General features: G+C 42.2%; 2 protein-coding genes across 2 annotated transcripts; both read right to left on the bottom strand.

Moving 5' to 3' along the window:
* Positions 1-6,025: 6,025 nt before the first annotated feature.
* On the bottom strand, positions 6,026-15,658 carry POU2AF3 (POU class 2 homeobox associating factor 3). The gene is made up of 7 exons (XM_049713839.1): positions 15,652-15,658; positions 14,568-15,020; positions 14,277-14,465; positions 13,693-13,787; positions 9,718-9,772; positions 8,083-8,312; positions 6,026-6,691 (listed from the first exon to the last, which is right to left on the bottom strand). Exons 1-7 carry the CDS (start codon positions 15,656-15,658, stop codon positions 6,320-6,322), a joined length of 1,401 nt encoding a protein of 466 aa, XP_049569796.1. The 3' UTR covers positions 6,026-6,319.
* A 9,189-nt stretch (positions 15,659-24,847) lies between these two features.
* POU2AF2 (POU class 2 homeobox associating factor 2) lies at positions 24,848-57,617 on the bottom strand. The gene is given in 6 exon segments (XM_012534312.2): positions 24,848-24,872; positions 24,874-25,247; positions 26,442-26,740; positions 29,251-29,293; positions 53,800-53,909; positions 57,521-57,617. Coding segments are annotated over 6 exon segments (948 nt in total).
* Between the last annotated feature and the right edge of the window lie 14,472 nt (positions 57,618-72,089).

Genomic DNA, 72,089 nt, shown 5'->3' with positions numbered 1-72,089 from the left:
GGCCAGACTCCAGTTAAAGTTTAGATGGATGTCCTGGCTGTGTTTTTCTGTCTCAGGTAAAGGGTGGCCCGTAGAGAGATTTACTCAGGCAGGGGTGGTGCTCAGGCTGGACCCATCTCACCCGCATGGAGCCATCTTCCGTGCCCTCCCCCGGCTGTGCCATGTTTGGTGGACAGAGCAGTTCCGTCAAACTGTGGAACATCTCTGCGTAGGAGCAGCTGCTACAGAAGGAGGAGACATTCCTGTGGCTTCCTCAGGCCAAAATGCACATACAATGGAGACACAGAGCCCCAGAGAGAGTAGGTGATCGCCTCCACCACCTGGCTCAATGCCTCAGTGGAGATGGGAAGACGGATCCCCAGAGAGAGCATGGCAGGAGGTCATCTGAACAAGGCTGACTATGTGTCCCAGCCACTGCCAGTCCCTTTGCAACATGAAGCAAGCAAAAGGAGCCACACAGAGAAAAGGTCGAAGGATATGAGAATGTCCACATGATGCCAGACCTGAGATCCCTCCAGGCCAGAACTCTCTGATAATAGTAATCAAGGTGGGGGAGGTTTTCTGTTGGCCAGGGCCTATGCTTTTTTTTTTTTTGCGGTACGCGGGCCTCTCACTGTTGTGGCCTCTCCCGTTGCGGAGCACAGGCTCCGGACGCGCAGGCTCAGCGGCCATGGCTCACGGGCCCAGCCGCTCCGTGGCATGTGGGATCTTCCCGGACCGGGGCACGAACCCGTGCCCCTTGCATCGGCAGGCAGACTCTCAACCACTGTGCCACCAGGGAAGCCCAGGGCCTATGCTTTTTATGAAACTTTAAGAAACGTCTTTCAATAACCTTATGAGGTTTGAAGGGCTACCAGAGGTTGGATTTTCTGTTTGTCCCTTAAGGGGACCTAAGCAATTAGTCACGTGTCCCTTCTACCTCTTGCTCCCCCTCTCTGTCAGCTCTTTCTCAGTAGCTCATTGTTGACCTGTAACAGCTTTAGGTGCAGTAAAGAACTTCCCTCCTGAAAGAGAGTCGTGTGCTTGGACAAGTCACATTGCCCCTCTGGACTCAGTTTCCTCACTTGTGGAATGAGGGTTGGTTGGACAAAACCACTGGTTCTCAACCCTGACTCTGCATTAGGATCTTCTGGGGAAGTTCTTAAAACATATGAATGCTTATTTCATAGACACACACACACATCTATGACACATAAATGCATGCATGTGAAAAGGGTGAAAACTGCATAAGATCTGTAGTCTAGTTAACAGCATTGTAGCAATGTTACCTTCCTGATTTTGCTATTGTACTGTAGTTATTTAAGATGTCAGGCACCAGGGAGGGCAGCTCTGTGAAGGGTACATAGGACTTTAAGTACTAATTTTGCAACTTCCTGTAATTTTAAAATATGGAGTTAAAAAAATCCTAATCCCCAAATTCTACCCCAGAGATTGTGATTCATTAGTCTGGGGCTTGGATGGCAATGTTTTTTTAAACCCTCCTTGGTGATTGTAATTCACAGCCAGGGTTGAGGACTCCTGAAGTAGATGATGTCTGGGTCCCTTTCCAGCCCTGAAATATTATCAGACAAATTAATCTCAACCCCTTCCTGAAACTGTTTAAATGTTCAACTTGTAGGGCTAATTTTTTAAAGTTTATTACCCACTGTGTAAAGGCATTCTTTTATTTGTCCTAAAGTTACCCCTTGTCTGTTAGCCTCTTTCATTTCCAAGCACTGTCATCCTCTAGCTGGATCTTGGAATTGCTGCTATTAATTGATGCCCTTTCCCTGTGATACTCTTGCCACCACTCACTGGCTGCAGGTCATTTCTTATTCACCCTGGGCCACAAGCCCCTGCATTAGATGCTGCCAACTCTGCACGGGTCTCAGCAGATAGGGGTGAATCGAGCAGGCTTCCCTTTAAAGTCTCTTCACTTTATTCTCTGGACTTCCACCCAAAGCCCTATGGGGAACCAGACTTTCCTGAGCCAGTGGGGGCTAACCAGTAAGAATTATAATGTGGGAAGGGGAGGATTCAGACATAATGCTGAATGGCACTGTGCTCACCGTCTGAAAGAAAACCACGTCAAACTTAAACCTCTCACGGGGAGCCCAATTAAGGATGTGCCCCTGTTCTTATGCTAGATCCTCTGCCCTCTGACAAACTGTCTTTTCAGAGAACACTCCCTTCTTTTCACAACCACAGTGAAATTGTTACCCTACCCACCTTTAGGAAAAGTGTCACCTACCCACAAATTGATCTCTTCTGGTCATCAGAGCAATCCTAGGACTTGAGTAGCCCCCAGCAGAGCTCTTCTCAAAATCTGGCTTATCCAACTATGAATTACATGGAGGGAGGGAAGTGGGCCTCGATAGGACAGCCCCGGGTGAGCTTTGACAGGTTTAGTCCTGACAGGTTAAAAGTGAATATCTCTTCTTTCCTGCTGATCACCCAGGTGGCAATGAATGAACGTCTCTCTCTCTCTCTCTCTGTCTGTCTCTCCCTGTCTGTCTGTCTGTCTGTCTGTCTCTCTCTCTCTCTCTCACACACACACACATTTTCCAAGACCCAACTGCATGTTATTTATCTATATTAAGCAAGAGAAACTGTTTTCTAAATGGATGCAGATTCCTGCCCTCAATGAGTTTGAAGCTTCATTACTGTGCAGAGCTGTGTCCACTCAGATTTGTTCATCTTCCAGCTCCTACATCTTGCCCAGAGGCCTGTTGGAGCAGAAGAAATGGGTCTACTTTCCCTGCCTTTGAAAGCACGGAGCCACCTAGTCCCGAATCCCCCCTCCGTTGCCACACTAAAATCTAGTCACTCGGGCTTTGTGATACCCCCCACCCGGGACCAAATCTTGTTTTTTAGGCAGGGCATCCCCATCCCCTTAGCTGTGAGAGGAAGGGAGGCAGTGTGAGGGTTAATTTTCCTGAGCAGCCCTGCCACCATTGTGCAGGCATCACAGAGGGTTTGAGGATTTAGCAATGATTGTAAGTCTGTGTTTATTTTAGTCTATTATAGTCAGAGTTTTCATTGGCTTTGATTCGAACTCATTGTAGCCTTCATCTTTCTGGAATGAATAATGATTTTAAAAAACAATTTCTATGAAAAAGTAGCACTGCACCACCTCCCTCCCCCTTCCTGCCCTGGCCCCATCATTCCAGTTATCCTTATCTGTGCCTTGCTTTCTGATGTCCACCTGCAGCCTTAGGCAAGCTGCCAAATGTCACCGCTCTGGCCCATTGCTTGAGGTAATAGTTTCCAAAGGTTTACTGCTTTCAACTTTGTCTCGTCTTATCTCTCTCAGCCTTCAAGGCTTGACCCCTAATGTAAATTTCCCAAGAATTTGAAAATCAGTCCACGCCCATCCTCCCCGTTTAAGATTTTTAAAATCACACCCTCTTTTAAACATTTGACTGGATTTTGAAGGCATGTAATCCGTCTTGCACACAGTAAGCACTTGATATTTTGTTCTATTGATCTCTCTAATGGTTCTGAATAACAAAATGATTCATTCATTTAAATTTCCATTTGTAATCTTATTAAATGCCTCTGAGGTGTGAGGAACTGGCTACAGATATACATGTACAGATATATATATGACTTTTAAGGCAAAAGATCAAGTTCCAAATAGATTATGTCTCCAGGTCTAATGCATGAAAAGTACACTGAGACTATTGGAAGTTCTGACTATGGCATCAGGTAACCTGAACTGGAGAACTGTGATCCCGATTTATAGGTTGTGTTACCTCAGGCAAGTCATTTCATCTCTCAAAGCAGCAGTTTTATCATTGAGAAAAATGAGAACCATAATAGTATCTATCGGGTGTGCTTGTTTGAAGATTAAACGAGATAATGCTCACGTCACTGGCCCATAGAAAGAGCTTAGTCCAGGTAAGCTATTATTATTGTGCTTCTAGGTTCTACAAGGGAACAATCCAGACATTGAATACATCAGTGTTTTTCAAGTGCTTTTCAGAATCAACTTAGGTACATTAAAAATGCAGAGGCCTGGGCCTCACCGCTGGCTTACTGATCATGCTTTCTCACACTGAGGTGTAGGCACCTGTATTTTACCCAGCTTCCCAGGCATCTGTTGATGAGAAGCCTTCTAGGTTGTCCCACTGCTGCTGCGGGGCTCCCGAGCTGTTGTGTGAGCTGCAGTGGGTAAGAGACTGGGTGGGCTGTGATAGACTTTGTCATGTGCCAGGTGATCTGTTGCCCCAAATTTCTGCAAAGGTCTTAAAGACCATTTTAAGGTTGGAGATATTCATCGCAATGCACAGTAGCGATATTAGCTCTTGTCTCACATTTTTAAATGAATCTTTTTCCATGCCAGATTTAGGGAAAACCTCAGGGGCATGTGAAGAAAAGAACAAGAAACAGGGAGGTAGGAAGCGCTCTCTGTTTGTTAGAGCTGCAAGATCACCGATTCAGAAGGCAGAGGATAGAAGTGGGGAATAAAAAAAAAGAATGGCATCCAGGAAAGAGAGATTTTGGTGCCAACCACTGGACATCTATGGGTTCTCTGCTCTCTGTCCCTTTGGGACAGCTGCTGGGGGTGGGGTGCAGGGCATGCAAGGGCTTTGGGCTGTGTGAACAGACGTTTGTTGACAACAGGCCAGTTTCAGTTTAGTTCGAAACTATTAAAAATTTAGTTTTATTGGTGTCTCAGAAAGGCAGTAATTGTTCTGTTCCCCTGGCATATCTATTCCATGAGGCAGGTTGTAACTCGTCTTGTTTGCCCAAGCCTTAGCAGAGTCCCCAGTGAGGGGACAATTTGACGGTGTCAATTTGAAAGCAAATCTGTCTCCTGATCAAAAGAAACCCACTGAGGTAGCAGTTTGTCACCTTCTTCCCCTCAGTCCCCAGAGTGGGGGACTCTAGCAGCTCTTGTGCTCGGCATCTTTGTATCCTGTGGACAGCTCGACCCGTCTGGGGAGCTCTGACTATTGGTGGTCAGCTGGGAACACAGCTTTGTGTGTACAGGGGTTTAATGGAGGATGATTCCATAGGTTCCTGCACAGTCTTTCACAAATGGTGACAAACTTTTCACCAGTGGAGAGTAGGAAGCACCACTTGGTGTTTTTCAGACCCAAGTTCAGGCACTTATTGGCTGGGTGACATTGGGCAGGTGACAACTTCTCTGAGCCTCAGACTCCTCATTTTGCTATCAATGTTGTTGCGAAGATTAAATGAGAGAATTAAATGTGTGAGAAAACCCTTAGACAATTCTGGCACACAGGAAGGGCTCAGAAAATGGTAGCTGTGGCCAGTACCAATGGTACCAGTACTGCTGCCATTGTGCTGAACCTCAAGACGAGGAAAATGTCCCCCAGACCTCACAGCAGGGATGAAGTCCTGTGCCTTAATGCCCTCTGCAAACAGGATTTAACAGTATAGTCTAGCACAGATGGCTTAAGTAACTCCTCTTCAGCTTGAAAGACATTTGGCCTTGTTCAAATAGATCAATCAGAGGAAGTTCAGTTGTAAACAACATGGTCAATCCTACAAATCAATCTGTAAACACGAGTGATGCCTATTTAAAGACCTAAAGCAAAAATTCAGAAATAGAAGGTAACAAAGAATTCTAACCTTTTTGGTACATCAACTGCATGGTAGCTCTCAAGAGAAAGATCAAGTATTTGCCCCGAAAGTTTACAAAAAAGGATTTTGGAAATGAAATATCTACAGGTTAACAGTGCTGTAGGTAAGATGTGTTTTTTGGTCATATTAACCTTCCACTGACTACTGATAGATATGAGAAACTAATGATTCATAAATGTCTTTCTCTGATGTTGCCCCAAGACGTACACTCTCATCTAGCGGTGAGGCTGACTGTCCCTCTTCAGCCATCATAGCTGTGTCTACCCTCTGTCTCCATAGGAGCCAAGGCACCTCATGATATTAAAATAATTTTCAATCCATGAACAAGTGAGATTAAATACTGAAGAGTAATTAGTGATTTCCAGAATTAGTTGATATTACTCAAATCAACTGGGGAATGAGTATTGGAAAATAAAAAAAAAAAAGCCAACTTTTAATAATACAAAATTATTTATTAGTTAAAAAATTATAATTTGTTCATTACACAGAAAGTAAAACGAATATTCCCTACAACAATTTTAACTGTAAGCGTACAAAGTAGGAGTGGCACTATGACTGGGTCTGAATTTCATATTAATGCCTAAATTAGTGTTAGAAAATCGAAAATGGTGACATGTAAACTGCGCCTGTGATATTTTGTTAGCAGGTTGCATATTTTGAGTTGTCATCTAGAGGTGGTAAAAAAATAGATGTATGCATGCCATGTTCCAAACTAATGTGATTTCTATTAACTATAGCAGATGTCCCAGTTTGTTTCCCTCCTACAGAAATCACTGCTTGCTGCTGCTGAGGGAGTGAAGTTCACATAGTCTGTGCTGGGGTAAGAAATACACTCTGAAGCTCTGAAGGTGTCCAAGTGTTCTGCCTCGCAGGACGCACAGCAGCAGACAGAGGCGGTGGCAGAGGAGAAGCAGTTGTACTGGGTGTGTGAGGGCAGGTGAGGGTAGGAGTAGTCTTCCGAGGGGTAGCCACAGTTTCTGGTGTCCAGAGAAGGGGGAGAGGTGTAATTCTCTGGAGTATATGAAGGTAGCTGAGCAGGAGAGTAACTGTAGTCTAAGGAACCAGAGAGAGTGGAGGAATCCGAAGGCCATCCTGGGGTCTAGAGAGATGAAAACCAAGGAACAAAAAGCTTGATAAATTAGACAGAATTAAAAGAACTGAATAGAGTAGATTTAGTAACTCAGAGGAAGAACATTAGGGGGAAAAAAAAAGAAAAGCATAACAAAACACCCAACCCAACCCAAGTCTGCAGAAGTAATTTTATTTGCTGGCTGGCGTGATTTCATGACACCGCATTCTATACTTACCTATTTCTTTCCCAACAATAAATTGCCTTGCTTCACTGGCTTTCTTTGTTATAAGCATACTTTAGAGCGTGCTTTGTTCTTAAACCACAAAATCCCATTGTGCTTCATCACCTGCGCATCAAATCCTGCTGTGTGCCACGATATAAGCTGCAGGTGGCACCCTGGATGTTCCCCACACCCTTGACTGTGGAGAACAAGGTGAACATACACAGGTAGAACCGAGATCCTCAATGAGCCAGTGTCTGGGAGACTCCAAGACTCGAAACTACTGTTACAGGCGCTAAAGTCTTGACCCCTGCAGAGAATGGTACTTTCTTCTTCCTCTTAAGCAGGTCCACAATTGTTACTGAGAAAGCCTAACTTGGAAGCTGGAAGAGAAGTGAATGACTGGGGCCCTGTGTGCATATCCTGTGGAGTTAATTTCTTATCCCCTTAAAATTTAGTCAGATACCTACACGGACTTTTGACAAACCAAAAGAAAAAAGTATTTACATTAAAAAACTACTTTCTAAGGTTTAAAAAAAACTATACGAGTATCTAAAAGACATCTTCAACAACTGGTATCTACCAATGGACACCTTATTTCCATTTTAAGTGGTAACACATTTTCAAACATTTGAGGTCCATGAAGAACAGACAATCCAAATGTTTTCAACTATTAGGACTTCATTTTCTTACCAACCATCTCAGACCCAAATGAGTTCTTGTGCCTGTACCAGACCAAAACAACCAGTTAGTAGAGCCAATTCAATGCCAGAATAAAACAAAAAAATCCCTTGTCAGATGACAGTTTGTACTGTGTTGAAACAGCCTTAATTCTAATTTCTAGAACTCAAAAATCCAAGGGCCATTGTTTAAATCAGTAATTTCCAATGAGTAGATTTCTGAACTTTACAGTTTAAAAACATTAAATGAGTATTGCCGGGAAACCTCTTTTTATGGCCACACACCAAAAGTACTTGGGCGTAGCCGACTTGGGAAATCATAATTACGTGTGTATCCAAAGGATTTTGCCCTTCAGTGTGTGGCTATTTCTACCTCCATTGAGTTTTAAATGGTTCTTTGCTTGTTTCCTGGATGATTTTCTTGTTGATAGTGTTTTTATGATTTCTCACGAGATGATACAAACTCTCTGCCCCATAGTAAACAATAATAGGTTTTGTAAAGAACAGAGATAAATTACCAGGCTCTGGTTAAAGCAGAAAGGGGCAGGCTGGAAGCTGTCTGGGAAATAGTGTGGAGTACTTTGCATGGAACTGGGCGAAGGGTCCGGGTGTGTCTCTGTCTGAAGGTAGGAATCAAATATCTGGTCGAGGAAGTCTGGATTTTCTTCACAAGAAACACAACTGGAAAATTCTCGGGGTTGGAAATAATTGGGTGTGGAAGGAATTGGTTCAGGCTCAAAATACTGTCCTAGAAGAAAAAGGAAAAGGAGAGATTTTTGTTTAAAAATTGCACTTACAGATCTGAATGGAGTTCTGTTCTTTATTCTGAATATTTACTACCTCTAGGGGGAAAGGGGGCTTAAGAAGTTCGAGAAAAGTAAGCCGGCAGACAATCTGGATTTTTTAGTTGCCTTAGAGAATTCAAGTCCACTGAAATGAATCTGGTTAATAATGTGGAAACTGGCTGTAAATGTGGCCTGGGCAAAAGAAAACAATGGTGATCCCATTTCTGTCCAACTGTCACAGTCAAGCTCAAACTTCCCCTGTCCACTCTCCTAGACTATAAAGCACCAACACCCCACCCCTATCTGCAGTCCAAGTGATCCTCATCTCTCAGAAGTAACTTGTAGTGTTGTTTGAGACTTTAAGAAAACTTCTGATGCCATGGGAAATAATTCTCTTGATCTAGGGTTAATTGCTTTCCAAAAGTTTTCACACTTACTCAGTAACTTAAATTTTGAGGAGTATTACAAATGGCAATGCATATTATAAATAGAGAAACCAGGAATGTCTACAGATTAGTATTGCTCATTTTATATTACAAAAAGCAAAATGTTTCCTTAGTGAACATGTTACACATGATCATGGAATTAATATGTTAAATACCAAACAAGAATAGTTCTGAAACCCCTCCCTTTTCCATTTCAGTATTAATAGGCCCCATTTCTGATTATTACCCTTAAATGCTCATAGAAGATAGGTTTAGAGTGTGTCCATCAGAGGAACGACAGAACACTGGAGTTTTTGAAGTCTCGAGGCTCCTTTAAGGTTAAGTGGCACATTCAGTGGGGAGCTCCCATAGCACTGGTTTCCTTATATATGACCTCCTTAAACTCTGAGCCGTTGAGTGGCATAGGTAGGAGTGTTTATGTAATAGAGTTATTCGTAATGGGCTGAGAAAACTTACACTTGTTTGAACTGCTTTCTGGGAAGAGAGAAAAGAAGGGGAGGGAAGCCCCTGTTGGCTAGAAACTAAGCGAAACAAGAGCAAAGGCATTATTCTAGGACCTCGGGATGTTCTGTATTCCATCTAATAGTACACTAAAAAAGATAACAGGTTTCTGAAAACAGTTCTGATCTTTTAATCAGGTTTAGTTACTTGGAGACAAGGACCTGGAACTAATGTGAGGAACAAGCTCTTGGAGCAGAGTAGGTAGCAGGGAATAGACAGTTCAGAAATGAGGACAAAATGTTGCACTTGTTTCCTTGCTGGGCTTGTATTTGGAGTCACCATGCCTTTTTTCACCTTCTGATTGGTTGGATTCCAATTAAATGGTGGTGCCTATCCTAACCCCTGAATCAAGTACTGAAAGCCTTTCGAGATGGACTTTTGGAAGAGTTTTTGAGGGAATTGTAAGGCTGGCTTTACTGACCTGCAGAAGATGGTGGGACTGGGTCTGAAAGGTGGACACTGTTGCCTCCGGACAGCTGCCAAAGCAAGAAGATGACCACAAAGCAAAGTGAAATAAAAGTTCTTTAAAGGGAAATCTAAGACATTTTGACGTGAGCTGTGTTGCCTTCTGCTTAAGGTAAGCCAGATTCTTTCTTCTGAAAAAAACTCACTGTTGTGAAATACAACTAATGTTATATCTTCTTTGGATTCAACTTTAATTTTTGCTTGGGGATTTTTTTCTAATATCTCCCACTTAAATTATACAGGTTGTTAATTTTGATAAAAATTAATTTAAATGATTTTTATATGACATAAATGAACAGTGCAAGAAAACACAGTAAATAGCCTTTCTATTAAACTATTTAATTTAAAATAAATAAGGATTAACATTTATTTAATCCCAACTGTCCGTAACTTAGTCAATCATTTTCCTTAAAAATTTCATATACTATCTGGCAGCTTAATCCTGGATAGCTAAAAATAGTCACATGTTCTTCCTAGCTATGAAATATTAAAATAGAGAATACTTTCTTAAAGTTGTAGTCAGTGAACTGGAGCCTATCTACATTCTAGTTAATGGCTGGGAAATATTTCACCTCTCGGTATGTTTTTTACTATTTTCTATAAAAGTTGCTTTTTTTCACTACGATAGTTAAATACCTGAAGTTTATGAGACTGTTCCTTTTAACTATTCAAAGTAAAGCAGCCTGTGTCTTCCAGTTAAATTGATAATTGTACTAACTGAGTAATTTAGGACTTCTTTTTTTTTTTTAGATTTCAGGTGGTGGCTTTAAAGTTTAAAGGGACCAGCCTTGCTCTGAGAATCTGTGCTGGGAAGCAGAGCTCAGCATGCCTCTCTCCTGGTTTACAGGGTATACTCACTCCTGTACCCTGAGCCGCTGGGAGCCTGCACAGTCAGCCGCTGCTGAAACAGGAGGTGGTGTTAATTTTGAAAACGATCCATGCTGTAATATCATGAACCAGGAAGTTGGAATCCCTCACCAGTTCTTTATGCAAATATTTGGCTGCAGCTTAAGCTCAAGCACTTGCAAGGAGTGGGTTTTAAAAACTCGGCTTCAATGTAGAGCTCTGGTTAACCCCATTCCCCCCCGAATGGTCTGTTTGTAGGCCTCCCCAGGTTATCTCCCTCAGGTATGTTTACAATACCCTACTTGATATTATCTTTCTAGTCATGGGTTCACTTTCTACTTTGCTGCAAGAATACAAAGTCTCCTCTCTCTTAGATTTCAAACAGCACAAAAATCCACAATCTACAATTTATAAAAATACATCAAGGCTGTTTAAAAAAATTAATGGTAAAAAAGGGTAAATTATGCCTTTTGATAAGTACTAACTCCAGTTTCTCTTTATCCTAAAGGTAAAAGAGTTGTGTGTGCATGCGTGTATGTGTGTAGGGCTGTTTGTAAATTGATCTGGCCGAAGTAAGTTTTTTAATCAAACTGACAAATCTGGCATACACGTGTTTCTCCTGGCATTGAGACCCTAATGTTTGTCTCAATCTATAACTTCCATTCAGGATTGCCTTCTTAAAATTTCAAATTGTGGATGCTACTCTGACTTTATAGCAAATTACGATACATTTCTTCCTGCTTTATATATTTGATAAAGTTAACTCTAACGCTTCCCAGAGGTATCCTTAAAGCACTGAACAAATTGGAGATGATCTCTGTTAAACCAGAAGCAGGCATACACCATGCCCTGTTACCTGCCATCCCTGCCTACTGAGTATACCTCACAGCTTTCCTAGAATCCTAGATCCTTCTGATGGTGCCCAGTGAGAGACTTTACATTTGGCTATCATAACTAAATCAACTCTGTGTTACTTCTCCATGTCTGTGAGGATCTGGGTGGATAAAATCTTCCAGAAAGCAAAGCAGGGCTGGCTTGGCTCTGCGTGTTCCTGAAAGGCACTGGCTCAGAAGTACTGCTTGATTATTTCTCAGGGAGGAATTCAGAAAATTCAGATAAGTCAGACTGCTCCAGGGAACAGATACTGGTCAGATACACAAGTGCAATGTTTCAGACTTGCCTTCCTTCCAGCAGCTAGCTAACAGGGGAACAGTGGCCAAACCAACCTGTAAGAGGCCAAGAGTAATAAAATTGCCATGTGCAAGTGGGCAATTGCAGTGCAGGTTGCAGCTGGTGCAGAATTCTACCAGGTACCAAAGCTCCTTAACAAAAGATTACATTTTGTTAGGAACGTCTTGATGATTTTTTTTTGGCACCAGCAGTATTTCGCAGTTCCCTTGCTCCTGGTTTTATTAATTTTATAATAATCTCTGAACTGAAGGGGTTGATGGTTGAGGCTATCAGACTCCTGCTCAGCACAGCTGGATCTGCAGAAAGATGAATTTTAAGAGCCATTGGGTGGGAAGTTTCTTTAAATATTAAGAACAAGAAGATGTTAGTCCCACTTTTTGCTCTACCATTAGTGACTGTAAGGCTCTGACCTTTAGACGTAATAGAGGCATACAGATCCCCGATCTACTTACCTCCCCTGGTTGTCATAAGAATTAAAAGAAATAGTGAGTGTGCAAAAGTGCTTTAAAAGAACCACTGGAAAACCCTGTACAAATGGAAGGAAGTTTTATGGTGTTAGCTGAAATTCTACACGTGGAGGTACTGACTTTACATCCAGAAAATGTAAAATTTGTGCTGTACGTGCCATATCACAGCAAGCTCACACCAGAACTCTAAAACTCTGAGCAAAGGGTGTGAATGAACATTACTGAAGAGCTGGCTTTCAATCCCTGGTTGTACTTTTATTTTAGCTGCTTTTTGGAAATAATAATAATGATAGTTAACATGTATTGAGCACTTTCTAAGTGGAAAGCACTCTTCTAAGTGCTTATGTGCAGTGACTCATTTAATCCTCACAAAATCCCATTATCTCCAGTTTAAAGATGAGGAAACTGAGACTGAGTAACTTGCTCGAGGCTTCACGCCATGGAGGAGCTGAGGTCTGAACCCAGTCCATTGGTTCTAAAACTTGTGTTGATCACCCCTACCGCATCTGCCTCTTCCCGAAAAGGCCCAGTTTCATGAAGGCAGGCATTGCACACAAACAGCACTGGACACAAAAACTGTTGTGCGACAGATGCCAATAAGCTGGAGACAGGACCAGTCTTACCACCGGCAATATGGGCTCTGTCCTTCATATCCGACATTCACACCCAAACCAACCCAAAGGCAACTGTGTGATCAAGGGCTCTCAGCAATGAATTGCCCTCTCTTGGAGGATAACCCCACCTAGTTTATTTGGTTCTGCTGCTGCCCTGAGCACTCTTGGTAGTACTTTCTGCTTTAGGATGTACATAAAATGGCAGGGTACCCTTATGACTGCCCAGATCGATCGCATGATAACTTGGAACTGCTCAAGGCTTCATTACATCTTAAGGAGGTTCTATATTTCAAGCTGTCTCCTCTGAGGCTACAGGGCCCCTTTCGGCTGGGAAATTTCAGTGCCTGGTGATTTACAGATCAATGACCTCAGAGGCTGGGTTCCAGAAGAATGAGGTGGCGGGGAATGCTCCACGGAGATTCTCTCCTTGAAGGGCTCCCTAAAAGGAAGTTTCTGGGAGAGATTTTCTTTGCGTATGTGAGGGCACATACACTGTCTTCCTACAAAATAACAACCTACTTACCTACTGGCTGCTTCTCTCCCTGTATTGGACCAACATGCTCTTATACTCAACTATGATCAGTGAGGGATGGGCTCCCCCAAATCTTGAGCTCCACAACATGCCCCAGCTGTTCTCTGTTGTTTTCTGTGGTGAACTGGGATGAAGGTGGGCACAGACGTTATAAGAACAGCTATGGAAGGCCAGGCCTGGGGATGGCGACTGGGGCCTAGGGTGGCCTCCTACACCTTCCCAGACACAGGGCTGAATGAAGCTGAACATGAGTTGGGAAGAAGTGAAGGGTTTATGCTTACGGTTCCCCCCGAGGCTGCCTGGTGTGCCCTTCTCTGCTGCAGCAGCTCCTTCACTGTGATCTTCACCCGGACACCTTGATACACCTTAGGTTTTTCTGGGGAAAGGCAACCGAGTCAGTGGTCAAGTGTGAGGTTTGGGTGTCAGGCTGGGGTGTTGGGGGGGGGGTTCTTTATAAACTATGGCACCTGAGGCCAGATCTCTAGGTCTGGAGAATGCAAAGAGAACGCTAAAAGACAGATGGGAAAGAAACTCAAATTTCTCAAACTCGAAAGGATGAAGAGATACCGTGGGCAGGTTTCAGGGCCCCAGTGGAAACAGAACCTATGGAAATCTGTGGGGCTCCCTGCCCCAGGCTGAGCCCTATCCCTAGGCCAATAGCACAGGTTTTTCTGCTCAGAAATGTGGAGACCAGTCTAGGGGAGCTCACCCCTTGGCTAAGTTAGGGGAACCTAGGGTTCTGGTCTGGGAGAGGATGGAGACCTCTCCCAGACCAGAACCTGAGGAGGGGCTGGGCATCGCCGCAGCTGACATAGCCCACCCCACTCCCACGCCAGTGGAAGTTCTGAGTCCCTTCCTTCTCCGCCAGGGCAGACGTGGCTTCTGGGGAGCCTCTGACCTCTACGTGCCCTTGGCCTGGAAGCCAGCCCTGGGGCAAGCAGCCGGCAGGTGGGTTTGGCCAGCTTTGTCCTTGGGTCGGTGAGGGACTCGCCAGACTGACCCCAGTAAAGGGACCAGGCCCGAGAACTCCCTCCCTCTCGTCTTTTTCTTCTGCCTTCTCTCCCTCACCCCCTTTCTCGCCTTTCCTGCTCTCCATCTTTTCCTCCTCCCTCCTTAGTCTCCGCTCCCGCTCGCTCCTCTTCCCGTCTCTCCCCACCCCCTCCCTTTCTGGGGCAGGCATTTCTCCGCGGCGCCCGAAGACTCCGAGTCGAGTCCGCGAAGCGCGAGCTGGGGAAGGCGTGCGGTGCGGCTGAGGACCGCGCACTCGGCCGGGAGGCCGCCCTCCGGAAGGGGCCGCCCCTGGGGCTGGCGGGGCCGGGCCTGGGTGCCCGGCTCGCGGGAGAGGCCGAGCGCGCCCTAGGGGTCGTTGGGGAGGGCGTCCTGCGCGCCGGGAGCCGGGGCAGCCGCGGCCCCGGGCGGGCCCCGCGGAGCCGCGGTGAGTAGGTCGGGCTGGGCGGGCGTTTGCGGGCGGGGGTGGCCGCGGGATCCCAGGAGCGACTCCGGCCCTGACGTCGACCCTGGAGTGAGCGCGGGAGAGCCGCGCGGGGAGGGGCGGGCCGTGCGATCAGCCGGGGCGCCCGGCGACAGGGCCGGGCCGCCAGCGCCTCGCCTGGTCACTGCGGAGACCGCAGCAGGACAGCTGGGAGCCCCCCGGGCCGGGTCCTGGGAGCTAGAGTTCTCCCCGGGAAAGGAGGTCGCGGTGTTCGTCGCCCAGACCCAAGGAATCCCGCGTCTGGCCCGCAGGGCCTGGGCGCCGCGCCCTGTCCGCGATCCAGCGTCTCCCTGCGACTTCCTCGCCGCGTCCGCGTCCCCGCGGACAGCGGGTGCTGCCCGGGGTCCGCACAGGGACCGCCACGGCTCAGCTCTGCGCGGGCCGGCTCAACCGGCTTGAGTCCCAGGCTCACCGTGAGCCTCTAGCTCCCGCCGCCGCTGTTGGGCGCACAAAGTCCGCGCCGGGAAGTCCGAGGGTCACAACTATGACCAAGTGAAAGGACCGGTGGTGGACCGGGGTACGCGGACGCCACAGCGGCCAACTGGACCTGTGGGCCTCTGCCCTCGGGACCAGGCGTGGAGTGGGAGCGGCCACAGCGTGGCCCGTGCCCTCTCCGGATCCCGGGCTCCTACTTGCATGCCCTGACTTTGTGCCTCTCTGTTCCATGCAGGAAAAGCCGTGGAAATACACCCGGATCAAAACGCCCCTTACCCTCGTGACCCTACCCCAGGACAAGAAGCCGAGTTACCCGACATCGTGGTCAGCAGAAGCTGGGTTGGTGGCTGGATGCTGCAGCTGCAGGGGCTCAGCGCCTAGGAGGGCTCCTGTGCAGGGGGAGAGGCAGAGATGCAACATTTTTAAAGTTTCACAAAGCATCCAGCTGCACCCAGGTTCCTGGAGCAGGAGACAAACAGAATTAATGTTTTATACCTTCGGGTATAGGTTTGAGTTTTTTCCCCCTCATGCCAAGTATTTAAAACCTCTAGAAACCCATGATTTGACAATCAATGATTGCGCGATACTTTCAATTTGAATATTCAAAGGCTTAACAAAATGGACTATCTTCTGCAGAAATCCTGCACACAGGCACCCCATAGAGAGTCCACAGAAACAGGGGGTGAGACCCCTTTGGGGCCTGGCCCTTGCTTTTATTGTATTTTGAGCATTTTGCCCACCTTCCCACAGACAGAGCAGGAGTCCTCAAAGATGCTCTGTATTTCTGCCTCAAAGGCAGCTCTGGGAGCCTTGAGTGACTTAGGGTGCCCTTCATGACCACCTGAGACAGGCTGGCCGGGCTGACTGATTTCCATCTCTTCAGTCTCTGTTTTAAGAGAAAATCTCAGGTTTTGGGGAGTGAACATGGCAGCCAGTAGGTCTGGCCTGGCAAGGAGTCACTCTGGGCCCAGATTGCAGGCTGGAGGCCTGCAGAGGCCTCAGCTCTGCGCCTCATCTCCTTCTGGCCCCGCCTGGCCACGTGCTGGCTTCCCTCCCCTTTCTTCCGCTCTTTGTCTGTGCCCCAGACACTGGGGTTTCAATACAGAATGCCTGCCTGTTAAGACCCTTTGCTCCTCCCCACAGAGCTGGGGATGCCTGTGGGGCTTCACCTTCTGGAGAGTTTCTGAGGCTGGTGTTTTTTTCACTATGAAGTTCCCTTTTTTCTCCTTTTTATCCCTCTAGAGCCATTCCTGCCTTTTTGCTGCAGGAGCGTGTGTTGAGAGAAATGATAAGCTTGGCTTCTGCTCATTCTAGCTGAAAGGATATGGATTTGTGTCAGGCTTTCACACTTTGGGTGAGAGGTGGGAGGGATATGAAGTCAACTGCTTCATTGGTCCAGGCCTAAGCCCCTCACAAATGACCAGGGATTGTGCTGGGTTAAGTTCTCCAACCACTTGCTGTACCTCTTCTGTGTGATTTGGAAGCTGAGAAGACAAGTGGTCCAGAGAGGGAGTGGGTGCCAGGCCAAATCCTCCCCTGGCCCCCAAGAGAGGGCAGGGTGGGGCTACCTTTCCATTTCCATGTTGCCAGGACAGGCAATGGTTATAGGCCTCTGTTCTTTGTTCTCTGAATTCTCTGAAATGCAAGAGGTGGAGTTGAGCCCCTCAGGCCACCAGAAAAATACCCGAATGCCCTGGAATGTGTTGGATGCAGGAAGGAGCACACAGAAATGGAAGAAAGGGGCTCTAAGAGTGACAAGACACCAGGGTCTGTGATGGATCAGAGTTGCTTGGCAACTGAAGTTGTGTCTCTGGGGGAGGGAATCAGGGCTGGGAACACTTGAGATGGCACCTGGCAGTAGGTGTGGTGTGTGTTTGTCCCCAGCCCAGCTGGAATCTGTCAGCTTCTGGAGCCTCTTTCTCCAAAGGCACTGAGCCTGTGTCCTGAGTTTCCCTGATGTACTCAGGACCAGACTCATGAGGAGGCGAAGGACACTGGGAGTTCAGAGAGCCCCTATTTCTTTCTCCCTGTCCTGCTATGTGTGGGCACGGCCCCCTTCTGAAGGAACAGTGAGCAAAGCAGCATAGAATTAGGGACAGTCTCTTGTCCTCATAACTTCTTCCATAACTTCTTTTCTCTTTTGTCCTCCTTTTTGTTTTATACTTATTTTTTGGTTTGCTTTAAAAAAATCTTCCTCTATGGCCTTTGTGTTTATTTTTTTCTGAGTTTCTTTCTTTTTGTCTCTCTTCTCGTCATTGCTTTCTATTTCTTACCTACATTGCTGTTTTTCTCCCTGGCTCTCTGTGTGTGTCTGTTTTCCCATGTTCTGGGGTGCTGTCTCATTTTTTCAGGCTTAGTCTCCTTCCTAACCTCTCCTTTCATGTGGAAGTGGACAGGGATGACAGGAGGCCATTGAGCGCCCTTGGCAACATCATCGAAATTGGTGAGGATGATTGGCTGACCTTTGGAGAAGGCAGGCAGGGCTGAGTGAGAGGTGAGCTCCTTGGAAGTCATGGGCTCTGTAGAGACAGCAAAGACCTCTTTGTCCCTTCCTCCAGAAGCCTCTGCCCAAAGAAGGACAGCAGTTCTGGGGGCTTCTGCGTTGGCCCCTGCTCCTGGGATGGATGTTCCAGTGCTGTTGCTAGCCAGCAACTTCAGAAAACTGGGTTTCCTTAGGCCTGAGCCCTGATTTGAGAAAGAAGCCCCCCAGTTTTTAGCTCAACAATAAGGAGTTTCGTTGCCACTGTTTCTATAATTGCAGAACCCCAGCACAGGTATTTAAGAGCCACACGCCACACCTGCGGGGGTGAGGGAGGGTTCTTCTTAAATTGGGTCCTGTGAACCCTTCTTGTGGGGCTGTGTGTGTCACAAGGCCTGGAACAACCGGCTCAGCACTGAGGCCCCATGGAGTTGGATGTTCCTCATAGACTTTTTAGAGTTTGTCCTTTATTGAGTGTTTATTGCATGTCAGGCACTGTATGGTATAGCCTCCCCATGTCACAGATGAGGAAACAGGCTCAGAGGGCTGAGCGGCATGACCAAGATTACTGAGCACACACATGGCAGGATTGGAGTCAAACTTTGATAAATCAGATGCTAAACCCTTACTCTTAATTAACATTGTTGTCTTCCTGCCCTTTTATAGCAGAGGCTTTCAAACTTTTCAGACTTCAAACCACACTAGGAAATTCATTTTACATGTTCACATACTATATCTATAACAATATTTATATATTTACAAAACAAACTTTTCATGGAACAATGTACACCTATGCATAAGAGATATCCTGAAAATTTCTATTCCATCTTTTCCATCTCATTCTATTCATGAAAACATCTATGTTGATTCGGAGTCTCTAATATAATTTAATGACCCACCAGTGCGTTGTGACTGACATTGGAAAATATTGCCTGTGAGACATGCAAACGCACTTGTCAGAGCTGTGCTCGTGGACAGCGTGTCCTGTCTGCTGTACTGTCGGGGTGTGTGGGGAGGCTGGGGCAGTGCAGATACTGACTGGAGAGTGGTCTGTAAACACTGGGGTCACCGGAACCCCAAGAAGAGGCTGACTGGAGGGGAGGGGAAGCTGCTAATTAGGCTTATGACAGTTTGTGCGTCTCAGACTGGAAACTCTTCTTTCTTGCTGGGGTCATGGTCACCTTCAAGTGACCTGTCTGCCCTGAGGTCCTGATCATCTCTTTCGGGTTTTTAATAAAATACTGAAGAAAATGTTGTGGGTTTTAACAGGCTCACTTGCTTCAAAATATAACATAGGATCCAGATGTTTGGATGTTGGAAGGGGTCTTTGAGGGACTGAGACAGACTTGGAGTGTTTTTCCAACATTCCTGACGGTCGTTGTCCGGCCCAGGCTCCCTCCGCCACTTGGCTGAGCTGCCAGCCCACAGAGGAAGTGGGAGCTCACCGTGTGTCAGGCCGCCTGTTCCACTATTGGACTGCTTTAAATATAATTGGCTGAGACAAAATCCAATGCGGTGTATTAACTGAGCACCATCTATGTACCAGGCCTGGTGCCAAGCACCAGAAATACAGACTGATAGTCATGCTTTCTGTCATCAACTGCTTGGTGAGTAACATGGAATACCTGTTCTCCCATGTCCACACCACTGCTCCTTCATTACAGGTCTGTTTGGCTCATTCATTTGTTCATTCATTCATTCATTCATTCCACAAGCATATACTGATGATCTGCTCTGACCAGGCCGAGGACTAAACCTGAAGAAGGTATCATGTCCCCTTCCACCCCCACTGCAAACCTTCTCTTTTTAAGGTTCACCATCTGTAATTTCTCTAGTTCTTCATATGTTATAGTATTTCAAATCTCTGAGCCACGGATCTCAGAAACCCTTTAGTTGGTCCTTGGCCTTCTTAAAGTCCTGTAGTACCAGAATAATGGGAATAGAATACATTTTTAAAAAAGTTTTAAACCGAATATTTTAACTGAAATTTTTTGGCAGGCTTTTGTATGCAAATGACACTGCAGAACATTATATTTAGGAGACATTATTAAATTAGACACACATGACACATGAATATGAAAAGACTTTCAGTAGAAGAAAAAGAGGGAGTTTATTCCCTCCAAATTTGACTGTGGCTCTAAATTCTCTTCATTAATGCAAAGTTCTTTTGTCATTCTGACTGTGGGACACTGTTACCAAACCTTGTGGGAAATATCAAGTTCCAAAAACATGGAGGAAACAAGTATTTACTGGGTCCAATGTGAATGTTTGGTCCATATGAAAATGACCAGGAAGACTATTAGATGAAGGTTATTTAATGATTTCTGGTAAGTCAGTCTCTTCCCATAAAATATATCCAAAGTTTTTACATTAAGAGACTTCCTTGGGGAATGAGCATTTGATAGTTTATCATTTAAATGGAAGATACCATCAGATTCTGCTTGAAAAGTTCATCTTTTACTTAAGACTTTTTTTTTAACATCTTTATTGGAGTATAATTGCTTTACAATGGTGTGTTAGTTTCTGCTTTATAACAAAATGAATCAGTTATACATACACATATGTCCCCGTATCTCTTCCCTCTTGCATCTCCCTCCCTCCCACCCTCCCAAGACATTTTTATTATGCAACATTTGAGACATACAAAAACATAAAGATTACTGTGATAAAAGCCTGTGAATATATTATCAGCATTAAGAAATAAGTGATATTTCATTTATGATTAAATTAATTTATTAAGCCTTAAACTTTTAGATTATCCACTCAAAATATTTGGTTAAGAGAGAAGGTTAGCAGGGATGGCTATCAATTTTCCCAATTTGAAAAGCTAATTCTTAGGTACTATTTGATTTGTCCACATTTTCTTCCTTTTGGAACTTGTAAATTTTTTTTTTTCACTCTCTTTTCCTTTTGGCTTGTAATATACTGACAATGACATTACATATTGCAAACCCACACGTTTATCAGAGATTATGATTAGAGGACACTTTTATAGCAAAGATCAAATATAACATGGTGTCATCATTTACAAATAATTATAGAAGATTTTCTTATTATTTATTTAACCTGATCTTTAGGGATTCTAATTCCTGATCTATTTATCATATGTGTTTTTATCATACCAGAGATAATACCAAACACTGAATAACTTTTATTTATAAGAATTCTTAGCAATATTTATAGTCTACATAGATACTAAATGAATATATAAACATTTTTCTATGCTACTTCAAAGGTTCAGTAATTTTCCTTCTTAAAGACATTTAAAAATATGAAATCAGTCATCTTAAATATATTACCACTACAACTCAATAGCCAGTACTGTCACGATTTGCAAAGAGTATGACTAAGTTAAATCCTAAGCATGGTGAGGACTTTCTTATACATCAGAATTGTCACCCATAGTGTTGAGGTCTAAGTTGTTACTCATCTTTGTGGTATAATTTTCCCTCAACTTAACAGAGATTTACTGAGCACCTACAACTTGCTGGACACTAAGCCAGGTGCTGAGGACACAGAATTGTCCTTCCCTTGATGAGTTTAGTTAGAGAATCCTCTTTAGCCAGAGTGTACGATTTTGCACTTAACCTCTCGAGAGTCAGTAGTCATCAAATATGGTGTCTAAGATGAACAGTGTAATATTGTTTTGAACAGTGAGGATACCTTAGACAGAACCTCATGATCGAACATAAAGAAAGAGTATAATTTTGATGTGTGGTTGGTAGAATGACTGTAACGTAATGTGACTTAAACCTTGGACATCAATTGTTGTTTCAGTTCTTTAAATATACCTGATGTTTTATTTCTTGTGAATGTATTATTTAGATTTACATATTAAAAATGGATCACAGAGGTACTAGTAATTCCTTTATATACGTTTATATTTACGTGTATATAGATATATATGTATGTATGCAAATATATATTTTACTATTGGGATTAGTAATTCTTTTCCCTTTGTGGAATTTTCTGTACAGTACTCTAGTACTGAAGTCTTCCCCTTGCCATCACATTGTATTATTAACTGAGCTGTAGCAAGTCATAACGCTGATTTAAAAGCAGTTATTAAGTAAATGAGGTAAAGCTGTGGTTTTCTTCTCTCTTTCTTTGGGGTTTGTATAACATTGTAAGAAAAGTACAAACAGTTTCAACTACATACTATAGTATCTGTTTTTAGCGATGTATGGGGGGATTGCCTATATTTTAGCTTTTACATGGGAAAATTTTGCTTTCCACTTTTTTTGGACATTATCCTCTAGGGAGATTTCTTAGCTTGAATTTGACATCACCATCTCTGCTTACTTTCAATCTTAAGGGACCTGAAAGAAATGGTGTTTTGAACCTGAACACTTAAATTTTCTCTGGCTTCCCCAGGAAAGCTGTGAGTCTGGGAAGAGCAGGTTTGAGAAGGAGAGGGAGAGGAGAAGATGTATAATCTTTATGTTGGCATTCTGCATTCTTACATAAAGGTGCAGTTAGTCCCTGGCATGTGGTAGGAGATAGAGAGTACTTGAATGGGAAATGGGACAGGGAAATATAATTCATTTTCCTAGCATAATTTTATATCTTGGTTTCACTTTTTACAAAGTATTGTAAATTCCCAGAACAATAAAACAGAACCAAATTAAAATACATGCAATATAGCAACACTGTCAAGCTAAATAGAATTCTTAAAAGTCATTTACCATTTGGAAATTATTAGCACCATTCCCCACTCCACTTGATCCTTTAGACTAGAGAACTGAAATGGATACTAGACAGAGTATGGGCCTGTGTGTGTCTCCTTTTTTATAAATTAAATTTGCCAAACACTATGAAAGGGCTTGGATGCTCTAAGAGGAATGTAGACACCACTGGTCACTGAGCTCTACTTATCTGAGAGCCAGTGAATCCTCAGGTTGTGAGAAGATGAACATAATAGGTGAATAGACAATAGCAAACTAAGAGAAATAAGCATGCCTAACGTTTAGTGTTATAATTAAACCAAAATTAAAGTTATAGGAACACATATTTATGACTTACACATAAACTTATGATTATTGTGTTATATGCTACTTAGTAACAAATGGTAAGCAGTAGATGACTGTAATTATTATAAAATTTATACAACCAATCTAGAAAGGTGACTTTGAGATCCTTCCTTGTGAAGACCCTGCATCTACAGGGAGGGCCAGATCTCTTCCTTCTGATGTGGGGCCTGCCGTCCAGGTATGAGTGAGGCTGGATGACAGATGGCTCTACCGAAGATGCTGGCAACCAGGACTAAGGTCTCCAGTCTCAGCAGACTTGAGAAGGGCAGCTCTCTCCCATGGTAGAAGCTGTCCCCTTCCACTGAAGAGCAAATATTGAGCAAAGTAAAGATCAGGTTGTGAAAAGGAGTGGTGGGAGGGAAGGAGTAGGCAGGGGACCCGGGAGAGTGCAGCCCAACATCTATGGACCACGAATGCTCCTTTGTTTGTTTCTCCAGGGATGCTGTCCCAGGAGGGGGATGAAGGTTGTGAGGTAAAAGAAGGCTCCTATTCAAGTATTTCTTTGAGAACTCCACAAATTATGTGTGTGTTTGCTCAACCAGAATATATACCCTTGAAGGCCTAGACAAGGAAGAATATCAATTATTCACTTCTAAATGTGAATTAATATCCGTACTTGACTTTCTAGACTCCTACCTAAAGCATGGAACCCTGTCACAGAGGATGTGACGGAGACTGTATTGAGGGGCTTTGGACCCCCAGGAGGTGGAGGGAAAAAGCACTGCATCAGGAGAGACCCGATGGGTCAGAAACATGTGGTGAAGAGAATAAAGAAAGGAAGGTGGTAGGAAGACAAAAAGAAGATTGTGGGTGTGACCTGTGAGCCTTGACTCACACTTTGCAAAGTTAAAGTGTGTGCAAGGTGTTTATGATGGGCTTGGCCTGCAGAGAGGCACACTGCTTGGTGGGGATTACTATGGGAATTTAATTGCCAAAGAAGTCCACACCAGTCAGACTTACATGAGATAGACTGATGCTTCAAATGTCAGTTTCTTCATTTATACATAGTAAGAGCTATATATTTCTGACCGGTGAGCCATCAACAAGGTCTTTCTTCAAAGGTCATGTTGTCAAAGGACCTGACAACATGTCCTTCTCCAAAGACCCTTTGCTTCTTGGTGTTCTGTAGTCTTGTTTCTTGCCGACAGCCCAGGACTGCTCTCTGTGTTTTCCTTACAATGCATGCATTCTTATTTGATCGTAGAATGTCCATTTTGCTAATGCATTCTGATAACTGTCAGTTTATTCCATCAGAGAGACAATGTCTAGCTTAATTAAGGCTATCATTGATCAAAGAAAGTCTTTGGTCTGTGTTGTTTTTTGGATTAGCCTGATTTTTGGACATCCTGGGCTTTAGTGCAGAGTCAAAACCATGTTATTTATGAAGCCATAGTGTCCTGACCTCATTTTAATGACAATAAAGCATTTATATGTGGTGTCACATTTGTTACCTGCAAGTTATTGTTATTTGCAAGTCACCGTAAGGGGATAAATGCATATAATGCTTCACACTTTATAAAGTCACATGATATAAAATGAGTTTTGTTTTATGCACCCTAATCTATATTATATCCTATGCATTCTCTTTTATTGAAGAACACACATAGTTCATAATTAAGAAAAACTGGAGGGAAATCGGTATGTTTTATGATCTGCATGAAGTTTTTAATGTAATTTAAGAAAAAAAACTATCAGTGCTAAAAATGATACTTCAAAGATAACAAAACATTCAGAACATAATGGGTTACTAAATTCCCCCAGAGACCCCTCTGTCAGGCTGTCTAAGTAGAATATGGTCCCTGACACACTGAATTCACGTTGTGGTGTGTTTCAGTGGGGTTATAGGGGGAGGATCACAAGTGAATGCCATCATCATCCATTAACAAAGGGTGGCACCATGGCTTATCCTGAAAATCCAGTTCTGAAGGAGCCGCCACACCACGACAGTCTGCGAATACAGACACTGACTTAAAGAAAAGCACAGAAGTCCTCTGGCATCCTCAGTTAGCTCGGCGGCACTCATGCCCCCCATGCCAGGCTTCCATCTTCTTTGGTCCACGGAGAAGGGTCCTGGAGGACAGAGGTGTCTGCCCCCTCGTCCGGGGAGAAGGGCCCCACCTTGGGTGGTGGGTCATTGGACATTGTCATGAAAGAGGTGAAGGGGTAGGGGGATGGGGTTGGGTACCCCTGCATGTGGTACAGATCCTCCAGTGTGTGCAGAGAGTAGGACTGAACCCCCGCTAGGGGGGCCGCCCAACCGGAGCTCCTGTGCTGGGCAGTGCTCCCCGACTCTAGCTGGGAGAGGCAGCCTGTGCTGGGCGCCAAGCTCTGCAGGGCATCGGCCGGCACGGGGTCTGGTTGGCCGAGGCCTTCGGGCACCATCTGCTCCCATGAGTCCCTCTGAGGAGGATGGAAAGGTCACTGGGGTTAGTCATTAGGTGATGGTCTGACATGGGCAGATTTCCTTCCCAACATAGGGTGCTGCTGGCCCATGTCTTCCAAAGCAGACTAGGTGTCCTCCCTCTGCTGTCCAAAGCCTCCCTATCAGGCAGCTCTCCCCTCTGGTGTTTGACATCGGCAGTGGGAGTTTTAGTTCCTTTCTTACTCTAGAATTAGATTGTGTGTGTGTGTGTGTGTGTGTGTGTGTGTGTGTGTAGAGAGAGAGAGTCCTTTCCCCAGAAAACATTAAATGTGAAGATAATAAAATCAACATTTTGACAGCGTTTCATCATTTACTCCTGGAAGGAGTAGACCCTAAGCTACACAGTGGGCTTCTGAGAGGGCTAGGAAGGCTACCTGCCCTCAGTGAGCAAGGGGGTAGAGCCTCATAGGCTTGGAGCTGGAAAGATTTGGCTTCAGTTCATGGCTGGGCCACTTACTACCTTCCTGATTCTGAGTATTTCACTTTGTGCATCTGTAAGATAGGGCTTTAATAACTATACCCTGAGTTGTTGCAAGTATTAAATGAACAAGTGCACATAAAAGTTCCTGGCTGTAGTAGATACTCAATAATGTTAATTCCTACTCTCCCACAGCCTGTTTTGTCTAAAATCCCATCTCCAGAGATTCATGACTTTGTGGTTGAGGGCTTTACAGTATAAGAAATTTACTAGTATTCATTCATCTTTATGAACTCATCTCTGGAAGGACTGCGAGAGAACAAGGTTCTAGAGGGTAGAAATGTCGTGGGAGAGGGGAGGCAGGGAGGGGGAGGGCGAGAGGAGTCCTGATGCGCCTGCCCTGGCTGACAGCCTCGCTGTCTGCGAGGTAACTTCAGTGCTCTTTCCTTATGCACGGGAGGAATAACAGGGAAACATCTGGCACAATCGGTAGAGTATTAACAAAATGGATATATATCCTGTTTTATCAGTCGTCCCCGCCCAAATCCCTAGATAGAGCTTCCTGCCGCGTGGCTGGCACGGATCTTTGAGGAGGGTTCCCTGGGCGTGGATCCTGGCATCTCCCGGGGCGGCGCAGAGCAGCCTCCCGGGGGTCTCCGGGGCCAGCAGACCTGGTTGCTAAGCACATAGGCTGGCCAGGGCCGCGGGAGCCCCGACGTTAGTGACCCCCTAAACTAAGCCTCTGCATACTCACCAGCACGAAGTGTGCAGGCTCGCTGGGGAAGGGCAGCGGCAGGAGCTGTGGCAGGGGTGAGGCGCTGATTAGGGAGCCGCTGTTGGGGGTCAGGGCCGTGGGGCGGTGGTCCCCGTAGAGCTCCGGGAAGTAGGAGTCCAGGTGGGCCGGGTGGCCCTGCCCTGCCGAGGACTCGCAGGCAATGTCCTTCGCCACAGTTCGGGTGCAAGCATTGTTTGCGAACTGTTTACTGTTGTGGAAGTCCGAGTCGGTTAGTAGGGATCTCCTGACACCATAGTAACCTGACATCACCGGTGAGCCTGTTGCCAAGGGGAAAACAAACGGGCAAAAGTTGTTTCCTTGGAGGAAGTCAAGGCATCTCTGTTGCAGCCAGGTCTCTCCACGTGTGAAATGGTATTTCCAACGCAGGCCTGACGCCAAGGCCAACATTTAAATAGATAAATGTCTTGAAAGGCATTAAATATAGCGGCATTACCTCTTTTAACTGGTCCAGCCCAAATAATTCATACATTTAAAGTTCGCTCTGCCTTTGGGGATAAGTTCACTTTAGATGGAGCAGTAACTGTTCAGTGTCTCTCACTTCTTGTGCACCTTCAATGTGCCAGGTGCTGTGCTAGGCGCTGTGCTTATTCTATCCCTTTGGGCTTAAGGAGATAGAATAAGAAGCCCTTGGCATTTACATTTCATCTAATGAAGTATCTTTTTCACAGCTTCTGAGCTCTGTCCCCATAGATACAGGACCGTTTGCAAGAGGCTGCTTCTGGGACATGTTATGTGAGACTCAGCATCTCTAGATAAGGTGAGACAATAACCCCGCCCCAAATCAGAGGCAGGCAGTACTCTTCTTCTAATTTTTTTGTACGCTGGCCGTGACTTGCACCTATTAGGCACCAGAAACGGCTGCTTGCTTTGCTTCTGTGAAGCAAAGTTAGAGGACCACAAAAAATGTTCTCTGGCTTTGATGAGTCTGGTGTTATTTGCTGCCCTCTTGTGGCCACGTTGAGTCTCTCACTCAGCTCACCTGGGCACTGCAAGCGAGAGAAGGGAATGCGTGGCACAGAAAGCTCCCCTTGGTGGAAACCTGGAGAGGCTGAAACTGAGAAGAATCTCATTTAAGGTAAGGCCAGTGAAATAGTCCCAGAGGAGAAGAGATGTGTTTGCTAAAGACTTTCTGATCTCGTAGCTCAGTTGTAGCAGGAAACCCTTCATCACTTAGAACATGGTCAGGAGCATAGACTCAAGGGCTGTAAAACTGATTTTTTTTTTTTTCCCAGCTGGTGGTGGGTGTGATCCAATTAGCTAAGACCTACTCCCTCAGGTCACAAAGAGGCTGAGCTGGGAGGATGATGCGGGTGCTTGTCTTCGTCACCTTTCCCAAACACAGTGGACCGCTTCTGAGCTTTGTCCCTGCCAACCCTGCCCACTCTTCCACAGGGAGAGAAGACAGACTCATCAAGACCCTCCTTCTTATTACACTGACTCAGTCATACATGACTCTCCAGACACAGCATTTTGGCCCCTGCCACCTGATGTGGCACTTCGTATTATGCTCGATACTCTCTCTCCTGAGTTACAGCCCTCTTTCCAATCCATCTGCAAGCTCCATGGGGGCAGAGCTTAGGTCCTACACATTTTCTGTAAACCCAGTCATATAATACTGTGTTCAACAATTACATGTGAATTTATTCATTCATTCAGAGGAAATCAAAATTCCCTGTAGAAACTTAAAGCACAATTCCACTCACTCCACCTTCATCTTAAATTCTATAGCCCCAAACTTCTAATCTGCTCATGAATTTGAAAGACGCAGTTCGAGGTTTCATCGTAAGCATAATTCTCCAGAAAAAACATCTGTGCAAGTGAAAATTAATACCAATAAATAAGGTTTCGTTTCATGCCAGGAATTTATATCCACAGTAGTGGTTAAGGCTGAGAACAGAATGAAGAATAAGTAAACAAGGCTTCCAGGATCTCATGTCTGTATTTCCAATTTCCAAATAAAAAAATACAGAGAAAAAAACCCTTTGCTTTTTAAGCATGTATTTTTCTCCCTAAAAAGAGGAAGAATAATTCTAGATGATAACAGAGGCTGCAGAAATTTTCTTCTGTAGAATGGAGCAGATACAACCAGATTCCAGGGACAATAAATATGATTGGGAAACACAGCATAGAGACATTCAGATATGTGGGATCGTCTCCTGCTCTTACCCCTTTCCCTTTTCCAGCTCTGAAGATTACCAAAATTAGTGAGAAACCATATGCCCTTCTGAGTTTGGGATCTGGAAGGAACATGTGTGTGTGTGTGTGTGTGTGTGTGTGTATGTGTCTACGTGTGTATACACACACATATGAGAGTGCCCCAAATTATTATTAAGAATTCTCCTATTCCATCCCAACAGGAGTACTTAATGAGACATATGTATTAAAATGAATGTAAGATGCTTAACTAAGTGCCTGGCATATAGAAAGCACCAATAAATAATTGTTATTCCACCTGCCCTCAGGTCTTTCTCTTTCTGTTCTGAAGCATGTGCATAATCTATCAGACCACAGTGCCAGAATCTTAAACATTTTAAAACTGTATCAAGGGCTTAATTGATATTGCTTTTGCCCAATAAACTTATGCTGGACGGAATGCGTTCCAAATTCAGGAATGAGGTCTGCTTTCCCTGATATTACATTTTAAAAATAAATGTTTTAAAGCTTCAAAATTTTGCAAGTGCTGTAAGGCAGCTATGAAAGAATGGAAGCCTAAATGCCTGATTTTGCTCAAAAGAGAAGGAATTGCCCCTTGAACTGCAATACTCACCTGGCATCGGGCCAAACGGAGGCTGAGTAGAGCTGACACTGCCCTGGAAGACAGAGGGGGCACAAGTGTTTTCTTCTTTAGTTGCAAGTTTGAACTTAAAAAAAGTTTAGGAATACGTTCTACAAGCTTTATTTTCTGCTACTAAGAAACATTTTAGGAGAGGTTAGCTTAGGGGAGGGTCAAATGAGAGTTAAGAACACAATACCAGAAAACAAACAAGGGACAGAGAGAAACCAACGTTTTAGATTCTGATAAACTTGCCAAAAAGCACAGTTTAGATGAAATAATTTATCTTTTTTTTTTTTACTGTTTGTGTTAATATCCTTCATCAAATAGATATCAAAGATTTATATAAATACATACATACATGCACACACGAATATGTTTGTATTTGGTTTTAACATTGAATGGCCACTTTTTAAGCTGTCTGCCTCCATGTTGAATGGAAGCTTCACTAAGGGTAGAGACCTTGACTGTGACTTGTTCTCAGTGTCTGGAACAGAGTGTGATCCATCATAGACACAATAAAAATATGTGGAATAAAAATAGGCGTCAAAGATCCTGCAGGTTAGTGAGCATAGGAGGCTGAGGGATGTTGTCGGTTGAACTATGTCCCCTGAAAAGATATATTGAAGTCCTAATTACCAGAACCTGTGAATGTGAACTTATTTGGAGATAGAAGGTTTGAAGATGAAACTAGTTAAATTAAAATGAGTTCGTCCTGGAGGATTGTGGGCCCTAAATCCAATATGATTGTTGTCCTTATAAGAAGAGGAGAGAGACACGCAGAGACACACACACAGAGGGGAGAAGGCAGTCTGAAGAAAGAGGCAGAAATCTGAGAGCTACAACTTCAAGCTAAGGAACACTAAGGTTTGCCAGTAACCACCAGAAGCTAGGAAGAGGCAAAGAAGGATGCTCTCCTAAAGCCTTCTGAGGGAGCCTGGCCCTCCGACAACTTGATTTTGGACTTCTAGTCTCCAGATTTGTGAGACGGTAAATTTTTATTGTTTTAAGGCACCCCATTTGGGGTAATTTGTTACTGTAGCCCTAGGACACTAATACAGGGAGTGACTGATGATGAAACAGATAATTCAGTGTAGTGTGAGAAGTGGCATTGTAGAAGTAAGGTGGGCTGAGGTGGACACCTAAGCCAGTATTAGGGATGGGATGGGGGACATATCCTGGAGGAGGTGATGCTTAAGCTGAGTGCTGAAGGAAGAGTATCCAGGTGTGTAGAGTCTTAAGATATACAAATGCAAGCTCTGGCTCCAAGATACCCAGGAACAATGTTGCTGTTGTAAAAGGTGAGTCCTCAACATCTAGTTCTTCGGATTTGAACACTTAGTCTTGACCCTAATAATCCTACAGACTGTCAAGAGTTGCAAGAGAGTTTACAGAGAGTCTCATTCAACTACCACTCAAGGCTGAAATACTCTCCATGTTATCAGCCCTGGGTGCATTTAGCCTATAGTGGTGGAGAACTCAGCACCCTCTGAGAAAGCCTATTTCTTCTTTGGGGACCTCCAGCTGTGATAAAGTAGGCTGAAAAGAGTCATGTTCTTCATTCTAATCTTGGTCCATACAGAATAAGGTAAACCCTTCTTCCATACATAGCTCTTCAAATATCTGAAGATAACCCATCATTTCTCAACTGTCTTAATCAGTCTGGGCTGCTAGAACAAATACCATAGATGTGGTGGCTTAAACAACAAACATTTCTCCCAGTTCTGGAGGCTGGAAGTTTGAGATCAGGGTGCAAGTAAGGTCGGGTTCTCTGGGGGCCCTCATCCCGGCTTGCAGTTGGTTGTCTTCTCACTGTGTCTTCATGTGGCACAAAGAGAAATCATCTTTTCCACGTGTCTCTTCTTATAAGGGCACCAATCCCATTCATGAGGGCTTTGCCCTCATGACCTAACTACCTCCCCAAAGGCCCCATCTCCAAATACCATCGCACTGGGGATCAGGGCTTTTTTTTTTTTTTTTTTTTTTTTTTAGATTCCATATATATGTCTTAGCATACAGTATTTGTTTTTCTCTTTCTGACTTACTTCACTCTGTATGATAGCCTCTAGGTCCATCCACCTCACTGCAAATAACTCAATTTTGTTCCTTTTTATGGCTGAGTAATATTCCATTGTATATATGTGCCACATCTTCTTTATACATTCATCTGTCGACGGGCACTTAGGCTGCTTCCAGTGATGAGGGCTTTAACACATGAATTATGGGGGTGGGGTACAAACATTCCATCCATAACCCCAAACTGGAATTGTATCTTCTTCAGGCAAAATGTCCTCCAACCGTTCAGAAGTAGCACAGTATTTGAGAGTGAAGACTCTGGAACCAGAGTGTGTGTTTGAATCCCAGCTCTGCCTCTTGTTAGCTGTGTGATCTTGGGCACATGAAGATTAAATGTGATTTTATGTGTCAAGCACTTAGAATAGTTCCTGGCTTAGAGTAAGGAGGATGTAAGTATTAGCTATTATCACTCAGATGCATTTTTATGTCTCTTCAAATCTATGGTATATTCCTCTAAACATGTTTTCCTATTTAATAAGTTAACACTTTGTTTTTTTGTTAAATTTAATTTATTGACATATAGTTGATTTACAATGTTGTGTAAGTTTGTACTGTACAGCAAAGTGATTCATTTATGCATATATGTTTTTTTTATATTCTTTTCCATTATGGTTTATCACAGGATATTAAATATATTTCCCTGTGCTATACAGTAGGACCTTGCTGTTTATCCATTCTATATATAATAGTTTGCCTCTGCTAATCTCAAACTCCCTAATAAGTTAACAATGGCAAATGGCAGAAGGAAACTCGTGGGCATGCAGGGTCAGAGATGGGTGTAGGTCAGGGTACTGTGATTCTTATATGGGAAGGAAAGGAGTTACTGATTAACTGTAGAAGCACTTGTGTTTGGGCACATTTTCCCATGTTGCCAGGGCCCATGTTATCCACTGTTTCCCTCTGATTTCCAGCTCTGTCCATCTGGGTCTTTCCTCCGAGGCCTGTGCCAGGGCCCATTCCCTGTGGCTTCTGCCTCAGCCTCCTTCACTGGGTAAGCAGGGTGTGGCAGGGTGGTAGCTGTCCTGGGTGCTGCCTGGGGAGATGTCCTGTTGCTCTCCTGCATCTTTTCCTCCCTACCTGCTCCCTTAAACTGCTCTGGCCAAGGCTGGGGCCAGGAGGAAGGCTTCTGTGAGATGCAGTGCATATGCCCAACCTGATGGACAGAAGTATCGGCACCTGTCAGCCATGCACTGGTTCATCAGCTGCTGTGGCTCTGCCCTGGCCTCTGCCTGAGGCATGACAGAACTCAGTCTGTGCCAACACAGCCCCTGCAGCATCTACCACCAGCAATGCCACCATCTACCACCACCAATGCCACCAACAGTCTTCTTATACCCCTTCTTCGTCTTCTGCCCAGTTTTAATTATTACTGTGGAATTGCCAGTACTGTACCTCCCACTCCAACCCAATTTTAATACCTGAAGACTCTACAAAGCTTTCATAATTACTAGCCTAGTTGATTTTATTTATTATTTGATGAAAAGAAGCCTCTTGTGTTTGTTTCTCCTGCATACTTTTGCCCTTTACCTGCTGTGGAAAGTAAACACTCTATTTCCATTCTTTATGGTTAGTCATAAAATTTTACCTGCGTATTTAACAAAGATGACAAGCAGTATCTTTTTAAAATAATTTATTTATTTTAGGCTGCATTGGGTCTTCCTTGCTGTGTGCAGGCTTCCTCTAGTTGCGGAGAGCAGGGGCTACTCTTCACTGCAGTACACGAGCTTCTCATTGCAGTGGCTTCTTTTGTTGTGGAGCACGGGCTCTAGGCGCGCAGGCTTCAGTAGTTGCAGCACGCGGGCTCAGTAGTTGTGGCTTGCGGGCTCTGGAGTGCAGGCTCAGTAGTTGTGGCACACAGGCTTAGTTGCTCACGGTATGTGGGATCTTCCCAGATCAAACCCATGTCCCACTCATTGGCAGGTGGATTCCTAACCATTGCACCACCAGGGAAGTCCCTACAAACAGTATCTTAAACCTCCCACTGACAGACAAGATCCTTAGGACATTAACTCTTATTGCTCCTCTCCTAATTTACACGAGTATGTATTTTCTTGTATTTTAGCTTGTTTCTTTTTATTAAACCTCCACACATTAGACTTCATAATTATTTTCATCATTTTATCAAGTAAATCTGTATTAGATTTACTTACATGTTCATCATTTTCTTTGCTTATCTGTCCTCCAAAATTTTTTTCTAGATTCAAGTTTCCTTCTTCTGAAATAACCCTTTAGAAAATTCCTTCCCTGTAGGTGGTGTTAGTGGTAAACTGTTTCAGTTTTTTATTTATCTGAAAATATAATTTCTTTTTCCCTGTACTTAAAAGATATTTTGGGGTTCATAATTGTAACTTTACAGTTATTCTTTTGTCAGCACTTTAAAGATAGCACTCCATTGTCTTGTGGCTTCCATGACTGCTGTTGAGAAGTTTGCTATTAACCTTAAACTTATTCTTTGTAACAATCTTTCTTTCTTTTCTGACTACCTTTTTAATATACTCCCTTTGTCTTTATGGTTTTTCAAGTCCATCTTATTTTACCTTGGGGTAGATTTTTTAAATATATTCTGCTTGTATAGGGTGTGCTTCATGTGGCTGGGGGTACATGTCTTTCAGAAAAGTTTCAACTATCCTCTACTTAAATATTGCCTTGCCTGTATTATCTGTATTCTCTCCTTCTGGGTCTTCGATGTATGTTAAATCTTTTACTTTTATCCCCTATATATTCTTAACTTTTTGTTACTTCCTCTATATCCATGATTCTATGTTCTATATTTTGGGATAGATGGGTATAGATTTCTTCAGCTCTACATCCAGTTCACTAATTCCTTCTTCAACTGTAGCTAATTTACTGTTTAACACAAACATTGAAATTTTTTTGTATCAATGATTAGATATTTTTTCATTTCTAGAAGTTCCATTGATTTTTAAAAAATTTTGCTTGGTCTTTTGTTGAGTGTTCATTATGTATTATGTTATTATTTATTTTGTATTTGGTAGTTCTAATATCTGAAAGTCCTGAGAATTTAACTTTATTGTTTATGCTGACTGTCATTCTTACTGACTTGTTTCCTTATGCATTTGGTGATCTTTGATTGAAACTCATATCTGGTTGACCTTAATCTGTGAAAATCTGGGTTTCTAACTTGAGGTTGTGCTTCTCCAGAAGAGTTATGCTTACATTTCTTCGGAGGCAGCTCCCTTCCAGGTTCCCTGTCCCAGGTTCAGCTCCCCACTCTTGGCAAAAATAGCTCAAGAACCAGTCTTCATGTATCAGGCTAATTTGAACACCCTTCCTTAGGAGAATCTGCCTTTTTGGTGTGATCAACTTCTCTTCATTCTGTGTCCTTACTTCTGCTCAAACATTTTCCCCACCTTCCATGCTAACCTTCAACCCAACACCCCCTGCCCCAAACCCCCTAGCTTTGGTGATTTCCCTTACTTCCAGCCAGCCCAACAAATTAGCAAAATTTGTTTTATGCAGGATTCCATTTTGTTTTGGGTACAAATCTCCCCACCTCCAGACTGTTGACTATCTGAAACAGAGTCAAATCCCTAAGTATTAAAGCTAGAAGTAGATACTGTCCTGTTTTAACCACAGCAGCTTTTATTTTTAACTTTTTATTTTTCTATGACTGCCAACATTTTCCAGCAGAGATTTAGATTATAAATAAAATTCATAAGCACGCAGTTGTAGTAATTTCATAAGCACACCATTAGGCACATGACCAAATGTGTTATATCTACTAACATTTAATTATCACAACCACCCCAGAAGATAAGTAATGCTATTTTCATCTTGATGAGTAAATTGAAACAGAGAAAATAACTCGGGTTCCCCTGTAGGTAGGGTTGTTGTTAGTGGTGGTGGGTGGGATCAAACAAGGAACTTTCTGATTCCAGAGACTATTTCTTAATTACCACAGCATACTGCCTTCCAAGAGCTTTCATAACTTGAAAATAAAAGTCAGAAAACTTCATAGTTTAAAATATTAGTATAAAGGAGACTTAGGGACATTCAGAGAGATCATATAATTATATAAAAGCTCACAAAGAACTAGTGAGATTTGTATTTCCCTGTGTGTAAATACTATCCTGGGGGGGCTTCCATGGTGGCGCAGTGGTTAAGAATGCCTGCCAATGCAGGGGATACGGGTTCGGTCCCTGGTCCGGGAAGATCCCACATGCCGCGGAGCAACTAAGTCCATGCGCCACAACTACTGAGCCTGTGCTCTAGAGCCCGCGAGGCACAACTACTGAAGACCATGCGCCTAGAGCCTGTGCTCCGCAACAAGAGAAGCCACTGCAATGAGAAGCCCGTGCACCGCAATGAAGAGTAGCCCCCGCTCACCACAACTAGAGAAAGCTCACGTACAGTAGCAAAGCCCCAACACAGCCAAAAATAAATAAATTTAAAAAAACTACCCTGCATATATATATGTGTGTGTGTTTGTGTGTGTTTATATATATATATATATAAACACACACACACTATTTAGTCCTTCAGTGGATATTCTATTTTTTTGGGGGGAAGTCAGCTTTATTAAGGTATAATTTACCTATAATAAAATTCAGAAATTTTAAGCAAAAAATTTGATGAATTTTGACCACTTTAACAAACTCTTATGACCCACCACCATGATATAAAACATTTCCATTTAATTATTTATAGCTGTAATTAGTGCTGTGCTGTTTATGGTGGCCTGGGAAATATTTAGATGGATAAGTAATATAAAAAGCAATGATAACACATAACTTCAGTTTGTCTCACAGAACATAGACGAGATCTAAAGGGCTTATGTTGGGACTGGGAAGGATTTCACTGGATAGATTTTAGAGCTGGCGTCCCAGATTTATAGGTTGAGAAAGGGCAGCTTAAAACATGAGCCTTCAGCATGCACACTAGTTATCATTGCTCATGTGAAGGGAAAACACATTCTTTTTCACCTTGTTCAAGATATTATATTTGGGACTTCCCTGGTGGTGCAGTGGTTGGGAGTCCGCCTGCCAATGCAGGGGACAAGGGTTCGAGCCCTGGTCTGGTAGGATCCCACATTCCACGGAGCGACTGAGCTCATGTGCCACAACTACTGACGCCCACGCGCCTGGAGCCCGTGCTCCACAACAAAGAGAAGCCACCCCAACGAGAGGCCTGCGCACCGCAGCAAAGAGTAGCCCCGGCTCGCCACAAAAAGAGGAAGCCCATGCACAGCAACGAAGACCCAACTCAGCCAAAAATAAATAAATAAATTTATTAAAAAGAAACAAAGATATTATATTCACGCAGTTGCATCTCACCATACTATTTCTCCAGAAGTAATATTGAAATTAATATCGAAAAGCCCATAAATTTTGACCAAGCGAGATGGTATATAATTTTTATTTTGCATACTGCAAACAACAGAATCCTGCAATGCCAAGTAGCCAAATTTAGAGGTTTACATTTGAATGAAATTTGCCAGTCTGCAACTTCCTGTAGCTAACAGCAGCCTCACAGCTGCCCCCAAATCCCCTCCATGAAAATGAGTTAATTTGAACCAACAGGTCACCATGGTAGTAAAGTGATAAGGTTAGGAGTTCAGTACATTTATTGTCATTTTTATGACCCTATAATATTTTTAGATGCCAACCTAGTTGAAGGACTATTTTGAAATGTACTAAGGAAAAGAGCTCCAAGTAGCATAAGCTTTTTCACACTGCTGTATATTTTAAAAATTCTGATTACATAGTTTGAAAGTGTCTCTTTAAAATTAAATATATTGCTATTAATGCTTAAATAAAAATCATAGCCACTTGTGAATAGCTGTGATCCTTCTTCAAGGAATTCACAGTATATTTAGTTTTTCATTGTCATCATATCTATGGCTGGGAGAGAGGTGGAACTGATGAAATATTGAACATTTTAAAACCATCTTTTAATATCTGTTTTGAGACCCACCATAAGTCATAGGATTTTCCTCCAACTTTGAAATGAATGTAAAGTTAATGCCAGATATAATGCTGTTAGCTTTTAAATGGACACCTGTGTTAGGATGGAATACCTTCTTCCTCCAGAAGAAAATGGGCATAGAGAATTAGATGCCTTAGTTAATGTGACAAGTATGTAGTAGAACTGGGGCATTCTGATTGGTGTGAAATTTTATACAGTGACTAAACTATACCATACCTGTTCTAATCTTACTAGTTTTGCAAAGTTTGAAAGAGGTTTTGATTTATGGACCCATTATCTGAGTTACTGATACATAATAATTTAATCATAAATAAGAAAAAACACTTCATAATGAATAGGAACTACAGTTTTAAGCATCTACCATGTTCCAGATGCTTTATATGATGTTATCTTATTATAAAGTAGATATTATCATCTCAAGTTTACAAAAGAGGAAACCAAGCATCAGAGCAGTTAAGTAATGTGTCCCAAATTATCTATTTAATAAATTACAGAACTAGGATTTAAACCCAAACTCTCTGACTCTCAAATTTATTCTCCTTTAACCAGTAGGTTCTGTGCACTAGCCCTTCCACCAAACCAAAGATATTTACCGGGCATCTCTGATAATCTAGGCACAATGCTGAATGTTTCAGGTGTTAGAAAAAATGCAACAAGGGCTTAGATTAGTATCTACTTAGGGCCACAAGACATTTGTGGTGGATTAAATATGGCCAGAATTACTTTGCAGCTCTTCCCATTGACAAGTTAGTCTATCTCTATACCCCTTGAATCTGGGATGGTTTTGTGACTAATAGAATGTGGCAGAAGTGATGTTGTGTGAGTTTCAGAGTCTAAACTTCAAGAGGATTTGCTGCTTTCACCTTTGCTTGCTTGAAATTCTGCCTTACAATTTCCTCTTAAAAAGTCATTCTAGGACTTCCCTTGTGGCACAGTGGTTAAGAATCCGCCTGCCAATGCAGGGGACTCGGGTTCGATCCCTGGTCAGGGAAGATCCCACATGCTGTGGAGAAACTAAGCCCATGTGCCACAACTACTGAGCCTGCGCTCTAGAGCTCGCAAGACACAACTACTGAAGCCCACGTGCTCTAGGGTCCGTGTGCTGCAACTACTGAGCCCGTGTGCTGCAACTACTGAAACCCGTGTGCCTAGAGCCCGTGCTCCACAACAAGAGAAGCCACCACAATAAGTCCGCACACTGCAAGGAAGAGTAATCCCCGCTCGCTGCAACCAGAGAAAGCCTGAGCGCAGCAACGAAGACCCAAAACAGCCAAAAAATAAATTTAAAAACAATTAAAAAAAATCCCAATGTATTAAGAAAAAAAAAAAAGTCAGTCTAGCTTCCTGGAGGATGAGTGAGTGTGTGGAAGCAAATCCAGGCACTCTGCTGACAGTTAGCACCAACTGCCAGACATGGAAGGAGATATCCTGGACTTTCTGACAAGGCTGGACCTCCAGTTGAATGCAACTGCATGAGTGCACAGAAGTACACAGCCAACCCACAGTATTGTGAGAAATAATAAATCATTATTATAAATGACTAAGGTTCAGTGGGCTCTTATGCAGCAATAAGTAACTGATAGAGACATACCCAGGAAAAAGTAACTCATGGTACAGAACCTAGTATGTACCTAGTGTCCAGGTGCATGGTCCATGCTCTACATACTCTGGAAGTGAGAAAAGGGGCAAATCAATGTGCTAAGAATTTGAATTTGGCACTGAAAAATGAGAGGATGCAGAGGAGAAAGGAAGCTCCCAGGTGCAAGGAATTTTGTGAACCAAGCACAGATATGGAAAAACATGGCTCTTCTTCAAGGAATAACAAGCAAGTTGTTTCACTTAATTGATTAAAGCAGAAGTTTCACTTAATTGATTAAATAAAAATATGTTGTGGGGACTTCCCTATCGGTCCAGTGGTTAAGACTTCGCCTTCCAATGCAGTGGGTGCAGGTTCGATCCCTGGTTGGGGAGCTGAGATCCCACATGTCTCGGGGCCAAAAACCAAAACGTAAAACAGAAGCAGTATTGTAACAAATTCAATTCAAATTAAAAATGGTCCACATCAAAAAATCTTAAAAAAATATATTGTGTGCCTACTATGTATCAGGATTGTGGTAATTCCCAGAAATACACAGAGGAATAAGGCATGGATTCTAAGGGAGCTCACAGTTTCAAAAAGAAGAGAGTTGCACAAATATATATGTAATTGGTGCAGTAATAAAAACAAGGGTTGGGAGGACTAGCATTTTATGAATACCTATTTCATGCCAGACTCTGTATCAGGCACTTTACATATGTGTTTCATCACTTTTAGTAACACCTAACATTTGTGTGCTTTATATGCTCTGCAGTATGCTAAAGATTCCCACGCATTATCTCATTAAAGCCTTGTCATTAACCAATGAAATAGACTGTAGTAAGTTATTATCTCTAGATTACAGATTGGCAACTAATAGACAGTATAAGGACTTGTCAAGGTCACAAAGCTAGTGAGTGGCATAGGCTGGATTCTACTAGATCTACTCTAACCATGATTTAGTGCAGGTAGGGGGAGGAGGTTGGGGTTAGGATGAGGGTAGGGGTGGAGGCGAGTTGCTATCTTGAGGGATGACTGAACGTATCATACTGTAGGTGATATATGAATCCCTTTTTGAAGGATGAAAAGAAATCAGTAAGCAGATAGGATAAGGGGCACTGTTGTTGGGGAGGAAAGCAAAGGCTCAAATGTGTGGACAGCATGTCAGAGATAAGGAAATGTGTGCAGGAAGTGTGCAGACAGGGAAACTGGGGAGAAGCTGGAGGAGGGGGCAGGAGTCAGGTTATAAAAAGCTTTTCTGAGCCAGGCTGAGGAGCTTGGACTTTGTCCAGTAGCAGGCAGTGGTCCTTTAGGTGGTTCTTAGCAGTGTAGATGTGCTGAAAGTGGCATTCTAGGAAATTTAATCTGGGGCTGAAAATGATAGGTCAGAAATTGTTGGTGGGGTGAGTATATGGGCTATTGCAGCTGAACAGATCCAGTGATACAGGTCTGAGGAGCCCTCAGTAGGGCGGGGTTTCAGGAGGCCAGCAGGGGACATTTATATCCACCTCTATTTGGCTTTGTGTTAGAGCCTGGCGAGAGCTGATACTCTCCCTGTGGGTGCTAAGGGCTGCTGGCCACCTGTCCCAGTTGTACCAATTCCCAGGGCTCTTTCTCTCTTTTCTTCTTTATCCCCATCCTCCCCACTGATACCCGTGTGTAAAGAGGGGCCTGGCATGTCTCCCTCATACTGCCCTGTTTACAGAGGAAAAAACTCTACATCCTTAAGTGATTTAATAGGGCATTGTGTAGGTCCAATCCTAAAGCCTATAAGAATTTGTGAGGAAGGAATATTGAAACATATATCCTTAAAAACATTTACCTTGCATCTATAAAGCCTAGATTATAGGGGATTTATCTCACAAAGAAAGAGTTGTATTTGTGCACCTTGTTTGCAATGTCACCACTTCAGGTGACAGCAGGGACTATGTAATTGACATAGATGGAGACATGAAAGGATGAAGTGCTTTGCTTAGTGCCTTCAAATGTATAGAAGTGAAATGAAGACTAAAAAAGGTCTGTTTAAATTCTCTCTTGAGGGACAGGAATTCACCATGAGAACATTATTTTATGCATTTTTGTAATAGTACCTGTAAATATCTAAGATTTTATGTTCATTAACTTGGTGCAACAGCTAATTTCTTTCTAATAAAATGTCATAGAGAAATTCTGGAAGACAGCACATAAAACTCAGTATGGTGACCCTGGGAAGTAGAACGAGGGGATTGGTAGGCAGGGAAGGTCAGTAGACTTCTATTTTTTATTTTATATTATTTTATTATGTTTGAAATTTTATCATGTGTTACTTTTGTAATTGAAACAACCAGTTAATAAAAATTTAAAAATAGAATTTAAGTCATATCTTTATTGTAAATCTCAAATAAAAAAAAAACTGTGGTTCCAAGTGTCTTGCATTTCTGGTATATGAACTATTTTATGCCCTTTGGAAAGTAACACTGTTTACAGAATTCCAGATTTCTGACAGTTTCTTGAAATTTTACTGTTAAAACTCTCTTGCTTGGCACAAAATTATGTCCAGGCTGCCTTTTGTGGGAAAGTGATTTCTGTTGCTTGAGTTACAAAATGAAACACTTTTTTTTAATTTAACCCCTGGGTCTTGGTGTGCCTTTGGAATGCTATTTGTATTTATGTAGCTAAGTTAGAACAACAGGAGCTACTGGGATGCACATTAATAAATGGTCCTGTAAACTTTGGCCAGAGCAGAATCTGCAGAACTTCAACTCTGCCAGATGGACACACCATGGCTGTTTCACTGCAAAATCTGATTATTTTTGCAAGCTGTGTGAAAGGATTCACCACCAGGAAATGTTTTAGATTTCATGATATTAAAAAAACCCTACAGAATCAATAAGACAGCTGAAAAAATAAGGTGCTTGCAGAAGGTTTGCCTTTATTATTATTATTATTTTTAAATTTCTGCAATTGCGAAGGAGCAGGTGGTTGGGTGGGGAACATGGACAGCCCTGGAAATGCAGTTCAGTTCTCCAAACAGGCGGGACCGTGGGCTAATTAAAGTCAGACAATGGGCCATTTTGAAAGCTTTAGATAAAACATTCATTCAAGTGAATGCCAGGGATATAATATGTACTTATGTATTAAAACATTGGCATTTGGAGTTTACAAGGCATTGCCAGCTCAGAAAATGCTTTTTTTCTTTTTAAATTCTTTCTGGGCTCAGGAAGGGGGTTAGTTGGCAACATTAGCAAGCAATATGCAAGGCACTGCGTTATGAGAGTGAGTGAAAGGTTTGGGGGGACACTCCCAGGGTAGACACTGATTCCATTTATCAATAACTGTGCAAACATTACAGATGAGTGGATCCTTCTGCTGGCAATTCAGAGAAAAGTAGCAAGGGCAAGCAAGATGTACTCATTAAGTAAAAATTATAGTCTTCCTAAGAATTTGATAAACACAAAGAGCATGCGTACTTCTAAAATATAAAAGAAATATATATATATAAGAAAACTAAAACATTAGCAAAGCAGAAAGATACACTTTGGGCCATCTGATGACCATTTGCTGTGCCCAGGCAAACACGAAATTCTTACTAAAGCCAGAACACATTGTAGGAAGGGCTCTTTTATGAAAGTGGAAGAGATGAAAAATAACTTTTATGGTAAACTTTTAGAAATAATAGAAGAGCATGAGGATTTCTTGTAATAGCAGTAGTACAGATAATTTGCACTCCTGTGCCTTCAGAGCTTGCGGATGCCTCTGACGATGGAGTCAACAGAACATACATGTGCTCTGTTTTTACACTTGGCAAGTAAAGTGAGGGCTGCAAAGGCTGTGATTTCTTCTTTGAACTTATATATGGCCAACTGCCTAAATTTAAAGCATGGATAAGCAGTGTGTGGGCTTATTTACCTTCTGCCTCTTTCTTTCTTTGAGGCTTTTCATTGTTATTTAGCACCACCATTAGAATATCAAAGAGAAGTAGCACAGTATAAAATTGTCCAAGTTTTAGGAGGCTTTGGGGGTTATATCTTGATTAAAATTAGATTCTGATGTTAGTAAAGGCTTCCATCTGTCTTTAGCATGGAATTCTATAAACTGCCCAGGAAATGAGACTATTGGTGGTTCCTTCTCTCTCCATCTTTTTCCGTTTGTTCATAAGAGGGTAAGAGCAGAAGGAAATTGCCCTCCCCTTTCCTTAGTGGTTATTATATTTATTCAGAGTATGCATATGATTCTTTAGTGTGTGCAACTGTGCGAGAGTGCTGGACACCACGTAGGCTGCGAGAGCACCTAAGAGGTGTATCAGCAGAGTCAACTGAGCTGGTAAGCTCTGCATTTCCCTGGTCTCGGGGATCTTTTCCAGCCTTCAGAAGGGAGCTGAGATGGTCTCCTCCTCCTCGAGTGGGAGAAGTGACATATTACATCCTGCCCCAGGAACAAGCCATATGATACCAGCCTCTCAGGTCAACTCGGCAACTTTCAGAAAAGAAATCACACCTCAGCAACAGGCAGAGCAGGGCTATAAGATTCAGGCAAGAAGAAGAGGTCAGAGTATAATGGATTGGCCGAGGCAGACCCTAGAGAGCTCAAGCAGAGCAGCAGAGAGGTTTCTGCGAGGTCGGTGTGGTGTGCTTGGACTCTGGCTCCGGAAATGGTTTCCTCTTTTACAGGGAGGGCTAGATGCCATCCAAAGCTCAGGAGAACAGGGGTTCCCGAGTGGTGGGGAATGGCAGAGAGAAACTACACTCTGGAAGCAGGTTCTGGGACAGAGCTAGAGATAGGTTCTAGAAGGAAATTGAGAACTTCTGTGTCCAGTTTCTTCTAAGATGTCCGGGTATCAGAGGAGAGGAAGGTCCTGGCTCTGGTTTGGGCTGGGTGTGGCATCATCTGAGCAGTCTACGGAACGGCTGCAGAGACGGACAGGGATGAGGACATATGGTTGAGAGGGAACGAAGGCATGATGGGGCCAACAGAATGTATGGAGTGTGAAGGGTGAGCTCAGCACTGAGCAGAGAACCCGAAGCAAAGTGGTTATTCCTAAGATAGCCCTTCCTTGGGCCAGAAATGTAAACTTAAAAAGGCAATACTACTTTGGGTAAAATAAAGACCTGGGTCCAAATCTAAGCTCCACTGATTCCTACATGATTCTTAGTTTTGTCACCTGAAAAATAGGTATGAGTGTCACCCTCTTAGGGCTATTGTGTTCCTTGTTGATAAGTGAAATTTACTTTCAAATGGATAAATGAAAATATTTGTAAAGTTTCTGTTTCAGAGCCTAGCAGTAAATGATAGCTATTATCATTAAGAATTCTTATTTACCCCAGAGAAAATTGAGGTGATGGAAGGGAACTCAGGCTCAGAAGTCACCGCAACTGTCCTACCCATGCCAATCTTTGACCAGATACCAGTGTAGAATATTTGCACTCCACATAATTGTTCTTGTGCTTTATGTGATTTTTCTGTTGCCTATTTCCCTTGCAAACTCAATTTGCAAACTCTTGTCAAACTAGAGGAAATATGATTTATCTTTTTCAGAATAAATAAGGGATACAGCTTAGCTTTGGTTAGACCCCTCAGGTCGGGGGTAGGGTCGAACATGTTTTGGGGTCGGGAAAATCTAGCAAGGCAGAAAGATAAGCAGCTGTACCCAGTGGGGATAAGGGAGACACATCAAAAACACAGTGAGTACTGGTCCCCTCCCACCCACATCATTCATAGAATTATATGATCCTTTGTAATTGAGGAAATGTAGGCTTAAAAAGTAACTTGTTAGGTCAGTAAATTGACAGCAAATCCTGATCAAAATGTTAAGACTTCTATTTCCTTCTTCCTGCCGTTTGAAGTTGGTGTTTTCATAAAACAGTCATCCACGATGGGTAAGTATAATACGTGGTTTGTTATCCAAGACTGGTTACATATTTGGAGATTTAGAACTGCAGGATGGGAGCAGTTGAATCTATCTTAATGAAATGCACCAAGTTGGAGCTTCATCTCTAGCCATCTCAACCCGCAGAATGGAGGAGGGTGGTATTGCTGAGTCAGAATAAAAACAAAGTTGCTAACTGTCGCTTCCACTATTTTGTTGTTTCATTGGCTCATAGTGAATCAATTTTTCGAACCTACAAAAGTTACCCAGTGGCCTTTCTCCGGGTCGATTTATTTATACTCTATTAGAATTTGTAGTAATGGATTCAAAGTATCTAATTCCCAAGGCTGCTGTTTGGAGCTCACCACCAACTGTGGGTGTCTGCCTTTGCACAGCACACTTGCACGATAAGTAACATTTATCAAATGCTACCACACTCCAGGTACTAGCAAAGCCATACAAGCTGCCATTTGCTGAGCACTTACAATGTGCCATGTACCAGCCATATCAGGGGCTTTTTATACCTTATCTAATTTAATTTTCATGACACATCTGTGGTGGGTATCACTCTTTCCATTTACATAGGATGAAACAGAAGTCCAGAGAACTTCGATCACCCTGACACAATAGAGTCAGATCCTCACTCTGTCAGACTCCAAAATACAAGCTCTTAACTGTTCTACCCCACTGCTGTTTCTCCTGGGCTGGAGGCTCCAAAAGGAAAAAAATGGGAATAGCAAGAAATTAGCCAGTTGGGGGAGAGATTTAATAAAACAAGCAATTATCGTGCAGCGTAATAAGTATTTTAGCAGATAAATATGCCGGAGGCTCTGGGCATGGAGGGGAGTGTCTGGGAGACCTCAGCAGGCAAGACTAAAACTAACTTTTGAGAGGTCATGTCCCAGGCCAGGCCTCCTGACTTCCTCTTCACTTCTCTACCCTATGCACCAAGTGGGTCTACCCACTGCACATCACAGACAGAGTCTCTCCTCTCCCTCTGGACCATCACCCAGGCCTCGTGTTCTGTTTGGACTCTACCCCTCCTCACTGCTCATATGAGTTACCATCTTCCTTCCAAACTTAGCTCAAGGCTCACCCTCCTCCAAGAAGTCTTCTTCCATCTACCCTGTCCATGTCCTGCTCTCCCCCTTTTCAACCTCCATCTTGTTCACTGATGGTCACTATTATGCGTTTGGCACTTGGAAACCAAAGCCATTTTTTAAATTTTTAATCACTTATTTCATGTATAATTCTTTTTTTTTTTTTTTACATCTTTACTGGAGTATAATTGCTTTACAATGGTGTGTTAGTTTCTGCTTTATAACAAAGTGAATCAGTTATACGTATACATATGTTCCCATATCTCTTCCCTCTTGCGTCTCTCTCCCTCCCACCCTCCCTATCCCACCCCTCTAGGGGGTCACAAATCACTGAGCTGATCTCCCGGTGCTATGCAACTGCTTCCCACTAGCTATCTATTTTACATTTGGTAGTGTATATATGTCCATGCCACTCTCTCTCTTTGTCACAGCGTACCCTTCCCCCTCCCCATATCCATTCTCTAGTAGGTCTGTGTCTTTATTCCTGTCTTACCCCTATGTTCTTCATGACATTTTTTTTTCTTAAATTCCATATATATGTGTTAGCATACGGTATTTGTCTTTCTCTTTCTGACTTACTTCACTCTGTATGACAGACTCTAGGTCCATCCACCTCATTACAAATAGCTCAATTTCATTTCTTTTTATGGCTGAGTAATATTCCATTGTATATATGTGCCACATCTTCTTTATCCATTCATCCGATGATGGACACTTAGGTTGTTTCCATCTCCAGGCTATTGTAGAGTTGCAATGAACATTTTGGTACATGACTCTTTTTGAATTATTGTTTTCTCAGGGTATATGCCCAGTAGTGGGATTGCTGGGTCTCATGGTAGTTCTATTTGTAGTTTTTGAAGGAACCTCCATACTGTTCTCCATAGTGGCTGTACCAATTCACATTCCCACCAGCAGTGCAAGAGTGTTCCCTTTTCTCCACATCCTCTCCAGCACTTATTGTTTCTAGATTTTTTGATGATGGCCATTCTGACTGGTGTGAGATGATATCTCATTGTAGTTTTGATTTGCCTTTCTCTAATGATTAATGATGTTGACCATTGTTTCATGTGTTTGTTGGCAGTCTGTATATCTTCTTTGGAAAAATGTCTATTTAGGTCTTCTGCCCATTTTTGGATTGGATTGTTTGTTTTTTTGTTATTGAGCTGCATGAGCTGCTTATAAATTTTGGAGATTAATCCTTTGTCATTTGCTTCATTTGCAAATATTTTCTCCCATTCTGAGGGTTGTCTTTTGGTCTTGTTTATTGTTTCCTTTGCTGTGCAAAATCTTTGAAGTTTCATTAGATCCCATTTGTTTATTTTTGTTTTTATTTCCATTTCTCTAGGAGGTGGGTCAAAAAGGATCTTGCTGTGATTTATGTCATAGAGTGTTCTGCCTATGTTTTCCTCTAAGAGTTTGATAGTTTCTGGCCTTACATTTAGGTCTTTAATCCTCATGTATAATTCTTTCTCCCACAGCTGGACTGTACATTTCTTCAGCTCAGTGAATTTCTTACATCACTTGAATTCTATTGTTCCTTCACTGCAGTATTTAATAGCACTAGTATTGATTGAACACATACCATGTGCAAAGCTCTTGACATATTAAACCTAACCTTGCAAGGGACGTATTATTATCTTCCTCTGACACCAAGATTAAAGTACCTTTACAGTTATCATACAGTTGACAAATGGCAGAGCTGGGTAGTACATTCAGGTCATCTGATCCAGAGCCCATACTCTTCATCATGCTATGCTGCCTGTGCCTTAGATGAGAAAATTCTGTGAACCTAAGTGCTGAAGATTCCCAGATGACAGAGTGATCTGAAACTTCAGCTCAAGGATGCTGTAGCTTGAATATGAGCTAGTTCTCAGAGATTCAGATCTACTTCAAATCATAAGCAGTGAGATGTGAACATTTGAAATATGAATAATAAAGAAGATAAGGGGATGGGATAAACTTTTTAAAGTTTGAGTATTAAAATTGAATACTGAAATGAGAGGAATCAAACTCTACTTTTATTGACAAGGACGCTGAGGCCCAGAGAGGAGAAAGGAATTGCCAGAGACCACTGACAACCAGAAGGAGGGGGTTCAAACAGACTGAGGAGGCAGCAATTTCCCTTTTGGTGCAGAAGAGGAGTCTCAGATGTGTTTTCCAAAGTTTCAGGGAAATCAAAGAAACTTTGAGATGCTGTAATATACAGTTTCCAATTGTCTACTTTCATTTTTTAATACTTCACGAGAACTCCAAATGCAAATCACAGATATGGACATCATGTTTACACTCAGTGATAACTGAAATGCACATGTGATTGGTGCCACAAAACAGCAGCTGGATATGAAACAAAACAAATCTCTAACTAGCAGTCCTGATGGAAAGACAGACAGTTGTTACAGATGGAGCTGGACAATGTGCATCTGTTCTACAGTTAGAGTTCAGTGACCTCCCAAGGAAGATCAAACACTTTCATATAATTTATGCCATAAATGCACTATATGGCTTCCATTCACCTTCAGTTCTTCCAGTTTTTTTCCATCAGTATGTACTATTGTCACACTTCTTTCTGTGCTTACAATGTTTTACTTCCAAAAATAATTAGGAAAGATTAACCAAGACACCTAGCTGACAGTATGGCTTTAAGGTTAGTATAAAAAGAATCATGCCAAGTGGAAATAGTTAGATTTTGGTCTGTGTATGTATATTATGTATAATTCAAGGTTGATATGATGCAAATATATTTCCCACTTGGGATATTGCTCCTCAACATTTCCCTCAGTTCGGATCTTCTAAGAACAACCAGAAATCGTCACTTGTTTTTCCTCATATTTATGTAGGATATTAACTTAAAATCACTTTCATATCTATTTCCTTATTGTTCCTCACTCTAGCATTTTGATGAATGAGCAGAGCAGAATAGCTATGAGGGTGTCCATAAACCAGTAAAATGGATTAAATATCAGACCCTGATTGCTAAGCCTATTCTTAATTCCCCCTATATTGCACTGAACTCCCCCATTCCACTACTCAATTTTAACTCCAAATTTGGGTTACTGAGCTCCATTTCCTACTTAGCAAGTTTAGAATTTTTTCCCTCATGCAGCTGTTTTATAGTCAATGATTTTAAATGAATCTTTATGATAGCTTGGGAAAAATTTGATTAGAAAGTTCAATAGCTTGCAAAGTGTTCATTGAATTTCAAAACAAAATGAAAAATTGTGGCCATTAGGCTTACTGCCTCTTCTTCTTTTTAATTTTAGTATAGATAACTGAGAGCTCACCGAATTTTGTGATATTATTTAAAATTTTCAATGATTGGTTTTTGTGGAATGTCATTGAAATAGTGTAATTGAAAACAATGCAACATAAACTTACATCAAAAGTCTAAATACGTATCTTTTGGTACCAGATGTTGGTGAGTGGCTCATATTTTTAATGATCTGGTCGATAGTATAGTAAAGAATAACCCAGAAAAATTTGAAAAAGAAAGAGGAAACGATTATTTAAAAAGATATCCATGATAATAGCTGTGGAACCACAGGATTATGGCTAAAATGCACACAGTGGTTTTAAGTCCAGTATTTGGTGAAAGTTTCTTTTTTTTCTTTTTCTTTTTTTTATTTTTGCGGTACGCGGGCCTCTCACTGTTGTGGCCTCTCCCGTTGCGGAGCACAGGCTCTGGACGCACAGGCTCAATGGCCATGGCTCATGGGACTAGCCGCTCTGTGGCATGTGGATCTTCCCGGACTGGGGTACGAACCCGTGTCCCCTACATCGGCAGGCGGACTGTCAACCACTGTGCCACCAGGGAAGCCCTGAAAGTTTCTTTTGATGCAAGGGATTTTTTTCCCCTTTGATTCCTACTGCAAAAATGTGAAAAACACTTCATGGTATAGAAAACAGATGTTCATGAGAGAAATTGTGGTAAAGATGAGTCAACATAACCCATGTAAACTTATTCAAGTGCTGTCATAAAGAACAGAGCAGCAATTTGGGCATCAGACAGACACTTCCTAGAGAGTACTTATCTGGGGGATGTAGCTTTCATAATATCTGTGTACGAGTTTCCTAGGGCTGCTGGAAAAAACTACCACCACCTGGGTGGCTTAAAAAGACCAAAATTTATTCTTTCTCTCTCTAGGGACCTCGAGGGGAGAGTCCACTCTGCCTCTTCCAGCTTTGGTGGCTGCCTACCTGCCTGCCTTCCTTGATATGTGATATCTGCCTCCCTGGTCACGTGGCCTCTTCCTCTTTTGCATGTCTCTCAAAACTCCCTCTTATAAATGTGGCACATATATACAATGGTATATTACTCAGCCATAAAAAAGAATTTAAACTGAGTTATTTGTAGTGAGGTGGATGGACCTAGAGTCTGTCATACAGAGTTAAGTGAGTCAGAAAGAGAAAAACAAATACTGTATGCTAACACATACATACACTACCAAATGTATAATAGATTGCTAGTGGGAAGCAGCTGATAGCACAGGGAGATCAGCTTGATGCTTTGTGTCCACCTAGAGGGGTGGGATAGGGAGGGTGGGAGGGAGATGCAAGAGGGAGGGGATATGGGGATATATGTATACATATAGCTGATTCACTTTGTTATAAAGCAGAAACTAACATACCATTGTAAAGCAATTATACTCCAATAAGGATGTTAAAAAAAAACCCACAAAAACAAAAAAACCCACAATTCTTCCACATTAAAAAAAACAAGAGTACATGGGATTGCATTTAGGGATCACCTCTTCCAGGGTAAGTGGAAGATCCACCCAAGATCCTTAACTTAATCACATATTTTGCCATTTAAGTCGACATTCACATGTTTCAGGGATTTGATGTAGGATCTTTGGGGGTCCAGTTTTTGGCTTAGGATAATATCTATGGTAAAACAGTGTGGTAGGGCCTCCAATCTCCTCAAGTTATCCTTTGACTGGTTATTACCCATGTTATCAGTAGCAAATTTTGAACACGTCTAAGGATGGCTTTCCTATCTAAACTTACCTAAGATATCAGACTCATTGTCACCTAGTGAACTGGTATGAAAAAGTGTAAGGAGTGTCAGTATTCCTCATGCCATTCGAGCCCTGTAAGTGCTGCCAGTAATGTGATTCTACATGATTCCTGCTCATTGAGTTGTGTTTGACACAGGGACAGAAAAAGTCCTTGAGAGTCAGTGATTAATTAATATGATGTCTTTCTTGGGATTTTCTAGAATAGTGGTTGAGATGAAAGAAGTAGACAATAAAATCAATTCATGGAGATACCTAAAGTCCAAATAGCCATGTAATGGGACTATATGCATTTAATTACCCAAATTTAAAAGGTCTTTGAAATGAGGACGAGAGTAAGATACCAGCAGTGAGACACTGAGTAATATGTGAGAACAGGAAGTTAGGGCTGAGTTTATACTGCCTGTGTACCTGATGCCTGAGAAGAACAACCATATTTAGAGCTGGTTTGCACCTTTGCAGTCCTTTCTATATGATGATATTTTCTTATGCCTTCATTTCCTTTGTTTGCATGTGCTGTGGTCTGAATGTTTGTGTCTTCCCCAAATTGATGTTGAAATCCTAAGGCCCCATGTGATTGTATTAGGAGGTGGGGCCTTTGGGAGGCAATTGGGTCATGAGGGTGGAACCCTCGTGAATGGGATTAGTGCCTTTATAAAAGGGCCCTAGAGAGCTCTCTATGCCCTCCCATCATGTGAGGATACAATGAGAATTCTGCAACCCAGAAAAGGGCCTTCACGAGAACCTTACCATGTTGGCAACATGAACTTGGTCACCAAGCCTCCAGAACTGTGAGAAATAAATGTATGCTGTTTATAAACTCCGCTGTCTGTGGTATTTTGTGATGACAGCCCAAACAGATGAAGACAGCATGAATCAGAAATGATTCTACTCCAGTCCACACTGATCTTTCCCTTTAGAAGGCATATGGAATTGACAGTCAGAAGACCTACCACTTGCTAACTGCAACTTGCAAACAATACCTTCCCTTCTTTTGTTCTCAACTTTTTCATCTGTAAGATGGAGAACGATGTCAACGTCAATCTCATAGGAGTAGTGTGTCTATTGAATGAGATAACACACAGGAAGTGCACTTTAAACTGTGCTTATGCAAATAGTATTCAATCTTCATAACACATGGCTATGCTGCCTGGTCCTTTGTCTTCAGCATTCAGTGTAGTGCTTGGTTATATGGTCTTTTATTTTTTAAATGTATAAGTGTTTTCCTTTCCGCCATTGTTGTTTAATGGCACAGACCATGTATCACATGTTTCCTGTACCCACTTTTGTATAACATTTGCAGTGTCATTGGGCCAGTAGCAATAGCTCAGCAACTTCTAATCTGGGTAGAGATAAGAACCTTGGTTATGTGTGGGGTTTTGACAGTTGCACTTTGCTGTGTGGTAAATTTCTTATATTATGATATGCAAAGAAATCACCCAAGGAGCTTGTTAAGAATGACCATTCCCTGGCCCCAGACCAATAACTCTATGTTAATAGACATGGAACAGGGACCAGGAATTTGCATTTTAAAATTAAATCAAATAATATGACTTATTGTTAATTATGTTTATAGTGTTATATCTTTTAAAAAGTAAGAGCATCAAAAAATAGAGAAAACACACTCTTCGATAGTCGCAGGGCTTAAGTAAGAAATCATGTTAGGTAATTTTTTAATAAAAAATATATTTCCATCCACCATTTGGATAGGTGCCTCTTTGTCTTGTTATGTAATTCCATCTGGCACAGTGCCCTATTACTGTATGTGTGTATGGATGACGCTGCCGAGGAGGGAATTATAGCCTCACACGGGGCAGATAGACTATCTGTTCCTTGACTATGAAGTTATCCTCATTGCGCCTCTTATCTTCCCAACTGATAGTATGCCTGGAACTTTTGCAAGTTTGACAATTCTAGCCATAGTAGTGGCCAAGCAATCCACGTTACATCCATGCTGCTATGGTTCACTTAGAGTAGACTGAATTCTCTGTCTCTTTCTTTTTTCCTCTCTTTCTCTCAAGAGACTAGATTTGTATGGATGTTTTTAACTCACATTCCAGATGATTCTGAAGAAGCATGAGGAGAAACATGGCACTAGGAACAGACAAGGAGCCAATTATTCAGATTTCTCTTTATCAACTAAGCTCCATTTGAACTAGAAGAGAGGAGGTGGTTTAAAAGAAAGGAAAGCCAAAAAATGTGCAAATAAAGGATGTTCTTGGCTGGGAGGAAATTGAATCTGGAGTTGGTTCATTTGAAACAAGTCCCAGAAGTTTGACTTTGGAGCAGTGTTGAATATGGTGCTGACGTTCTGGGCAGAACACACTGGAAGAAGCAGTTCCCACTGTGTACCAGTCCCTGTGCTCAGTGCTGTATGTGGCTGCCTCCTTTATTCCTGGTCATCTGCTCTCGTGTCCTGCCCTCAGCAATGCAGGTGAGTAATTACATACACAACTCGATAACCAACTGCTATTTCCATTCAAGAATCATTATTGGAGATTTGGGTGTAACTACTTAAACATTTTAGATATAGAGCAGAGCTATTTATAAAGACAAGGATGTCAGATAGAGATTTTAGACTTAAGACAACTCCTACTAAGATGTTTAAACCTGATTTTGCATGTTATATAGAAGACGTTTAGAAGTTGTCTCTACCAGATTTAGAATAACATGTATATGAAGGTCAGCATTATTCCCACCAACTGAGCCTTTGGTAGTTCATGACTGGCAGAAATGAAAAAGTCAGGACTCATCATCATTTCATATCCACTAGCTGAAGTAGCCAGCCAATAAGTTCACAGAGCTCTTGGAATCCTTGCTTATAGATTAATTATATAGTGTGTGCCAGTTAAAGGGGGGCTTTGCTGTGGAGAATATCAGACTCAAGAGGTGAGAGATTGGTGAGAAGATAAAGGGAGAGGGGAGATAATTAACCTTAATAGGACTTAAACACCCAAACACTTCAGAATGTATTCAACTGAGACTTACATTAAATCTTGAGTTACTTGTATGCTTGGATCGTTTTTCTGCCAGTAGATCTTTGACTGTGTGCTTCACTCTCACGCCTTGATACACTCGTTTGCTGTAGTCTCCTGGGACTTAAGCAAATGGAATAGTAACAATCAAATGTGGATACTATAAGTAGGTTAACCTGTCCAGGGTTAATACTGTGATGCTATTTTCTCATTAGAATGATAGACTTGAATTTGAAGTGGCTTCAACACAGGTCATTTAGTCCTATCTCCTGATCCTTGACAGAAACTGATCCAAGCTAAGTGAAAGAAACACTATTCCATCTTTTACGTATTAGCCACTGACTTGGGAAAATCACAATTTCTCAGCCCTGTTTCCTTCATCTGTAAAATAGGTTTAATAATCTCTCTGAAACTGACTGCAGAGTTACATAAGATACGCATATGAAAATGTTGTGAAAAGTACCAAGTTAAATACAAAATTCCTGTACAAAATGAAGGAGAGAAAAAAACTAGGTTCCAAGACAATTTATTATTCAATTCAAATAAAGCCACATGCAAACTGATTTCAGCAAAACAAAGTTATTTGACTGATCCTTTGGGTCTTATTTTGACAGGACTTGGCCTATATATCTTTTAATTAAAGAGGCTTAAGTATCTCTTTCAAATCAGCCTCAAATTTAAAGCTAAATGATCTTAATGTTTGTTCCAAAGGAATCTAAGTGCTGCTCTTAGAATTGTGTGTGATGCCTTATTTTTTGGGAAAAGCCTGAGGCTACATTTATTCATCGATAATTTATTGAGTATTCTTTATGTGTCAGGCATTGTGTCAGAGCTGGTAATACAAAAGAACATGCCATCTAGTGGGAGGAGAGAAATACTTAAAAATAATTATAATGCAAATGTGCAAAGTACAACAAAAAGTATGCCTGAATAGAATACTCAGAAAAACACAGAACGTGTCAATTTCTCTTGAGGGTGGGGAAGGAGTTAGGGAAGGCAATGTGATAGCGGAGGTAAGCAGTGTGTATGATGGTAAATGAGTAAGAACATTCCAGGTATAGAGGGCAGCATGGGCAAAGTCCTGGAGGTAAGAACAGAAGGAGGGAGAAACTGAGCCTGGGGAAAGGAAATGATCAGGGTGCAGTCATGAAGTTTCTTGTAGGCGAAGGAGTTTGGATTTCATCCTGTGTGCAGTGAGCCATTGGAGGCTTCCAAGCATGGTAGTAGTGTGGTTAGATTTGCATTTTAGACAGACATTTCTAGCAGCTGTATGAAGGTGGATTTAGATTTAAGAATCACAAAGCCACAGGGAGAACAGTCAGGAAGATTCTAGGATAATTCAGGCAAGAGATAGTGGGGTCTGAGTTGTGGTTGATAGGAGGGCAAGGAGAGGACAGATCTGGAAATTATTTAGACGTAGGAGGGAAAGGAGCAGGAAGATTCAAGACTGATTCTCAAGCTTCCACCATGGGATTGGTCTGGGTATATAAGTTTCAGAGACATCATAATGTTGATAGTAAGGAAACCAGGAAAGAGAATGAACTCTCTTGGAATGTTTGAAAGGTAGAGTCATAACAATGGCATTGAGGGAAAACTTATGCATCTGGCATATTAGGATAAATAGACCAGGCTACTCTCAACGGCTGAGATCAATATCCTGGGAACTCCTACAATACTGATTCCTGACACACTGGTTGGGAAGCTCTGGACTAGATGGTTAAAGATGGAAGCCTGGGGAACATCCACATTTGAAGGCTTGTCTGAGGAGAAGGAGAGAACCCTAATGAAGAAGAAGTGGTTGGAGAAGAACCAGAATAAAACAGGAGAATGAGGTAGAATTCAAGGGAAGGGATTTCAAGAAAGAAGGAAAAAGAGTGAGATACCACAGAATTGTTCAGGAAGATAAGGACAGCAAAACATCCATTGCTTTCAATTCAGTGGTTGGTGTTGTCTTAGCAAGAGTAATTTTGGAAGCATTACCTAGAAGCCAGGTGATAACGTCAAGGGCAGAGGTGGAGAAAGGGAGGGAGACTATTTCTTCTTGAAGTTTGAATGAGGAAGGGAAGCAAGAGATTGAATGATCATTGGAGACAATTACAGGGACAAGGAGAGGTTTGCTTATGTTTTTACATCTATTTAATGAATTCGTGGATAGGAGATATTTGAGGATATTTGAACAGGAAGAGGGAGGGACTGAAGATTTAGGGAAGAGGGAGAAAATGATGAAAGGAGATCTTGAAGAGCTAGAGAGAAATTGGGGTCAAGGACACAAGTTGGCTCTCAAACTTTTGAGCCCAGAATAAAGAAGGGCAGGGGAGGGGTGGTGGCCCAGTCGTATGGTCAGTGACTAAGACATCTCTAGTGCTCGTTCCAGCAGCCTGGAGTAGGAGAGTGACACAGGCACTAAATGTCAGAACAAGGCAGGAGTCAAGGCCAGACAGAAAAGTCCAAGTAAGAATACACACCAGTGATCCTCAGAGTGTGAATCTTGGGCCAGGAACAATAGCATCGGCTAGGAATGTGTTAAAAATGCAGATTTTCAGGTGCTGCTCCAGATGTACTGAATCAGAAACTTTAGGGGTGGGCCCAGCAATTGTGTTTTAACAAGCCCTTTAGGTGATTCTGATGTTCTCTGTAGTTTGAGAACCAAAGATATGCATAAGAGTAGGGACTTTATAAGGCTCCTGTGGAAGAGGGGGACAACTCTAACCTAGGCATTCCTAGCTGGCTGATTGATGGTGGATGTGGACTTAGGTCTGAGAGGAGATTGGGGTGGACGTTGAAGAGGTCCAGTTGCCCAGTCCCAAAGGCTGATCCTTTGTGTGTTTGCAGACAGTCTTGGTTTCACTTTTCCGAAGGGCTTTTTAGTTGGTGGTTTCAATCTGAATTATCCATTTATGCTTTATATGTATGCCAAAAAGCCTAGAGGAAATATACCTATTCTAAATAAGTTTAACAAATAAGCACATGGTGACTAATGGATAAAGTTCATGAGATGGCAAATAAGCAGATCAAAACTTCTGAAGTTTTGCCATAAAACAATCAGTCTTATGTACCAGTTGGCACCGACTCTAGTGCAAAATGTGGGGCTATATGCCACAGTGGATGCAAAATAAGTTTAGAACATATAACAGATATCCTTAAAGACATCTTCTTTTAGTGAGAGAAATAAGACATGCACATGTGAGGGATTAAGGGAGGGGGAAGAGTATACTTTATTGATGAAAATTTTGTGGGAAGGGATGGGATTTAGTCTGGATTCAGATAGATGTGGATAGGTTAGGAGGAGGGAGAAAGGCCTTGTAGACATTAGGCATGGCATGAGCAAAAGCAGAGGTCAGAAAGAGCAAGGCATGTGTAGGAAGGGAAAGGAATGAGGGTAACTGGAGTTAATGGATTTAAATGCCATCAATATATAGATGAAGTTCAGATGGATATCCCTAGACCAGACCTGTCCTGGACTTTAGATGTGGATGTCCATCTTCACTTTGATGTCTAGTAGACATTTCAAACTCCACATGTCCAAATCTGAACTCTGTCCTTCCCTTTATATTTGCTTTTCTGAAACCTTCCTATTAGTTGTTGGCAACTCCATCCTTCTGTTTGCCCAGTCCCAAAGCTATAAAGTCATTCTTAGTTCCTCTCTTTTCTCTCATACTTCACAACCCATCCTTTAGGAGTTCCTGATGGTGCCACCTATAAAATAGAGCCAGAATCTGCTGACTTTTCTCCACCTCCACTGCTGATATCCAGGTAAAATCGACTGTCATCTCTCATGTAGATACTGCAGTAGCCTTCCAACTGATCTCTTTGCTTCCACTCTTCCCCCATCCCCAGTGTATCTCAACACAGCAGCCAAAGTGATTCTTTCAAAAAGAAAGTCCAATTGCCTCACTCCTCTTCTCAAAACCATACAGTGGCTCCCCATTTAACTCAGGGTAAAAGCCAAGGTCCTTACAATGGTCCTACATAACCTTGTTCCACGACACCTCTGATCTCATCTCATAACACTCTATTGTACTCCAGCCAGTTTCTGAAATGCATCAACCACACCACTTCTACCTTAGGACTTTGCATTGGCTGTCCACTCTATCTGGAATATTCTTCCTCCAGTTATCCACATGACTAAATGCCCTTGTCTCCTTCAAAATTTGGCTCCAAAGTCATTTTCTCAATGAGAACATATTTAAAGTTACACCTTCCCATAAAACATCTCTATTCCCCTTTATCCTATTTTACTTTTTATTTCTATGTAGTACTTGTCTGTTATAATGTCCTATATAATTTCCTTATTTATTAAGTTTATTGTTTATTGTCTGTTTCTTCCTTGCTAGAATGTAAGTTCCATGAGGGTAGGAATCTTTGCTTGTTTTTACTCACTGAAACATCTTAAGTGCCAATGCCTAGAACAGTATCTGGCACTTAGTAGGCCTTCAGTAAATATTTGCTGAAAGTATCCTTTTTTTTTTAGTTGAGAATAATGGAAATGTTGAAGGTGTTGAAAACCAGGTGGTAAAAATTTATACTTTATGTTGTAGGTGATGGGAACCACTAATCTTTTTGACCAGGGCTATATTATGACTTTATCGTATTTAGGAAGATTTGGAATTTTTTTTGGAAGATTAATCTGAGGGCCCATCTTAGGATGGGTTGAGGATGAGGAAGAAGAGAGGATGGAAAATGATAAAACAGTGAGAAGCTAACCAGAAACATTGGAAATGACAAGGGAAGGGCAGATTTAAGGAATCTTAAAGGTCTCTTTCAAAAGAACACAAACACACACACATGCACACACACAATAAAAAAGACTACCATGATTAAGAGGAGAAATCAAGGAGGCAGGGAAGAGGGTTGGTTTTGATGTGGAAAGAAGAGTTCAGTTTTGAATATGCTGACTTTGAGGTTGTGGTGGCTTAATCAAGTGAAATCATCCTATAGATAGACGAGAACTTTGACCAGCATTAGAACTGTACATCTAAGAAACATCTATAAAACTATGATAATTAGAGCTATGGAAATAAAGTTCTCCAAGGAAGACTTTGTAGCAGAAAGGAGTAGAAGCCCTGGGAAAAGGCTATAGTTCTGATGCCCAGGGAAAGTAAGGGGACAGGGAAGGTCAGGGCAGAAGTGGGGAGGAAGGGGCAGAGATGTAGGTATATGACACAGCAGAGTGGTAGCAACAGGGAAATGAAGGAAAGACGGAGTGTAGAGAAAGAGGAATAATGATGGAGGGGGAAAGGCCTTGTAGACATTAGGCATGCAGAAAGAGGTGATGTCAAGTATCTGGCACCTAGTAGGTGCTCAGTAAATACTTGTGGGGTAAAGAAAGTGCCTTAGAGAATTTGAGGAAAATGAAGACATTGAAATATCATAGGGTTTGGAAAACTGGAGATCTTTAGAATGTGGGAGAGAGCAGTTTCATAAGAGGTGGGGAAGAAACCCTTTCTCTGGGGCTTCAGCATGGGTGGTAAGAAAACAGGGACAATGGAGATAAACCAGGCTCTGGAGTAGACACAAAACAGCAAATGCATTTTACACAGCATATAAGGTGGATAAAAATACATTTTAACTAAGAGATAGAACCTAGTAAAAACTCTTTAAACTATTACCTGGATTATTCTTCCTATTTTTGTGAATTCTGAAAGTTCCTTAACCTACCCTATCCTCCTTTTTTAAAGAGGAGTGATATTTAGAGTTTAAAAATGTTGCTAGTATTCCTACTTCCAAATGTATTTCCCCTTGTGCACTGTGTCTATTTAAAGAATCCACACCTGCATAAGTGAGGAGATGCTTAAGAGGTTTTATTCAAATACCCTAGATACAAACTTGCATTCAGATCAGTTGTTGAGAAAACAAAGACGTGTGTTTCTGGAGAGAAAGCACAAGCAAATTTATTAATAAGAATCATTTATCCTTTCGAATTTGGGAAAAAAATTCATGCTGTTGTATCGTGACTGTGTACACGCAGCAAACCGTCTCAGTCATGCCCTCTCCACATTCTTGTTCACTTTGAAGAAGGATTTGGCCCACAGTAGATTTAATGATGCTGTTGCTTTAATGTTGTTTCTGAAAATTACATCTTTTCTCCATCAAATCAAACTCATACATTCTGAAATTGGCTATTTAAAATGTAGGCGATTCCTCAACTGTTTTTAGTTATGAAATATCAAATATATTTATGACATTTGAAGCACCTTATTTTACTACTTTTGATGACAGTTTCTGTAATACATTTTCTTGCTTTTAAGTTCTTTAGAGTGTCTGAGCAGGTGCTTGTTACATAAGGTAAGGGAATAAAGAGACAGTTTGAAACAAACAAACAAAAAAGAGTAAAACAAAAACAATCCCATAACTTTAGAAAACAATTCATATTTTGAGTTACATCATTAGACAATGGTAAAATTAAGATAATAGATGATGTCTCTCTGAATTGTGGTCCCTCATGGTATGAAATACAGGCACACTCTCACTTAAGAAAGAGCAGAATAAACATCCTGGATTATTGGTGAACAGCATCTACGTTTGTTCCATTTCTCTGCCGGTCAGGGAAGTGCCAAGAATGAGGTCCTGGACAGGCCAGTGGCAATACAGTGCTTTGGCCCACCGTCTGGCTCAGGTGACAGCCTTGAGACTGTAGGTACCCCTCTCCTTACCCCACCAACCCAGCTCAGCCTGTCTTGCTGAGGCTGAGAACCCTCTCCCCAAGAGGAGGCAGATCCCTACGTAGGAATATAGTGCTTGATCTATACCCACTAGATGCTCAGCATTTGTGGTTCCACTTTTGATCTGGGGAGATGATATTACTAGTTTTATTATGCAACGCCTCTAGGAGAATACAAGGAAAGACAAGGAAAGACAAGGAAATACAAGGAAAGTTCAGCAATTAATCTTGAAATGTTCAATATATTAATTAATATATACTACTTAGGAAATTTTACACTGGAAATAAAGACGGAAACTTTTAAAGAAGTGGGGCTAAATTAGTTAACATGTGAGGATTTTCTAGCAGTTTTGTTTGCCCATACCATAGGCATCCACAAGCCACTCCCAATAGCCACCCCCCTCTTCCACTTTTTAAGCCTCAGAGCTGGATCCAAACACTTAGCACTTCTGTCATAACCAGTTCCATACTGCAGAAGATAGATGCTCTTATGGCTCTTTTTATCTTTGAGGAGCTGTGGTGTTTTAAAAAATATTAATTTTTCTTTCAAGCTACTTTACAAAGTGTTTAAAGAATATTTCTTCTATCATCACTTATTAACATTTAAATGCTAACTTTTTAATCTAAAATTTGTTCCTGAAAGGGGTTTACTCTATGTTGACACTAACATTTGTATCCTCAGAGTGAACACACTGAGAAAGATCTATATATACTTTGAATTCATGAAATAACAGCCCTTCCTTACCATGTGTATGTGGAAAGCCCTTCATCCTTAATCTTAAAAGCAAGATGCATGAATAAAAGATATTTCAAGTTCTATATAAATGTGGATTCTTCTCCTGCACTTTCTTTATAATTGAGGGCTTACTGGAAGCTGTTACTTTTAACATAAAATTTGGCTACACTGGAAAAGAATGCTTTAATATCCAAGTTCTCATTTTATAAAAATAATGTTCAATAGAATTGATCTTTCAGAAACCATACCTCCATGAACTTGAAACAGCAAAATAAACCCAACAATTAATAATTAAATGCAACAGAATTATGAAAATGTTACCAAGAGTTCAAAGTTGTTGGTCTCTGGTCTGTGTTTTTATACTTTTACGGTATATGTTCTAGCTGGACTTAGGGATATTTCTTGTCCTTTGCTTTATGTTATGCATTTGTGACGTTAAAAATAAACATTAGGATTATTAAAGTTTTAAAAAAGTTTTAAATCATTGATATTGACTCACCACGTTCCATTCTGGATGGTTCTGGTGAATTTCCTTCTTAATGGCAATGTAGGATTTCTGGTGAATGGTGTATTTTGCTTGATAAGGGAGCCTGGTCTCCTGGAAAGGTCAGCCTGATGCTGATGGGAACGGCTTCTGTACATGGTAGTGATGCTTCTGAAATGACTTGCTTTAGATGTGATTAAATGCAAATACTTTTGTGTCAGTTTCTCTACAATTTGCATCCTCAATGTAGATTATATATGAAGGTACTTTTTTCCTCCCCAAGAGGATTTTTAGTCAGCAACAATGAGTTTCCATTGGGAACAAACTCTCTTGAACGTTTATTATGGAAACAAGGAATCCATTATTTGCTTTATGAATAGCAGTGGCATTTTCTATCCTTTTAATATAGAGTTAGGTTTTAAAAAATAGTACGTATGAAAAAGCCATATTTCCCAGTAGGAAATATAGGTACTATGTTGTTAATACTGTAATTATGAGTACACGATTTTTAAAAGCTAGTCTATCTTTCAGATAAAGATAGAATTCAGAAAGGCTTTTTATTTAGGGATAAAAATCAAAATGAATGTCACTTTAATACAATAGGATATACTTTTTATTATATATAAACATCAATATATGATCTATAGCAGAGGTTCCTAAACCTGGCAGTACATCAAAATCACCAGTGGAGCTTGTTAAAAATAACTTTGCCCAGCCCCCAGCCAATTCTAATTCAGAATCTTTTGAAGTAGAGGCCCAGATAGCTATATTTTAAAACAAACTTTCTGATTTTTTTTTAAAAAAGTGTCTTTTTTGATGCACTATCAGTGTGAACTCCTTTAGACCGTAATTTAAAGAAACCAAATTTGAGGTACTTTCTGATATTTCCATCATTTATCTTAACCCACTATTGCTGCTTAACCTAATTTTGGTTTTGTCTCCCAGTCTTTTTTTTTTTTTTTTTAACATCTTTATTGGAGTATAATTGCTTTACAATGGTGTGCTCCCAGTCTTTTAAATTATTTATTTATTTTTGGTTGTGTTGGGTCTTTGATGCTGTGTGTGAGCTTTCTCTAGTTGCTTCAAGTATGGGTTACTCTTCGTTGCGGTGCACGGGCTTCTTATTGCAGTGGCTTCTCTTGTTGTGGAGCACAGGCTCTAGGCGCATGGGCTTCAGTAGTTGTGGCGCACGGGCTTAGTTGCTCCACGGCACGTGGGATCTTCCTGGACCAGGGATCGAACCCCAGTCCCCCACATTAGCAGGCAGATTCTTTTTTTATATATACAATTTTTAAAGGTTATACTCCATTTACGTATATTACAAAATATTGACTTTATGCCCCATTTTTTTTTTTTTTTTGCTGTTAGTAAGATTTTTTTTTTTAACATCTTTATTGGAGTATAGTTGCTTCACAATGGTGTGTTAGTTTCTGCTTCATAACAAAGTGAATCAGCTATATATATATCCTCATATTCCTTCCCTCTTGTGTCTCCCTCCCTCCCACCCTCCCTATCCCACCCCTCTAGGTGGTCACAAAGCACCGAGCTGATCTCCCTGTGCTATGCGGCTGCTTCCCACTAGCTATGGGTTTTACATTTGGTAGTGTATATATGTATATGCCACTCTCACTTTGTCCCAGCTTACCCTTCCCCTTCCCTGTGTCCTCAAGTCCATTCTCTAGTAGGTCTGAGTCTTTATTCCTGTCCTGCCCCTAGGTTCTTCACGACCATTTTTTCCCCCTTAAATTCCATGTATACGTGTTAACATGCGGTATGTGTTTTTCTCTTTCTGACTTACTTCACTCTGCGTGACAGACTCTAGGTCCATCCACCACACTACGAATAACTCAATTTCATTTCTTTCTATGGACAAGTAATATTCCATTGTATATATTGCCACATCTTCTTTATCGATTCATCTGTCAATGGACACTTAGGTTGCTTCCATGTCCTGGCTATCGTAAATAGAGCTGCAATGAACATTGTGGTACATGACTCATTTTTTTTTTTTTTTGCGGTATGCAGGCCTCTCACTGTTGTGACCTCTCCCATTGTGGAGCACAGGCTCCGGATGCGCAGGCTCAGCGGCCATGGCTCACGGGCCTAGCCGCTCCACGGCATGTGGGTTCTTCCCGGACCGGGGCACGAACCCGTGTCCCCTGCATCGGCAGGCAGACTCTCAACCACTCCGCCACCAGGGAAGCCCACATGACTCATTTTGAATTATGGTTTTCTCAGGGTATATGCCCAGTAGTGGGATTGCTTGGTCATATGGTAGTTCTATTTTTAGTTTTTTAAGGAACCTGCAAACTGATCTCCATAGTGGCTGTATCAATTTACATTCCTACCAACAAGTAGGAACCCTACCAGCAAGAGGGTTCCCTTTTCTCCACACCCTCTCCAGCATTTACTGTTTGTAGATTTTTTGATGGTGGCCATTCTGACTGGTGTGAGGTGATATCATTGTAGTTTTGATTTGCATTTCTCTAATGATTAATGATGTCGAGAATTCTTTCATGTGTTTGTTGGCAATCTGTATATCTTCTTTGGAGAAATGTCTACTTAGGTCTTCTGCCCATTTTTGGATTGGATTGTTTGTTTTTTTTGATATTGAGCTGCAAGAGCTGCTTGTAAATTTTGAAAATTAATCCTTAGTTGCTTCATTAGCAAATATTTTCTCCCATTATGAGGGTGGTCTTTTCGTCTTGTTCATGGTTTCCTTTGCTGTGCAAAAGCTCTTAAGTTTCATGAGGTCCCATTTGTTTATTTTCGTTTTTATTTCCATTTCTCTAGGAGGTGGGTCAAAAAGGATCTTGCTGTGATGTATGTCATAGAGTGTTCTGCCTATATTTTCCTCTAAGAGTTTTATAGTGTCTGGCCTTACATTTAGGTCTTTAATCCATTTGGAGTTTATTTTTGTGTATGGTGTTAAGGAGTGTTCTAACGTCATTCTTTTACACGTGGCTGTCCAGGTTTCTCAGCACCACTTATTGAAGGGGCTGTCTTTTCTCCATTGTATATTCTTGCCTCCTTTACCAAAAATAAGGTGACCATATGAGCATGGGTTTATCTCTGGGAATGTTCCATGAGCAGTTGAGAAGAAAGTATATTCTATTGTCTTTGGATGGAATGTCCTGTAAATATCAATTAAGTCCATCTTGTTTAATGTATCATTTAAAGCTTGTGTTTCCTTATTTATTTTTATTTTGGATGATCTGTCCATTGGTGAAAGCGGGTGTTAAAAGTCCCCTACTATGATTGTGCTACTGTCGATTTCCCCTTTTATAGCTGTTAGCACTTGCCTTATGTATTGATGTGCTCCTATATTGCGTGCACAAATATTTACAATTGTTATATCTTCTTATTGGATCGATCACTTGATCATTATGTAGTGTCCTTATTTGTCTCTTGTAATAGTCTTTGTTTTAAAGTCTATTTTGTCTGATGTGAGAAGTGCTACTCCAGCTTTCTTTTGATTTGCATCTGCATGGAATATCTTTTACATCTCCTCACTTTCAGTCTGTATGTGTTCCTAGGTCTGAAGTGGGTCTGTTGTAGACAGCATATATACAAGTCTTGTTTTTGTATCCCTCAGTCTGTTTATGTCTTTTGGTTGGAGCATTTAATCCATTTACATTTAAGGTAGTTATCGATATGTATGTTCCTATTCCCATTTTCTTAATTGTTTTGGGTTTGTTATTGTAGTTCTTTTCTTTCTCTTGTGTTTCCTGCCTAGAGAAGTTCGTTTAGCATTTGTTGTAAAGCTGGTTTGGTGGTGCTGAATTCTCTTAGCTTCTGTAAAGATTTTAATTTCTCCGTCAAATCTGAATGAGATCCTTGATGGGTAGAGTAATCTTGGTTTTAGGTTTTTCCCTTTCATCACTTAAATATGTCCTGCCACTCTCTTCTGGCTTGCAGAGTTTCTGCTGAAAGTTCAGCTCTTAACCTTATGGGAATTCACTGGTATGTTATTTGTTGTTTTTCCCTTGATGCTTTTAATATCATTTTTTTTGTATTTAATTTTTGATATTTTGATTAATATGTGTCTTGGCGTGTTTCTCCTTGGATTTACCTTGTATGGGACTCTCTGTGCTTCCTGGACTTTATTAACTATTTCCTTTCCCATATTAGGGAAGTTTTCAACTATAATCTCTTCAAATATTTTCTCAGTTTCTTTCTTTTCCTCTTCTTCTTTTGGGACCCCTATAATTCGAATGTTGGTGCATTTAATGTTGTCCCAGATGTCTCTGAGACTGTCCTCAATTCTTTTCATTCTTTTTTCTTTACTCTGCTCTGCAGTAGTTATTTCCATTATTTTATCTTCCAGGTCACTTACCCGTTCTTCTGCCTCAGTTATTCCGCTCTTGATTCCTTGTAGAGAATTTTTAATTTCATTTATTGTGTTGTTCATCATTGTTTGTTTGCTCTTTAGTTCTTCTAGGTCCTTGTTAAACGTTTATTGTATTTTCTCCATTCTATTTCCAAGATTTTGGATCATCTTTACTATCATTATTCTAAATTCTTTTTCAGGTAGACTGCCTATTTCCTCTTCATTTGTTTGGTCTGGTGGGTTTTTGCTTTGTTCCTTCATCTGCTGTGTTTTTCTGTCATCTCATTTTGCTTAACTTACTGTGTTTGGGGTCTGCTTTTCACAGGCTGCACGTTCATAGTTCCAGTTGTTTTTGGTGTCTGCCCCCAGTGGCTAAGGTTGGTTCAGTGGGTTGTGTAGGCTTCCTGGTGGAGGGGACTACTGCCTGTGTTCTGGTGGATGAGGCTTGATCTTGTCTTTTTGGTGGGCAGGACCACGTCTAGTGGTGTGTTTTGGGGTGTCTGTGACCTTATTATGGTTTTAGGCAGCCTCTGTGCAAATGGATGGGATTGTGTTCCTGTCTTGCTAGTTGTTTGGCATAGGGTGTCCAGCTCTGTAGCTTGCTGGTCGTTGAGGGGAGCTGGGTGCTGGCATTGAGATGGACATCTCTGGGAGTTTTTGCTGTTTGATATTATGTGGAGCTGGGAAGTCTCTGGTTGTCCAATGTCCTGAACTTGGCTCTCCCACCTCAGAGGCACAGGCCTGATGCCCGGCCAGAGCACTAAGCCCCTGTCATCCACACTGCTCAAATAAACTGGAGAAAAAAAGAAAGAAATAAAGAAAAAATAAAATAAAATAAAAAGTTATTAAAATAAAAAATCATTATTAAAAATTAAAAAAAATTAAAATGTAACAAATAAAAAAAGTGAAAGAAAGAAAGAAGAGAGCAACCAAATCAAAAAACAAATCCACCAATGATAACAAGTGCTAAAAAGTATACTAAAAAAAAAACCACCCAAATAACAAAGAAATGGACAGAGAGAACCCTGGGACAGCTGGTAGAAGCAAAGCTATACAGAAAAAATCACACACAGAAGTATACACATACACACTCACAAAAAAGAGAAAAAGGAAAAAAAAAATCATTGCTCCCAAAGTCCACCACCTCAATTTGGGAGGATTCGTTGTGTATTCAGGTATTCCACAGATGCAGTGTACATCAAGTTGATTGTGGAGATTTAATCCTCTGCTCCTGAGGCTGCTGGGAGGGATTTCCCTTGCTCTTCTTTGTTTGCACAGCTCCCGGGGTTCAGCTTTGGATTTGGCCCCGCCTCTGCCTGTAAGTCACCTGAGGGCATCTGGTCTTCGCTCAGACAGGACGGGGTTAAAGGAGCAGCTGATTTGGGGGCTCTGGCTCACTCAGGCCGGGGGGAGGCAGGGGTACCAAAGCAGGGTGAGCCTGCGGTGGCAGAGGCTGGTGTGACGTTGCACCAGCCTGAGGCGCATTGTGTGTTCTCCCGGGGAAGTTGTCCTTGGATCACGGGACCCTGGCAGTGGCGGGCTGCACAGGCTCCTGGGAGGGGAGGTGTGGATAGTGACCTGTGCTTGTACACAGGCTTCTTGGTTGCAGCAGCATCAGCCTTAGCGTCTCATGCCCGTCTCTGGGGTCCGCGCTTATAGCCGCAGCTCGTGCCTGTCCCTAGAGCTTGTTTACACGGTGCTCTGAATCCCCTCTCCTCGCGCACCAGGAAACAAAGATAGAGGCCCGAAAAAGTCTCTTGCCTCATCGACAGCTCCAGACCTTTTCCCGGCCTCCCTCCCGGCTAGCCGTGGCGCACTAACCCCTTCAGGCTGTGTTCACGCTGGCAACCCCAGTCCTCTCCCTGCGCTCAGACCGAAGCCCGAGCCTCAGCTCCCAGCCCCCATCCACCCTGGCAGATGAGCAGACAAGCCTCTCGGGCTGGTGAGTGCCGCTCGGCACCGATCCTCTGTGCGGGCATCTCTCCACTTTGCCCTCCGCATCCCTATTGCTGCACTCTCCTCCGTGGCTCCGAAGCTTTCCCCCTCCGCCACCCGCAGTCTCAGCCCACGAAGGGGCTTCCTAGTGTGTGGAAACTTTTCCTACTTCACAGCTCCCTCCCACTGGTGCATGTCCCGTCCCTATTCTTTTGTCTCTGTTTTTTCTTTATTCTTTTGCCCTACCTAGGTACGTAGGGAGTTTCTTGCCTTTTGGGAGGTCTGAGGTCTTCTGCCAGCATTCAGTAGGTGTTCTGTAGGAGTTGTTCCACCTGTAGATGTATTTCTGATGTATCTGTGGGGAGGAAGGTGATCTCCGCGTCTTACTCTTCCGCCATCTTGAAGCTCCTCGGCAGGCGGATTCTTAACCACTGCACCACCAGGGAAGTCCCTGTCTCCTAGTCTTGAACAAAGTTAGTTCCTGGACACTTTCCAGGTTGTTCTGGATTTGTATAACATGGTATTTCAGGTCTTCAAATGGGTAACAGCTAGTGGTCCTCGAGCTCTGCATCACATGCCCATTTCAGACAAATGGAATCCAGATGACAGTGGTTGTGTTCTGTTCAAAGTGTGTTCTGGAGATCCTCATAGGTCCCAGAGAATGGTTCAGGAGATCTGCATAGTTCAAACTGATTTCATAATAAAAGTAATACGTTATTTGCCATTTACTCTTTCATTTTCTCATGAATGTCCAGAGGAGTTTTCTAGAGGCTACATGACCTGTGATATCGTAGCAGATTGAATGGAGAAGCAGATATGAGAATCTGGTTGTTTATTTTTGAAGCCAGACAGGCAATTTGTAAAATTGTAAAACAGTGCCACCCTTTTCAATACATTTGTTTGGGTTTGGAAAGCATAGCTATTTTTTTTGAAAATTTATTTATGTTGACATGTTATGGATTATTACTGTTATTTTAAATGAATAATAAATATTTTAAATACTATTAGTTTTAATTTACAATGTGATAAATATACGTCGATATAAGTCCTATAAAACAGCTGTTTGGTGTCCTCAATAATGTATACGAGAATAAAGGTGTTCTGAGACCAAACAGTGTGAGAACTCTCCTTTGGAAGAACATCGGTAGTTTAAATGAGTTTCTAGAGTGTTCTAATGCACACTTAATTTGAGAACTTTGCGTCTGTGTTTGTCTTACTGATAGAATACACCTTTTTTGGTCTCCACATTTCTAAAAGAAAACCAAGACAACAAAATTTGTCTCAATTTCCCAGTTTCTCATACCTGTTTTCTTTCCTCCTTTAAGCAAAGAAAGAGGAAGAGCATAAACACACTGGTTCTAGAGCTGGTGATTTGCATCCTTTTTTCAAGCAGGAGTGCATTCTTGCTTAATCTTTGAACCAGTAGCTCTATATTAAAATAAAATATAAAATTTTTAAGTGACAGTAAATTCTCCAAGCATGTAGATTTTTCTCAACACTGTAGTTTTAAAGGAGCTGGAACATTATAAAGCTTTCAAGCAGAATGGAACCATTTACAAACACAGATACAGCCCCCATTGCTGATGGAATAAAACTCAACTTCCTTAGCCTGGCCCTCGACGTCTTCTATGATCTGGGCCCATCCTACCTTTCCTCTTGTTTACTAATTCTTCCCTCCACACAGCCTCAATCCCAGTGCACAGTGTGGTCCTTGACCACCTGCCTCAGAATTACCTGCAACACTTAATACATGCAGTCTATCTTAGATTTACTGAATCAGAATATCAGGCCATCATGCCAGATAATCTGCATAATACACAAGATTCAACCCCCCCCCCCCCCGTTTTGATTCTTAATAAACATTGCAGTTTGAGGGCCCTGCTCTAGCTATAACTGATAACTCAGTGATTTTCAAGATCCAGCCCAAATTACTTTCTCCAGGCAGTTTGCTTTTATACTCACCAAGATGGGTTCAATGGCCCATTTCATGGTGCTTCTTTCTTGAGTCTCTGTAATGGCAGTGATTTCATGCTGCTTTCCATTCTGGTCAGTGGCTTGCATAGTCATCCTCCATCCCCATGCAGACTGTCTCTCTCTTCTGCTCTGTATTCTCTCCGCTGTTAACTGTGTTGATGGTGCTGTGTACCCCTAGTAGGTCCCCAGTGAGTGCCTGCCATGCTGAACACTGCTACAGAATCTATCAGAGATGACAGTTTCTGGATATGAACAGCAATAAGAGATAAAACATAGCAGAGGGAATTCCGTTATTTTTCATGGTAGAGAAACGTTATTACAAGTATAATCTTTCTCTTTCCACAATCTGGACACAAAACTGAAGAGTTTATAACTATCTCCCTGTAGGCTGATCCTGCATCTAAAACTCAAAGACACGATGATTTTCTAGAAGAAGTTTAATGTAGAGACGTCTAGTACCCTGCAGAAGCATTTCAGAGACTAGACGTCATGGGAAGAGCTGAAATGCGTTGACGCTGAGAAATCGATTTGAAATAGGTATAGGCTTGGGCTTTAAAAATACCCTCTAGTACACTTGCTGCATTTGCATAGAACTCTAGAATTGTTTACATGGAATTAAATACATTTAAAAAGAAATCCCAGAAAGGCTGTTTTCTTATCCCAAGGAACCAAGTCTTCAGCAGATGTGAGTGGATGGTTGTTGCTGGAAGGATGTGGGTTGGTGACCTATTTTGCCTGTGTTCGCTTCAGTTGCCTGTGGGTTCAGAAACATGGCACATGCACAGTCAGGCAGGTTGTTGGGTCATAGTAAGGTCTGATGATGGTGTGGAGCAGCTTGTTACGAGTGAGGGGAAAACGAGTGTAAGTTTACGTAAGGTAAACACAAACCCACATAACGCAGGCACCACTAGTATTTGCTTCCTTTATCTTTTTGGGGAACACCCGTCAGATGCTCCCAACCACAACATTTCTGTAACAGCTTCCCTATCCTTTCCAGGGCCTGCTGCATGGGTTGGGTAGCTCGTGACGACTTGGCAGGTGCTTCATTGACAAACTTGCTGTAAGGCAGTCAAGTGGAGGTGAGGTTGCAGAGGGCAGGTGAGAGGAAGCCCAGAGCAGGCCTGCCAAGGTGGGAAGCACAGCACCCTCTATTTCTTCCACCCTGCCTTTGTTCCAAGCCTTTCCTGTTTCCAAGGCCTCTTTATGAGGGGGCATTGAAGTGAGCAGTAAAGGCCGCCTGGTGGTTTGGGCTTCACGGCACAGTGCACAGGGGCCCAGGGCACCCTTACTACTGGTGCAGGAGCAGAAGGGAGAGGATTCTACAGGGAGGCAGAGGGGAAGTGTGCTAGTAACATGTGAGCTGCCTCTTAAATGGAGAAAAGAACAGGCATTATGACATAGTAAATATATATTCAGGCTCTGCTCTTGGTTCTCGACACAGAGCTTCTAAAATCCTTGTAACTTCCTGAGCGTTAGGGGTGCTAGGAGCATCTTTTTTCCTAATATTTGGCCTTTGACCCTGGTTCCTGACACAGAGTTCCCGAATCCCTTAGAATTTCCTGGTTGATAGGCGAGTCTGTTGTTTTTTTTTTTTTTCGGTACGCAGGCCTCTCACTGTTGTGGCTTCTCCCATTGCGGAGCACAGGCTCCGGACGCGCAGGCTCAGTGGCCATGGCTCACGGGCCCAGCCGCTCCGTGGCATGTGGGATCTTCCCGGACTGGGGCACGAACCCGTGTCCCCTGCATCGGCAGGCGGACTCTCAACCACTGCGGCACCAGGGAAGCCCGAGTCTGTTGTTTTAAGGAGGTGACGCTTGATGGGCTCTTGGATAACTTCAGAATGGGTGCTGGTCACCAGAAAGACCAAGCCACGACTGAGAGCTTGGAACATTCAGCCTTACTACACGTCCTCCAGGGAGGGGAGAGGAGCTGGAGTTTCATCATGCTTACATGATGGAGCCTCCATGAACATCCCTAAATGGCAGCGTCCAGAGAGCCCCAGGGCTAGTGAGGTGCCACTCTCTGGGAGGGCGGCACCCCGGAGAAGGTGTGGACCTTCCCACCCCTTGCCCTGTGCATCTCTTCCATTTTTTCCTGAGCTGCATCCTTTATAATAAATGCGTGATAGTAGGTAAACTGTTTCCCTGGGTTCTACAAGCCATTCTAGCAAATTATTGAACCTG

Source organism: Orcinus orca, chromosome 8 (assembly GCF_937001465.1).
Source record: "Orcinus orca chromosome 8, mOrcOrc1.1, whole genome shotgun sequence".
NCBI classification, from domain to species: Eukaryota; Metazoa; Chordata; class Mammalia; order Artiodactyla; family Delphinidae; genus Orcinus; species Orcinus orca.
Note: the sequence above shows the minus strand (reverse complement) of the source record. Positions and strands in the feature narration are given on the sequence as shown.

What these genes read in the sequence shown, in the direction of transcription:
- POU2AF3 (XM_049713839.1), bottom strand. An exon ending in CTGCCCCAGAAAGGGAGGGG is followed by an intron (nt 14,466 to 14,567) that starts GTGGGGAGAGAC and finishes GAGGGAGAGAAG; the next exon opens with GCAGAAGAAAAAGACGAGAG. An exon ending in CAGAAGCCACGTCTGCCCTG is followed by an intron (nt 13,788 to 14,276) that starts GCGGAGAAGGAA and finishes GCCTTTCCCCAG; the next exon opens with AAAAACCTAAGGTGTATCAA.